Consider the following 72089-nt stretch of genomic DNA (forward strand, 5'->3'; position numbering starts at 1 on the left):
AGACTACTTCAAAATTCTGCGAATTACTAGGTATAATTTGAATAGTGCTTTTAATTAGTATTAGATTTTTTTAAAGAAACAGTCTTTTTTCAAATAATTTATTTGAATAACCTAATACAACAGAAACAATTTGTTATTTAACACATTTGCTATTAAAAATAGTAAGTAAAGTTAAAACAATAGTGATTAATTAAAAAAAGGTTTTAATAAAACATTTGCACTGTTTAAAGCTACTGTATTAGCAGTATGAACAATATTAAAATTTTTTTTTTTATCTGACATTGTATTTATCCTGAAAGGGTTAGAATAAAAGTTTTTTGGTTAAATACAGGGTTTCAAAAAAAAAACCTTGAATTTTACAACTTAGGCAAAAATAACCTGTTAAAACATGGAATTCAAGAATTATAATAAAAAAATGGAATTTTATACAAAAATCAGTTAAAAACCTGGAAAAACCTTAAATTTAAAAAGTTTTTATTTATAAAGCGAAAATCTATTATATACAACATTTTTTTTGCTACCATTAGAAAAATTATTTACTATAAATCACTTTTAAAGTAGCTTCAAAGTATCATTTAAAAGTTGTTGTACTAATTAACACAGTTTTAACCTTAAACTTAACTTTAAACTAAAAATAGACCTGAAAACGTGTACTTTTAGAAAACTGGAAAAAATTTAGAAGACCTGGAAGAAATTTTTTAAAACTAGTGGCCACCCTGGTTGAAATGTAAAAATAAATTTTGAAATAAAATATAAGTTGATAATTTTTACAAAAGCTAAAAATCTATAGTTTATTGTAAGTTTGTAAAATTCTCTAAAAGTTAAAAATTTTAATTTTTAAATTGTTTAATTTATCATTAATGATTTATTGAAATTTTTAGTTTTTAGATTTTTACATACCCAAAAAATAGTTTTCAATCTTTCTGAAACTCTTTGAACAAAAATCTTTTTAAATGTATTACTAGTTTTCAGCTTTTATATTAATAAGGTTTTGTTGTTTCAGATGTTACTATGTTGTAAATGCATCCGTCAATTAAACAGTATAAATTCATCTATTTTTTACTGTACACTTATAAAGATATAATTTATGTTTTAAATAGGGTGTTGAACTAGTCCGATCTGAACACAATAATCTTGATTCCATGATAGATCCGTTACACGGACACGGAGAGTTAGTTTGCGTTTAACATATAACTGTCATAAAAGTTAATACTAATTTTTCAATTGATACTTGTCTAAAATAACTTCGTTAAGCATGATAAAAGTAGATGATTTTATAGTAAATATATTATGGTGTATAAGTCAAGTGTTTAAGTTTAAACATACTACTTATTACTTTTATTTAAGGATGAAGTTTTCATTAAATTTAATAAATATGTTTAGTGCAACTAAAACCATCGTTTACAATTAATATAAAATGTATACATATTTTATATAACTAGCTCTCAATCAAAACTATTTATCTTTCACCACATTTATGTTGTTTAACAATTTTATATAATTTTTTTAGACAATCCATGTTGAACCTGATATTGACCGGAAAAGCAGTTCCAAATGTTTTCGATGGAGATCAAGACTTCTCCGGACTAAGTAATTCAAATTTATTATTTTTATCTCTATTTTTGAAACTAATCCTTGAATTTTCGCATAGAATTTTTAACGTGTTAATTACAGCTTAATTATTCGATTTAACAATATCAGATATAAATTGACAAGATTAACTGTATTTTAGAACATCTACTTTTTTAGTTTTAATTCAACATCAAGGCGTATAAGTTAAGTGTCATTATTTACATTTTCCATACAACGTTTTACATGTTATTTTGAATAATTAATGATAAATAAGTTAATGTATTATTCCAGTAACTAGTTTACATGTAGTTTTTTTTTCATTATTTAACTAGCACGGTTTTGTTTCTTGTAAATTTATAAGTGTCTTAAATGCGCTTACCGATTAGTCAGATTATTTACAATTTAAAACGTATATTGCATTGTTTACCTTGTAAAATTTGTATATAAAAACGTTATCAAAAAATCAAATAAGTAATGCTATAGAAAATTTTTGAATCTAAATTTGTAGTTGCCTACAGAGTTGGCTAAATTTTAACTTTTAGTTCAGATAAATTAAGCTAAAAGTAACCTTATTGTAAAATAGTGGTTAAGAAAGAAATAAAAAGCTGACTGAACTCAAAATATGTAAAACTGATGGTAACTATGTATTTTTAAATGTGGTAATTTAAGATAACAGGAGTTGATAAATACAGTAACTAGTTATACTCTTTAGAATACTAAGTTACTCTTATACAAGAATAAAGTTTCAAACTGTATTTATGCTACTTAATTCAGTTCTGCAAGGCATCAGCGGTCCTTGCGAGGTCGGTTTCCTGTCCTACATGGAAACTTTGCGCTACATAAAAGTGGGCGACAAGCTCAAGAGGCCCAACTACCCGGTGTGGGTCGTCGGCAGCGAGTCGCACTTCTCCGTCGTTTTCACCCTGGAAGGCAGAACTTGCGCGCCACCTAGCATAAGGAAACAGGCCGAAGACGTGTTTGAAAAGCACGCTGAAGAAGGTTGATTGAAAAAATAGTTAATATAAATATAAATGTTACTTGTTATGTAAATTTTAAATGTAATTTAAATTAAATTGAAGAAATAATCATTAATTAATATTTAGTTATCTGAAAATTGTAATAATTTTCTTTTTAACCAGGTGGCAGTTTTATTCTCGCCGACAAACTACAGCTTGTTCTCCAAGAGCTTGATCTAGAAAGTAGTGAAGTATAGTTAGTATTTTGCTCTTACAAATTTGTAATTAAAATGTAAATTTTCTTTATTAACATAATGAAAAATTTTAGTGTAGATATAATGAAAAAATCGTTGGACCCTGATGAAATGGGAATAATTTTGTCGTCGGTGTTTTTCTTAGAGTTTTATCCTAATGAGGTATGGTTTTATTATGATGTCATAAACTTTTATATTACATCTATACATAAAAAACTTGTTTTATTTTTTCAGGACAAACCGCAAATGCCAAGTATATTCGAACTATACTTTTACAATGGCCTCGTCCAATCTTCTAAAGATCACCAGGTTATTAGTTTTACTGTTTTAGTTGCCTTATATTTAAACATTTGATAAGATATTAGTTATATTAAATTATTAGAAAAAAAAATTATAAAAGTAATTTTATGAAACATAATTGTTTTCGTTATATTTCTAAACCTCTTAAACTAAGCTTTTGTTATCAAAAAATAACAAACACTGTTATTGTTTTTAAAGTGAATCCAACATTTGTATTGATCATTAAAAGTAATATGAACAAGTTTTTTGCTTTAATTCTGAATTAAGTTAACTTAATTTTATTCTTTGTTTAGCGTATGAAAATTTCAAGTTATCTTAGTGATTTATAAATAGAGCTGTTATTTTTTATAATAGAATTTAAATTGAAAAATAAATTAGTTTCTTGGTACTCAAGCCCTATATTTAATTTTCCTTGAATTTAAATAGATGCTACAAGTTTCGCATTCAACTAAGGTTTTTACAGAAATTTTTGAAAGATTTACATAAAAACTTGAAATATTTTATTTTTTAAACATCAATCATTTATTCAATTTTATATACATATTAGACGATTACTTTAACTACACTATTAACGAAGTTTATTCAATTAAAATATTTCCTGTGTTCAGGTTAAGTTCAGAAAAGGCACGGCGCAGATAATAGACTGGCAAGACACTTCCCAGGTTCTGATCGCAGGCGGAGGAAGCGACTCTCACCTCGGCGACTGCCTCCAAATGCGCTTCCCTGGACTTCACATCTCCTGGGATGACGGCTCCGCTCCGTCTATCAACTAGCTGCTAAGAAAAACTCGCGTCATCGCGGTTTGAAGATTTTTAGTTTATTTTTAAACTCGCCTGGTTCACACTTTAATTTGTTTTAATAAACGCTTTACAAGACATTGGATTATTTATTTGCTTACCAATTTTTTAGAGTACTGTCGCTTGTTACCTAAGTTTTTAATTCTCATGCCTTTCAACGATGCAAATTTTATGTTTTGTGTTGAATTTATTTTTGACTATTTATTAACCTTTTTATTATCTCTAAAATAGAAAACTAATGCTTGTTTCATACTAAGATTAACAACAATTTTTTTTTAAGAACTTTGCAGTGCAGTATAGTTTTTGGTTTTTAGAAGTTTACTAAATTAGAAATATCAAGGTATCTCCATGTTAATATTTTCATTGCATATTTATTTATATAAAACTAAGGTTTTCCTTAGTTTTTAGTAAATTCTACAAATTTTTAAATATATTTGCAGTTAACTAAATAATAATTTTTACAAGTACAAATGAGTGTTACCAAATTTACTTTTTTTTGTAGATGACGTAAATTTTAAACTGGTAAATAAATGTTCAAAAGTGTTTCTAATATACGTAAGCCTATTAAATTTGAAAATTTTAATTTTAGTTTGTTTTCGTTAAATATTTAAAGAATTTTTTGATTGATTAAAAATGAAATAAAATATTTGTTTTCTTAAAATTTTTTAATCTTACTTATTACTTCTACTTCAGTTATGACATGTTCAATAAACTTTATAACTAAACTCTATAGCTAATTTTATGTTTTTTATATAAAAACTTCGAATTTTAAAATAAATTTTTGAAAATTTCAATTTTTTAAAGATAATTAAATTTATTTATTTTAATTTTATTTCGCACTTAGTTGTTGATAATTACAAAGTTACTAAAAAACCTGGTATTTTAAAATTTTAGGGAAAACTAGGATTGAAAAATAAAACTGACTACGTACAAAAATTTTATCATATACTTTTTTTTTGTATATTTAAAAATTTGCAGTGCAGTATTTTACCCTATTTTCAGTATATTAAAAACACCACTAAAAATTTAGAAATGACAATATGTTTATCCAATTTTAAATACAGTAAAGCAGATTGAACAAAAGTAGTAAAATACTGATAATTAATTATTATTTTGCCGTATTTTTGTAAACTAAATTTGTTTACTTATAAGCTCAAATTATCTTAAATTTACAAGTAAATTTATGATATACATTAAATAATGCTATTCTTGTCAAATTATAAAGTTTGTATGAATAAAGAAGTGTGAAATTTATTTTTTAGTTGTTTAAAATTAATAAAAATTTTTATAAAAAAATTATGAAACTTAAACAGTATTATTAAAAAAGTATATTTGTGGCTCTGAATAGTTTTTATAATAAAATTTATGTTGCATCGAATTTTAAAAGTTTAATATAACGACTGAAATACATTTATTTGTAATGTGATGCTATAATTTTAACCAACAGTAGAATTTAAAAGTCAATAGTAGCTAAAGCTCAAACTTGTTAATAGCATTTTTATTTTCATCTTAATTTTTTCGAAATTGTATAGGGTCAAAGAGTAGAAGTAATTGACTTAAATCGAAGAATTAGTTAATCGAAAAGTTAACAGCAAGTTTAGTAACACAAAAAATACAATGTAAAACGTTTTTCGTTGTGACAAGTTTATGAACTGTTTTAAGCAGGAACACTTTTGGTCAGAATTTAAACTCAAAATTGTTTTCATTAATGAAATTTTCACAGTTATTGCATTTCTTAGCTTGAAACACAATCTAACTACTTAGCCTACTTCGTAAATAGTAGTTTAAAAGAGTCTTGTAGTTAGTTAGTTTAACTTTTGACTTGTAAAAAAACTTTTTCTGTTCATCAACGAAATAGCTCATTTAATTTTATTGAAACAAGTGTGTGTTAGTTTTTACATAACTAAAGTAAAAAGTATGATCTTAAAAGTTATTACAATTTTTGCGTCAGATAAATTCATTGATAGCGTTCTGTTTCTCAAATTACTTCTTAAAAAAGTTACTAAGTGTAATTTTTTTATAACAACGATTAAGTAAGTATCAAATTTTGTTAGTGAAGGTACATCAAAACGTTTATAGTATTATATAAACTTATACTTTTTAAATATGCTGGTGTGTAAACTAGTATTTTGTGTTTAGAAAAACATATTTATTTTAATTATAAGTATTTAAGACACAGTTCAAAGTATAAAAACTGAATTCAAGAATTATTAAAAACGCAGAAAAGTTATACTCCATACCTCTGTATGTGTAAAAAAATATTTTGACTACAAAGTATTTTTTAAATATATATTTATTTGAAAAACCCACTGACATAAAAATACTACTTACAGTAAAACATATATATATATATATATATATAAATTTAGGTAACTTTTCAAAATATTGTTTGTGTCATATTGCAATAGTTTAAATTAAAATGAACATATATTTATATTTAAAATAGGTGGTAGAATTAACAGGAGCCGATCATTTATAACTCGCGATAATTTCTAACTCGTTCACTTCTAACCCAATTATTTCTAACCTGATCATTTTATCCTGATGATTTCTAACACAATCACTTTTTATCCGATTATTTCTAACCCAATTACTTCTAACCCAATCATTTCTAACCCGATAGTTTCCTACCCGATCATTTTTAACCCGATCGTTTTTAACTCAAACTGTAAATTATTTTTTGGATTTGAGTAATCAGAGCTCATTTTTAAAACAAACTAAACTTTATAAAAAATAAATTTTTGTTAAAATTTAATTTTTTTGTCTTAAACAAAACTTATTGTTTATGTTGTTATACTTAAGATATAATTTTAATATTAGTTACATTTCAAATTATTATACTTACAATTTCTTTCTTTATTTTGATTTTTTCGTATTATCAATCTGCTTAAATCAAACTTTTGTTTTAGAATATATAAAATATACTACACGACAATCATTCTAAAATAAGGTGAAATCAGGGTCTTCTTGCTTAACATTTTTATCTTAATCTAAATTCACTGACGAATAGAATTATCGGTATTAAAAATTAATAAATGTGTGAAGTTAAATAATATTTACGTTATTTTAAAATAATTTTAAACATGCTACGCAAACTATGAACCACAAAAAGGTCTATGAATTTTTTTAACAGTTTTTTAACATTTTAAAAAGAAGTTTTATTTAGAATTTTTTTAAATAGCTTTTAACAAAAACACCGTTATATATCAATGAAGTACATTTTCTTAGATATTAACGACTAAGTAAGAAGAACCTAAACAAATACAAAAACTGAAAAAACAAAACTTGCGAAAATCCCAATAAATATTAAGTTTATATAAAAACAAAAGCACTGATTATTGTAGTTAGTTCAGTGAAAAATATTACAAAGAAAATTAATGAAAATTTATTTGTACTTTTTGAGATATGTTACGCAAACTAGAAAAATCCAGAATATCTCACATTTTCTATGGGCTCACTACCGACCCAATAAAACCCAAAATATAAAAAAACGTAACTTATTTTAGCTGTATCATTTTGCTATTAGGTTCTGTAAAATATATACTTAAAGAAGAAAGAAACTGTTGTGTATTGAAATTTTAAGATCAAGAAAACTAATCTAAATTTTTCCTAACTTTAAAATGATTGTCGTATTGATTGTTATAGTTTTATAAACTTAAAAGAAAAAATTTTCAATTCTTTTTTGTAAAGCCCTTTAAGTAAGCTGTAATTACTATATTAAGACAAATCTTCTTCTTAATTTCGTAGCTGGAATATTTTTATTTTTAAAAGTATAAGGTTATTATTAAATTAAACATTTACAAGTGTAATAATCAGAGACAAAGATCTTTATATTACAGTCTAAAAGCTATGCTGTAAGCCTAGCGCAAACTTTGTTCAGTTGTTGACTTATTTATTACTACATTATAGTCACTTAGCTTTCATTTTCAGCTTCAAAACTTGCACAAATTGTTCTACAATTTGCACAGGTCGATTTAGATAATGGAATTAAAACAAACATTAGGCGTAGCTGAATTTTTTTGTTTTATTTATTAAAAACCCTTAACTTTTAGATTATAACCTTTCTAAATAAAACCTATAAAACTGACATGTCCTTTAACAAACAGTAAAAACATGTAATGTCAACTGACCTTTTATTTCATTAGTAAATATCTACCTAGACCAATAGCAAAACAATCAATGAAACTTAAACAGACGTGTTTGTTAATACAACATGTACGAGGATTATCAAATCTCGTCTACTTAATCTTCTTTAATATTTTTAGTTAAGTTAATATAATATATGAAAAGCATTATCATTTGATTCACTTTATCTGTTACAAGTACAACTAATAAAAAAATGTAAGCACAAACAAAATAGCAGAAAAAAAAATTCAATATAAATAAAAAATAGAAAATACATATAGTTAAATTAATTTAATTACGAGCAAAAGATCGTAAAAAATCTTTCTTATAAAGTAAATATAGTTGTAAAAAGTTAATTTTATCAAATTAACTACTAATGCAAGTCGTAATTAAAATATTTCGGATGTTATATAAACATAAGTAAAAGTTTCTAAGAAGATTAATTAGACGAAATTTGACAATCCTCGGATTTGATACATTTATAAACAAATCTGTTTAAGTCGTTTTATCTAAAAATCATGGTTTTCCACATTTTTCCACAAAAATGTTTTAAATCCTTTATTGTTTTCTTTTATTATATTCTATAAACATGTCTTTGCAACTTGTAGAACAGTTTGTGCAAGTTTTTTAGCTAAAAGTGGAAACTTACAGACTATAAAATGTTAATAGACTTGTCAACTACTATACAACGCTTACGCTAGACTTACAACAATGCTTGTAGACTGTAATATGAAAATTTTTGTATCTGAAAATTAAATTAGTAGCAGTTTAATTTTTTTAATTTACTTGTTATAAAATGATATTGCAGTCATCTAAATGACAAGAATGTACAACTTTAAACAGCTTACTTTTTGAATTGAACAAAGCATAATTAAAAAAGAAACAATCTAGTAAATCTTATTTAATCTGAAAAATAAGTTCGATTTAAGCAGGTTGATATAAAAAAAAATCAAAATAAGGAAAACAATTTAAAATTTTAATATGTTAAAATAAAATAGTTATTGAATTTTGTTTTTAATTAAAGCATCATAAACACTAAGTTTTTGTTAACATAAAGTTAACTATGTGTTTTTATAAGAAAACTTTTGTTAACATTAGTTTTGTTTTAAAATAAACACTAATTAAAATAAATCTAAAATAACAAAAAAAAATCACTGCTCAGGTTAGACATGATCGGGTTAGAAATGATCAGGTTAGAAATGACCAGGTCAGAACTGATCGGGTTAGAAATAGTCGGGTTAGAAGTGATCGGGTTAGAAGTGATCGGGTAGAAAGGATCGGGTTAAAAGTTACCAGGTTAGAAGTGATTGGATTAGAAATAATCGGGTTAGATATGATCGGGTTAGAAGTGATCGGGTTAGAATTTATCGGGTTAGAAATGATCGGGTAAGAAATGATCGCGGGTTAGAAATGGTAGTGAACCAGGATTAAATCAATGAGTTTAAATTTTATTGATCAAAGTCAATTTTAAAACTTTTTTTGAGCTCAATTAAAATAAGGTCTTTGTTTAAGCATAGGCTGTGTAAAACAGTTGTACTTTTAGAAAAATAATTTTTGTGATATAAGCTTTCCATTGTTAAGTAAAACTGTATACGAAAAGTATTTTGTTCATATCAAGTATTTTAATAACTAGTTTCTAAAAAAGTAGTTTAGTTTTAACTTTTGATTACATAACGAGATATTGTTGGCTAGTTTATGGCTTAATGTCGTCGTAAATGTTTTTAACTTGTTGACTATCTAAAGCTTTTAATTATTAAGTTTTGTAACATCTTTTAAAAATACACAAATATTTTTATGTTAAACATGACAGTTTACCTATGTTTTTGTTCAAGCTCATGCGTATTTTTAAGGATAAAGTAGTGTAAATAATAATATTATTATCAGCGTTCAACATCCAAATGTTAAACTTGGTTTGGTTGACTTTATGTGGTTAGATTGTTCCCAATAGATTTTAATATTAACCGTTGCTGCAGCAGAGCTTAGTATCTTTGGGGTAACTGTTCAAGGTTTGCAAACAACAAACTTAGGTGTTGGACTATATAAAGGTCTTAGAATACTCATAGTTAAGTTTTTAGTTGATGCTGTTTAACAAATAAAGACAATTAATAATTAACTATCATTCTATTTTTAAGAAGACAATACAAAAAGTAGAACTAAAAGTAGTAAATTTGTTAATCATGTTAACAAGTTAAAGTTTAACTAATAAAAATTTTTGTTAAATCGTCGTAACACTTTTATCAGGTATATGCATTTTTTTCTATCACTGTTATCACTAACCCTTACCCTCGGTCGGTAACTTTTTTTTTTTATTAATTAGTCTTTTTATATTTTTTATCTTGCTTATTTTTTTAATAATTTAATTTTATTTTTATTGTATTTATTTTTTTTTACTCTTGTGCAAAAGTGACGCCGTGCAAAATTGTTCAGTCGTTTAAAAGTGATCCTACGTGCAAAAGTGTCCCCTCGTGCTAAAGTGACGCTCGTGCAAAAGTGTCCCTTCGTGCAAAAGTGACCCACCGTGCATAAGTGACCCGTTCCCAAAAAATGATACTTAGAAAAATAAAAAAGTTTTTTTGTTATTATGATAGCTTAATAAACACAAATGATTATTGGCAATTAAGTTGAGATTATAACTATAATTTGATATTTACTAAATTATCTAACTCTTTGATAGGCACTTCCTCCACTTCATATATTTGCTATATTTCCATAACTTGGTTAATCAATTAATTTTTTTAAATCTTTAGTTTACATAAAAAAAGGAAGTAAAATTAGATGCTTAAATATCAATTTTATAGAAAATATAATTTGAACTAGTTGAACTAGTTCTGCTTACTTCTTTTAAAGAAACACGTTAGTTTTAATTTAAAAATATTTAAAGTTTAAATTTTAGAAAGTTCATTAGCTTGATTAAGAAGTATGATCTTATTTTAAATACAGTAGACTTCTTTAACAACTTTACCAAACAAAAGTAATCAACTTTTTACTTGTAAAACTTTATTTTTCTATAAGCTTTGTAATAAAAACGAATACGAGCCTTTATAATTAATAACATAACAAATGATTTGTGTTTTAAATTAATGAATTTAAAACCATTGTGAATAACTTTTCTGAATTAAGTTGATATTGTTGACAAATAAATTTATAAAGAAAATAATAAAACTTTGCTTTGTTTTGTTATGAAAAATAGATGTTTATTACTAAACGAGTTTTGATCAAAACTTGTTTCTTTATTTTAAATGTTTTACTTTTTCCTAATGTTGTAATCTAACTGTTTTAAACTTAATTAAATCGAATGACAATATAGATAGCTTCCAAAATAGTTGCATAACTTTGATTGATTTAAACATTTAAATGTTATTAACAGTAACAAAGTATAGTTAAGGGATCATTAGTTAAAACAGATTGCTGCTTACAGTTGCAGTCATGATTCTGATTAAATGCTTTATTATATTCAGCTTTATTTTGTAGACTTGTCTGTAAGATATTTTACCTTACATGTAACTAATTCATTTAAACATTTAAACTATTTTTGCTTATATGTTTAATAATTTTAAACAGAGGTTATGCTTTTTAAATTACAATGTTAAATAGTATTAACTAGATAATATTACTGATTGATAGTATTTGACCTATATTTATTTGTTCAAATAATCACACACTTATTAGTTATTAGTCAAATATGAAGATACTTGTTTATATACAAAGAAGTTGTATTTAGTTAAAACTTACTAACTTAAGAAACTTAAAAATTTCAGTTAATATTGGAATATATTACAACTTACTAATCAAAATAACAGGTTTAAAATGTCTGAGGACAAACTTATTGAGCTAAACCGTTTCAATCCTTGTAAAAAAGTTATCAAAAATGTAATCTTGAATGTTCAAGATGCAATGGGCAACAAGTGCAAGTTTCAAATGCATCCCAACCAACTAATGATGAAGTTGATTTATTTATTCACTTATTTTATAGGCAATAACATTTAATTAAAAAATTTTAACTTAAATATCATTAAAATGACCAACTGAATTAGTTGTACTTTTTACTGAGTCTAACATTAATTCTCTTATTTAGTATAAAGGCCAAGTATTCTGAGAAATTTAATCCTGGAAAAAACAAAGTTGGATTAATTTACAAAGGAAAGGCTGTTAATGACACTGACACACCAATTTCAATTGGCTTTAAGGATGGAGATATAGTTTGTGTCTATAAAAAGTAAATAAAGTTTTTCAAGTATTATAATTAAAATACTTAGATCATCTAAAGAAACAAACGTTGTTAGAGATATAGTTTGCCACTAATCAACGACTATTTATTACTGCAAAGTTATTGTATTTTTATAGGTTTTCTAAAAATATTGAAAGTAGAGAAACAAATTCAAGTTTGGATGAAAGCAGCTTGCAATCTTTGTGTAAAAAATCTTTAGCTAATAGAACTGTATATACAGGCACTTCTGGTAAAAAAAGTCAATCAAAACCTGAGGATTTTGATTTAGGCTTAAAATCAAATTCAGAAATCAGTTCAAACCAACATGATTCAGCTAATGATAGTTGTGTCGACTCTTCAACAAATAGTAGTACAGATGCAACTATTGAAGATGATTATAGTAGTGTAAATAAATGCAAAACTTTGAAAAACAGCAAAACACTTTATTACAAGATTAATAAAAGCAATGACCTAAAAAGGTAACATATGAAATAAATAACTAAATTTGTAAAAAGTTATGAACCCTGGAGCTTTTAAAATATGTTTAATTATTATTTCAATTTGATTTCAGTAATATGTTTTCAAGTAGGATAAGTAGCAGTGAACCCATATTAAAGCTTATCAACTGTTTAATAATTTAAGTCTTAATGTAAATTCATTTTACTACATGTTTTTATTTTCAGAATTATGACTGAGTTTTGTAATGCTCGAGGACTTGAAAGAGATCTCGTATGTTTTTTGTATAATGGTCAAGAGGTGTTTGAAACAGACACAGCTAAGTCTATTGGACTAAAAGAAGGAGACAATATTGACTGTTTTGACAGGTAATCTAGTTTTGATATGATTTATTTCGTTAGCAGTAGTTAATTTGACAGTTCTGTTATAACAGAAATCAGGTTCAACACTGGTTTATTTTTTTCTTTATATGGTAAAAGACTAGTATAAGTGACGTAACTCTTTAGGGATTTTGTTGAGAGCCAAAAGTTTGATCAACACTCTACTCAAGCTGTCAACCAAGGTGAACAGGGTGATAAATTGATAAAAGATCAAACAACTTCACAGCGAGAAATGAATGTAACTGACAAAGAGAACATTTTAGATGAAAATACGTTGTCTAGTTCGCAACATGAAGTTTGTTCGAATAAAGGCGGTTTAAAAAAACCTGAAAGTGTTGAGGTAACAACTTGCAACGAGAGTGAAAATTCTGGCAATTTAAAAAACATTAAATCTGTTAATATAAATAATCAAGAATCTACTACTTCAAGAGAATTGGCAGAAAAAAAGACTGTTGGAACTCAAATGACAACAAACGTAAACCATAGTATGGAAAGGTTTGTTTATATATATAAGAAAGGTATAAAAAGAAAATTTAAACACTAGTTACTCCGTTTATTTAATTCTGATAAGTCAACAAAGTTAGTACTTACCTTGCATTACATAATAACTATAATTCTAAGTACATTAAATTTTCATTTTGTTGATTCAATACTGCCGAGCAAAAAATCTAGAAAAAGATCAATTTTGTTTTAGTTACAGCGGTCGTCCCATTAGAGACACTGATACACCTAAATCTTTAGGATTAAAAAACGGAGATGTAATTGAACTTAAATACAGGTTAACTACAGAATTATATTCAATATTAGTTCTTAACAGTTTTGTAAGATAAATATAAGTTCTGTAGAAACGTTTATTTTACCATACTAACTTCCCGTTTTTAATTTATTTGTAAATCCATTATTATGCTATTACAATTATTGTAATACATATTACCTTTTTTATACTGAAGTAAACTATATTAAATAATAACAGAGATACTTTCACTGATCGAAAATGCCTCAACAGTTTTTATGTGAAAGACCAGTCTCTTTGCTCTGACCGTTTAGTCAATGAAAATAAAACACCTGAAGCTGTTGATGAAGATAAAAACTCTAGCTTTGAAAATAGTTTAAATGAATCTGTTTTAGTTGATGAAAGCTTTGCAGATTTAACATGTTGTAGTAAAGATAAAACTTCGGTAGATGATGCTGATAATAACATCAGTAGCAAGGCTTTGACAAATAGTAGAACACTGCATTTCAGTATTAATAAAAACGACAAATTACAAAAGTATGTAGAACAAAATTTATTTAAGAAACCATTGTTAAGTAAATACGATAGCTAACTAAAACTTGCTTACTTTTAAATTTCTTACATATTGTACAATAATAAAAGTTAATCAGTAAAAGATAAATAATGTTAGTGAAACACACTCAAAAAGTTTTCACTTAAAACTTAATTTAAATTGCGATAAATGTAATTATCTAAAAGGCATTCAATTTAGATTGATGGCTGATTTTTGCAAAACTAGAGGACTTAAAAAAGAAATGGTTTGTTTCATGTATAATGGTCTGGAAGTAACGGAAACAGACACACTAGAGTCTGTTGGTCTCAAAGAAGGAGACAATATTGATTGTTTTGACAGGTAGTTAAAATTTTCTGTTGAACATAAGTAAGAAACTTATAGCTTAAAATTTAAATAAATAATCATAATCTAGCTGTTTTATTAGGGGTCCAAACAAACTAAGCTATTTTTTGATGAAATATGGTATTGTTGACCATTTTGTTACTTACTTAAATCGTTTTTTTTTTATTGAACTATATTTATTTTTTTGTTTAATGGAACTAATAAAGTTAGAATAGTTGTAGTTTTAAAATGTTAAGAATAGTTTGGTTTTAATAATCATAAGCATGTATTTTTAATTTAGTGATTTTAGGTTTATATTGTTTCTTAACAAAATTATTCTAAAAAATTATTATTCTCAAATTAATTTAAATCAGTCTTTACCTTCAGTTTTTTATTCACTTTCGTGAAGGGATACATTTAGTTATCATTAAACCTTATTTAAAGGAATTTCGCCAAAGACAATGAACGGAGACCTGAATCTTCATCAAATCAAGAGAAGACACAAAAAATAGATTCAAGCTTTGAAAATAATAGTGAAGAGGTAAAGGAGAACTTGAATGTAACTCAAATACAAGTTGACACAGATTTGGCTTCGAAACAAGCTGTGTACAGTAAAGTTGACTCAAAACCTGTTATGGACACTTTGACCAGAGTTGTTTTACGTATCGATGATGAGAGTGGTGACAAAATAAAATTTAACATTAGATCAAACCAGAAACTTAAAAAGTAACTATTTTTTCACATAGGTTATAATATTAATGATTAAATTAGCGTTTGTTAACCATTACTTCAAGTTATACCTTTCTTTGACAGTTTATTACCAGATAAACCCCTTTTTAGATGGTAAGTGTGTGACTTATGTGAAGACTGTAAATTACGTAGTGTTTAATTTAGGGGAATATATATTTTATGAACTTAAAGCCAGAAAAAATATAGTTAATTGTAACATTTAAAGAGTTTACTTAACTAAAAAAATTACAGTTAAATACAAACGTATAATTAATAAAGATTAGTTTAACTTTACCCCAGTCTATAAACCTAGATATACTATCAGTGTGTGATCTGTAACTTTTTATGGTATCATTTTTTTAGGTTGTTCGGAAAATACTGCATGATGAAAAATTTTTTTAGGAATCAAGTTTATTTTAATTAATTCGGTCAAAATATTTTTGATTTCGACATTCCAATGAATCTAGGAATGAAAAATCAAGATAGCATTAACTGCTACCAATGGTAATTTTTAAATCACTTACTCATCAGTATGTTACTTATGAGAAAAGACAAACAATTATAGTATCCAAACAGTAGTGATTATTTAATTCGTTTTTTTATTAAGTAAATATGAACTGTTCTTAATTAAACTTCTGCATAATAAATATAAGGTCTTATATTTAGGCCTATGAAGCAGCTAACTGCAAAAGAAGACATAATAAAACCAATTATAAACTCGGTTGAATCGGTATCTACTAAAGGTTTAAATTGTTCAGACCAGAGAAATCTTCTTATGCGTTTAGATTCTAGTGAGAAAGAAAATTCTCAAGACCACCAGAACAAGCTTACAATCGAGAATGAAATTGAAGGAAAACCACTGTTTGGTTCACTTAACATACCAGAATATTCTTGTTTAAAAGGAGATGAAAATCAATCCGTTGAAAGAAGCAATGCAAAAGCTATGGTCGTAAAAGATGATGAAACTAAAAGTTGTTTAAAAGATTTATCACATGAAATCGAACCTTCAGAAGTTTCTTTGAAAATCATTAACCAGGAAGGAAGAAAAAGAAAGTTTAGAGTCAACAGGAGACAAAAAATGGAAAAGTTAGTTTGATAAATTAGTAACAGTTTAAATGACCAATTACTTTGAATATACTAGGAAGGTTTTGTTTTAATGATATTTAACAGCTACTGTAACCGTGAACAGGCCCACTGCCTTCGTTTCTTAGCGAAATGTCTAAATTTAAACAGTATAAATGTCTAACTGGTAAGTAAAATTTTTCATGTGTAATGTACAACTCGTTACAGAAAGCATTTTTCTAAACAAAAAAAAATTTAGGTTGATAACCAAGTACTGCAAGAAGGAAAATATTGGAAAGAATTGCTTATGTTTCCGCTTCGGCTCCAATTTCGTTCAGACTGGTGATAGTCCTGTGTCACTTGGAATTCAAGATGGAGATGTAATCTTTGCTCAAGCTTTTTAGTTAATCTGCTTTATTTTTTTTTAACAATGAATGTTTTAGTTATCTCTCAATTCTTCATCTGATGTTACTTCTGTACGTTCTAATGCTTTTGTACCATATATTTTTTGTTGTATCTTTAAGTTTTTTCGCATGAAAAAATTATTTTATAAAATAAAAATTACTAAAAATGAGTTGTTAATATATATAAAATTTATAATATTTATTGAAAATAAACGTGCAATTAACTCCAATGTTTGTGTAACAATAGTAAAACCTTAATTTACTATTAAATAAACCGTAATAAAATGACTGTATTATATTAAAAAAACTAGAAGAAACGAAAAGCATATATATAAAATACAAAATATATCATTAACAAGTAATAATTTAAATGCCAATATTTTGTTGGTATTTTATTTAAAAAGTTAGAGTAAAATATAAAATGGGTGTATTACCACTGATTCTATATTAAAACTACCAAGGTTAAAGTCTATTAGTGACACTTAATCTAAGTACAAAAATAAATTTACTGCTCAGTAAAAAGAGACTAAATCAAATTAGACTTGGTAAAGTTTATTTAAATGAAGATAATTGTATTGCATTTTGTATGAACTAGTAATAATCGTTAGTTTATTCTTAGAGTTTTGGTAGCAAAGTTTTTTGTCTTGCTAAAGTTAAAAATAAAAAATAAAGTTCCAAAACTATAATCAAAACCTTGGTTACAAAAGGGACTATTGTTTCAACTAGAAGAAAATGTTGTTTTAAAACGTCTTAGGAAGTATGCTTGGTCATATATGTAACAATGGGTAAACTAAATTTCAGTTACTTTTAAAAAATTTTAAGACCTGCTGAATGATATTATTGAAAGCACTAGAAATAAATCTATTTTAAAAGTAACACTGAACAAGAATAAAATAAACAGTAAAACTTGTGGAAAATAGTTAATAATATTGTTGATACTAAACTTATCTTTCGTTCTATAATCAACTAAAATTCTAAAACTTTCTTTTTCTAAAGATGAAGTCCGTCTACTGATATAAATAACATCGTTTCTGAGCGTGAAATATTGATGTTAAAATACTTCAGGGTTCTTGTTTTGGTCTATTGTCGTTTCTTGTGTTTATAAATGACCTATTTAATGCTATAAATAATAAACATTTTTTTTGCATATGATGTTCGCCTGAGTTATCAGTATTGTGATACTGACCATGTGAAAACTGGAAGTGTAAGAATAGGTTGTTTATTATTTATTCAAAGACAAAGTTTTTGCTGTTTAATAGAAATGCGAAAAAGCGTGAATTCAGAGTTAAGGTAAATGGTTTTGTGATTGAGCATAATGTAAATATTAAGTACTTAAATATGGTGTTAGATGGCAAGTTGAATTAAAGGCAAATTTAATAAGCCTTAAATATAAGCTAAACGAGAGTTGTTTTATGATGCTAAAATTGAGATATTATTTGGATACGAGTACTTTCAAAACATGTATTATTTTTGTTCTATCCCCATATCCAGTAGTGTGTTTCTGTTTGGGATATGTCATTTGAAGCCAATTGTAAATGTGTGTATGCAAAAGAATTGTAAGGTACGTTTGTTGCATGCCAATAATAATAATAAGTCAAATATGTTATGTTCTTTAAAGTATTAAGGTTTTAAATATTTTTTAATATTCTCAAATGAGGTAATGCAGTACTACGAAGTTACATATATATTGCTTATTGAACGACAAAAAACCATCAAAATTTTTGTATAAGGACCTGGTGCACGAAAAACATTTCGGTTATCGAGCTATACACCAGAACTGTTTAATGTCATGTCCAGGGCAATATTTATTCCAAGAGCTATTTTTTTTTAATGAGTCCTAGAGCCAATACGAGCCCTGAAAAAAAAGCTTAGACTATTTGCTAAAAACATTGTTTAATCTTATGTTATTAGGTTCGTTTATACTTTTTAGTAATTTTTTGTATATTAAATGTTGAGTCTCATAAAAAATTAGAAATCTTTAGTTATTTACAATGGATACATGACAACTCAAATTACGACAATTAAAATTCTTTAAAAAAATTATCCAAAGACAATATCCAAAAAAGTGATATAAATTTGAAAAATAAAAACACATATGTAGGTCCCATTAATATCTACAAGCCACTTTTTTCTTTTTTGCAAAATTTTTAGTACTTTTAAAAAAATTTTAAAATTATTAAAATAACTATGTTTTTTACTTTATTTAAGCCATATCTCATAAAATATTTGATATTTTGAAAAAAGAAAACAAATGTCTTCTAGATATTAGTAGGAACTACATATGTATTTTTTATATTTGACAAACATGCATTACTTTTTTAGTTGTGGCCCTCTATACTATTTTAAAAATTTGAATAGTCGTGCACCTATTTACTGTTAAATTAGCTCGATTAGCATTTTTTGTAATTAATTTTTTTTTTAATTTGGATCCAATTATTTACCTTATCTTTAAAGTTAAACAAGATTTTTATTTTGTAGAGAGCTTCTTAGCTCCTCTATTCAAAAATAAAGTCCATTCGATTGGGGTTTGAAGTTTTGAGTGGGACCCCTTAGAAAAACATTTTTTTTGATATTTTTACTCCAACCGATGTTTTAGCTATATCTATAAACTTTTATTGCTTATAAACTGTTTAATAATTTTATTCAAAGTTTATTTTTACTAAATATTTTTTATTTTCAGAATTATGACTGAATTTTGTAATGCTCGAGGACTTGAAAGAGACCTCGTATGTTTTTTATATAATGGACAAGAGGTGTTTGAAACAGACACAAAAATAGAGACAATATTGACTGTTTTGACTGGTAATCTAGTATTAATATGATGTATTTCGTTAGCAATAGTTAATTTGGACAGTTATGTTATAATAGAAATCAGGTTAAACACTGCTTTATTTTTTTTTATATGGTAAAGTACTAGTAAAAGTAACGTAACTCTTTATGGATTTTGTTGAGAGCCAAAAAATTGATCAACACTATATTCAAGCTGCCGACCAAGTTGAACGGGGTGATAAAACGATAAAAGATCAAACAACTTCACAGCGAGATATAAATGTAACTGACAAAGAGAACATTTTAAGTGAAAGCACTTTGTCTAATTCAAAACATGAAGCTTGTTCAAATAAAGGCGGTTTAAAAAAACCTGAAAGTGCTGAGGTAACAACTTGCAACGAGAGTGAAAATTCTGGCAATTTGAAAAACAATAAATCTGTTAATGTAAATAATCAAGAATGTACCATTACTTCAAGAGAATTGGCAGAAAAAAAGACTATTAGAACTCAAATGACTACAAACGTAAACAATAGTATGGAAAGGTTTGTTTAGATATATAAATGTAACAATTGATAGTGTTTTAGCAGTCAAGAGTGACTTTCTTTCTTTCCTCTCATTATTTAGCTTAAAAGAGCTAGAGCCACGCTCGAAGGCGTGTTAGTTTTTAGTGACTTCAGTCAATTACGCTTCTTTTGCTTGCAAACTGTTAATTTCCTATCGTTATACTTGTAACGATGGCGACTGCTTTTTATAGGGACTTTTGAGTAAAAGTAGTTTATTTTGCAGTTTGTTGTATTTTGTTCTGTCGTACTTTATTAGTTTTTAAATACATGTTTGTTTCTGAGTCTCGATTTCTTTATATAAGTATTTAAGTATTCTAACAATCTTAATACTTAATTAGGCTAAGTTTAAATGATAGTCTAAGTTTAATTTGCGTTTGATATATCGACTTAGCTAAGTTATTAGCTAAGTAAATTCTAAAATCTAGCTTAAGCAACCGTCACCGATATTGTTATAGCGCGTTAAGTCAGCTAATCGCCAGGTCCGCGTAAATCTAAGTAACAACTTCGGCTGGCAGGTTCATAGGAAAGGAAAAAAAAATCTTAAAAACTAGTTACTCCGTTTATTTGATTCTGATAAGTTAACAAGTTATTACTTACCTTGCAATACATAGTAACCATAATTCTAAGTACATTAAATTTTTCAGTTTGTTGATTCAATACTGCCGAAAAAAAGAATCTAGAAAAGATCAATCCTGTTTTAGGTACGGCGGTCGTTACATTAAAGACACTGATACAACTAAATCTTTAGGATTAAAAAATGAAGAATTAATTGAACTTAAATACAGGTTAACTACAAAACTAAATTCAATATTGAATCTTAACAATTTTATAAGATAAATATAAGTTATGTAGAAGCGTTTATTTAATCAAACCAGTTGTTAATACATTTTTAAATCCATTGTTTAGCACATATTACCTTTTTTATACTCAAGTAAACTATATTGAATAATAACAGAGATACTTTCACTGATCGAAAATGCCTCAACAGTTTAGATGTGAAAGACTAGTCTCTATGCTCTGACCGTCTAGTCAATGAAAATAAAACATCTGAAGCTGTTGATGAAGATATAAGTTTTGTAAAAAGTTTAAATGAATCTGTTTTAGTAGATGAAAGCTTTGCAGATTGTTAACAGGTTGTAGTAAAAATAAAACTTCTGTAGATGATGCTGATAAAACAAACAGTAGCAACGCTTTTAAAAATAGTAGAACACTGCATTTCTGTATTAATAAAAACGACATATTACAAAAGTTAGTAGTACATAACTGTTTTAAAAAACCATTGTAATTTAATTCGATAGCTAATCAAAACTTGCTTACTTTTGAATTTCTTACATATTCGTATAAATTAAACGTATAAATTGGTTAGTAAGATCTCATTATTGTTAGTAAAGCACACACAAAAAGTTTTTAATCTAAAATATAACATGGTTAACATTAGGTTTTATTTTTAGGGCATTAAGCATTTAAGTCGCTATTCAAGGGAGGCTTTGTGGTGGTAGTGTCAAAATTCGTCTCAGGTTTTCATTAAAAAAAAAACCTGAGTTTTGGCACTACTTTGGATTATTTACAGTAATCTCAGATGTAAAACAACATGTTAGAGAAAGAATAAAATGTAATTTTAGATTATGACAAAGCACTTTATATTTAATAATCATTAAAAATGTATTTTTAAATTAAATTTAATAACTTTTGGGTTTATATAGTTTATAATGTTAAAAGTCTTGTTTTTTAGGTTTAAAAAATGAAAGTCACTATGTAAGTATGTAAACTATGTAAGTCAAAATTTCCATATTCGGAAATGATGGATGGAAGAAACGTTGTGGAATATATAGATAAAGATCAAAATTCGATAGACATAACAATTAGAAAGAAAATACCATTGGTTAAGTCCGCGAATAGTCATATGGAACTCAGGATGAAGCTGTTATCTTTGCTCAAACTTTTTAGTTCTTTAACTTTTTATATTTAAAATAAATCCTTTTGGTTTTTCTAAACTCTTCGTTTGTAACATTTATACCTCTATATAGTATTTTTGTTGTTTTTCTATGTTTTCAGATATAAAGTTTTTGTTCCAAAAATAAACTAACCAAAAAGTAATGTATTTTTATATGTAGGTAGATATTTATTTAATTTATATATTGATATCCAAGGAAAGTTAATTACGAAATCCATTTTTTACATAAATACACAAAAGAAATTTCGGTCTTTTATCTGCGAAAATATTTGTCATAAGTAAAATATGTTTTATTGAACGACAAAGAATAAGCTCAAAAAGTTTGGTCCAGGGACCTGGTGTATATTTTTATTATTTTATTTATTATAAAATTCTTTACTTAAACAGAGGAAATACATGGTATTTTTATGTATAATAAACGCTAAACTAGTTTTATAATTAAAAGAAACTTTAAAGTGTAATCAGAGATTATAGCTGAAATAAGGTTAAATAAAGCTTTATGTTCAATTTTTAAAGTTTTTCTGTATAAAATTTAAAAGCTGCTGCTTATTTAAAAGTATTATTAAAAAATAGACAAAATAAGGTAATAGTAAATCTAAATATACTACTTATATTTATTCTATGTCTTCAATAGCTTTATAGCATACCTTCTTTGTACTTTCTTTGCTAGGAATATTTTAGCTTACAAATAGTTTTGGTAATTTTCTTAGGACTTAAGTAGTGTTGATATTTATCTTTTCACAGATTTTTTGTTCTAAAACAGGGGTCGGCAAGCTATAGCCCGCGGGTCAAATGTGGCCTACAAAGCAAAACCTGTGGCCGGCAAGCTACTTTTTTAACAACAAACATACTTTTTAAATCATCAAAAAAATACTGTTATAAACTTACGGTAAGGCTATATATAATTAACTACTAATATTTTATAACTGTTAGTTTTATCACATTTTTTTAATGCAGTATTTTAAATTGATAACTGCAACTACTTTTAATAGTTGCGATCCGCAGAAACTTTTTCTACATAGTGCGGCTTGCGAGCAACTTTTTGAATAAAAATTGGTTTTCAACTTATTAAAGGTTGCCGACCCCTATACTAGGCTTAGTTTTATTATAAGCTATTTTAATCTATAAGTTTGAACAATCGAAAAAATAAATAGAGGTCTCTACTTTGTAAAAGAAGAATAAATATATTATGTTTGACTAAGAAACTATTTAGTTTATTTTGAGCACTGAAGAGCTCTTTGATCAAAACTTTGTTTGCCAAATAACTATTGAAAAATTATATATCACAGTTCTTTTACTCGGGTTTGCCACATATTTTTGAAATTTTTTACTAGGTTTTCTTAATTTCTACCAGGTTTACTAAAGAAATAGGTTTTGTTAACAGTAGTACAAAATTAAATTTTAGGTAAAAAAACTTTAAAAAGTATTTTAACATTGAAAATAAGCTGCTAAGCTATTTTAAATGTGTTTTTCAATAAAAAGAAAACTTATGGATTTTTTTATGTGATACATTTTTTGTATCTAGTCGAAATTTCATTATTTTACGTGTAAAAATTACAAAGTTCAAGGTTTTTTAGATTTTTAACCTAAATTGTCAAACTCCAGGTTTTTCCAGGATTCAAGGTTATTTTGGCAACCCTGTGTACAGTTATGCATAGTTTTTCAGTATACATTTCTCAATTAATAGACCTAACATTTTCAACTCTTTTAAAAACTAATTAGTATAAGAAATATAATAATAAAAGTTTAAAATATGGTATGTTGTTCTAACTTTTAATCAAAATGTATTTAAAAAAAAAAAACACCTAACTAGTATAGTTGCTAAAGCAGCAAAAAAATCCAAAATACTTTATTTAAAAAATTTAGGGCAAAAAAAACGGACAATTATGGTAACAATAGACTAAACTTGAAAAAAATCATTAGTCTTTCTTATTTCAAACAATTATCAAATAACAAACAAGCTTTAATGTACAAAAATATTACAATGTTCAAAATTATAACAAAACTACTCATAAATCAGTCTATACTATAACATCAAAATAAATAAAAAACAAATAATATTCATATACTTTTAAAAAAATACTCACGATAATAAAATTATCTTTGTACATCAAGTCGAAAATTTAAAAGGCTAAAAAACATTTGATATGAATTTTTCTTAAAAAGTCTTAAATAAAACAAAGTGTATTACTTACTGTATGATTACATAATAGACAAAAACATTTGAAAGTTTTTTATTTCAAAAGTCTCACATAAAACCATATTAAATACACTTGACAAGTTTTATTTTTAGTATCAGGTTTGTCACTCTTTGAAGCAAAAAGGCCAGCCTCAGTTTATTTACGAGATAATTGATAAAAAGATAAAAGAAGCTAAAAATTTAATACATGAGCTGATAGTCAATAGTGTCATTAAAAAACATAACAACAAAAATAGACTTAACATTCAGAAAAATACATGAGAAAGTAAAACAAAAGACTATAAAGTGATAAAAACCAGTCTGTAATTTAAACAAACCATCAAAAGTTTTCAAATATTCTAAAGTAGCCTGAGTTGGTCTTAAAGTTTGCCTACCATGCAGTGTAAAAAATCTTAAAACTTTAACTTTCAAAGTACATATTTAAAACAAATTTAAGCTACATAATTCTAAATTACAATGAAAAGCATGTATTATAATTTTTTAAACACTATTAAATACACCAAATTAGTTTGATTTATACTTTTAATTGAAAAACTATTAAGTTAATAAGTTAAGATGTTAAAAGATAAATAATGGTAAACAATTGTTTTTTAAAAATCCAAAAATGATTAGTTTAAGTAAGTTAAAGTAAAACAATGGCTAAAAAAAAACTTAAATTATTAACAGAAAATTTATAACTAGTTGTACTATATGTAAGTTTTCTTACAAATGTCCTTTAAATTAGAACAGGGGTCGGCAATCTGACTCCCGCAGGTCAAATGCGTCCCTCAAAGCAAAAATTTGCGGCCCACGATGTCTTTTTCAGCTGAAACATACTTTTTTAAAACAACAAAAATATGTTTTTATGGTAAGTACTTACAATTAGGATATATGCTTTATACTGATAGTACTTTATAAATGCTTACTTTATCATCACTTTTGTTTTATATATATTTTTTTTGATTATAAAATTAGTTTCAATAAATACCACCCGCTATAGACTTTTTATTTTATAAAGTGCGGTCCGCGAGCAAATTATTTTATAAAAATTGGTACTTTACTTACAAAAGGCTGCCGACCCCTGGATTAAAACATTTGTAAGTATTATTCTAGTTTTTCATCAAAATTAAACGAAATTTTTAAAATACATAATAGGATATAAACACATTTCAGTCATAAAAGAACCAAACACATGATTTTTTTACATTATAAGCCATAACTCACATAAAAATAAAAATTGAGAACATAATTTCTAAATAATCATAATTAAAAAGCAAATACTAAAAATAAGTTGGACTAAAGAAAAAACCTTGTGATTTCACAAGACTTGATCTCCCAGCAGCTTAGTATAAATAAAAATATAGTTAAATATTTTTAAAGCTTATACATTGGTATCAATCTCGTTTAAATGCCTGGCTTTAAAAATGTAAAATGTTATTAGCAGAATGATTATACTGTATTTCAGTAGACACAAAGTTTTTTATACAGAAAAATACTAACATAAACTGAAAATTCAAAAATTAATGCTCGCAGTAAACCAATCATGAGCCAACTTGCACTGTTTTGTTGAAACCGCGATCACAGGACTCTATGACGAGCGCATCTTGTTTGGTCGAACAAGATTGTCCAGGCGAACCGATGAAGCCGTCAGAACTGGCGTACGCTTCATCGGAGGAGGTGATGGGAGAACCGGGCGTCGTTTTGCATTGGGTAGTGTTTTCAGACTTTCGGGAAATTATCGGAGCTCGGCACAGGTGACAATTGTCCAGCATTGAAGCGCAGACGTGGCAAATTCCTCTGTTTTAAAATCAACTTCAGCTTTTCATGATACTTAAATAAAATATGGACATCTTCGAATCATTAAAATTTTACTGCATTTCCAATAAACATCTTATAAAAGTATACATATTTTTTAGTATGTAACTAAAGATAAACACATTCAATTTTTATAAATCAAGATACTGACCTGTGCATACAAGGTACAAGTACGGTGTCACTGACGAGGTCACAGCAAATTGTACATGCATTTTCTATTATTGGTTCGTCTTCTAACAGCTCCATTCTTTTGTGTCTGTATTTAACTTTTAATTAGTTTTCATACTAAAGCTATTTCTCTACCAAAAACAAAAAAAAAAAGCTTTGTGAAAAATTTAAAATATATCGAGAAAAACAAATAGTAAAAACAGAAAAGTATAGTATACAATTATAGGTTAACAAATAGTATACTTAGACAATCAGTGTAAACCTTTTTGTGTAGTAGTCACGTATGTTAACTTATTAATTTTTTTTATGCTTGTAAAATATATTACAAAAATAAATAAATTTACTTTATTTTATATATGTTCATATTTTATTACCTGAAAAATTGTGTTTTTAACTTACACTTGGTCAATATTTTTATGATGGCAAAAAAATGTTGTAATAAAAATCAATTCAACAATTTTTTTTAGTGCTGGTATAACATCCTACACCGCCACTGAATAAAACAACATTGATAAAAGCATTTTTAATTAATAAAATAACTAGCTCGTAATCATTTAATGTGATGAGTTTAAGTAATATAAGGATTATACAACCATTACTATTTATGGCTAACTTAAACATTACTTAGAAAAAAAGTAAAAGTTTAAAGACTAAAAATTGAAGCAGGGTTAATATTACAGTAGTTTTGCATATATATAGTTAAATAATTAAATTATAATATCATTAGAATATATCAATAAATATCATTTATTTCAGAAAAAAACATTTTTATTGTACGTGGTCAACAATACTGATCTTAGCAAATTCTAAAACAGATAAGATATACATAACAATTAAAAGGAGACAAACACAAGTTATCATAAAATACACATTGTTTGATCAAACCTTTTCACTAGTTACAACAGCAGCCACAAATTTCAAAAAATAATTCTTAGAAATAGTTGACTTTCACCTTGTCGAATCTAAAGTTTTTACAACAAAATATTTACACCATAAGACAATTAAGTTAGCCAAAAGTTGCATTAATCTTAAAAACTTTTAAAGTTGCTTTTAAAGGAGAATGCTTACTAAAAGGCATCTATAAGGCTTCTATTAGGAATAAGGAATACATAGGATCAACAGGGGTATCCTTCAAAAAAAGATGGCAGCAACACAAATACAGTGTTCTCAAAAAAACCCAAACAACTACGCTATCTAAATTTGCCATTATAAACAATATCAATTTGCCGAAATCAATTGGCAAGTACTATACAAAGTTAAAAGCTCAGTCCCGAAGAAAGCCGACAACTGTTCAATCTGCAATCTGGAAAGAATGGCTATAGCAGAAGCAGATAGAATCAAATCACTAAATATCAGAAAAGAATTAACCGCTATGTGTCCCCATTATAGATCTTGTTATTTTTGATTTATTGTTTGCTTGTTGTGTCTTATTTTTACTATTTTTACTATCTTACATGTTAAACTTAATCTCTAATTTTTAGACTTTTATAAGTTTTATGATAATTTACTAATTAAGCATAATAAGTTTTTAAAAAGTTTTTTTATAAAGTTATTAATTATTTTCACTCAAAAATATCTATAAATTACTTAATTACTAATTTATGTCTAATTAGTGCTCATTAACCTGATTAGTGCAAATTAATTTGATTGTTTTTTCTATATATATCAGTGTGCTTCATTTTTATCCTTTTTTAGGTGAAACCGGGTTAGTAAGGTAGCAATTTTTGTCAATAAATTATTAATTAATCTTAAAAACAATACATGTTGATTAAAATCACCTGATTTTAAGTGAATAAATTTATAAAAAAACCATAAAAAATTGTTGAAAAAACTGTAAACCAAACTCTGTCCATGAAACAAAAACTGCCAATCATCAAACTTATTAATTTTATAAAAATACAATAACAGAAAAATTACATGATTGTATCTATACAAATAAAATCAAAAAAAGCACAACACTTGGAAGGTACAGAAGTTACAAAAAAATCCGCCATACACGATACAGCACAGAACTATCTAACTGCTTATAAAATCTAAAAATTTTTAACAACTAATTGTTATGAGAAACTCACTTCATACTAAAAACTAAACTCAATTAAATGCATTTAACTTTTGCAATTAAAAACAATTAAAAAGTGAAAATAAAAATAATTAAATATAAAGAGGGAAAGACAAAACATTTGTTTACACAATCAAAAAAGTCTTCTTAATTAATAATACCTTAAACTTAATTTTAACAAAAAAAACAGTTTTTATAAAACAAATTTGAAAGAAGCTTTTAAACAACAATTTTTAAGGGTATGTTTAATTTCGGTCTTATAACTTGTAAAAATGTACATAAAAATAATGAATTATTACTGTTTTTCAACTACTTTTAGCAGTCTATTTTTCCTTAAACTTTGTTATTTAAGCTGCGATCACTATGTTTTATTAAGAACCTTGAAATACCTAAGCAACACTTACTACTAAATGCTTCATTACTTTTTAATTCATCCTTGTACTATTATTTGTTTCTTATCAATCCATACAGAACATAATAAAAGTTGTATGTGAGTACTCGAACCTACCTAGGCAGTATAATTTTTTCCTCATCGGTCAACTTTGCAAACTGGTTGAATGTTTGGTATCCTTCGTATTTAGGGGGATATTTGAATGGGGAAGCACCGAAATTAAACATGCATTGCTGGTGCGACATAAAACTTGCTGCAGCAAAAAATCCACACCTTAAAATATTTAAACTGTCTTAAAAATGCTTTTTTAATTTTAGATAGTTGTACAAATTAATTTTGCACAATAACAATTGTACTTAAATATTTAACTTTAAACCTTTTAAATAAATCTATATAGCTTGCATTTTCTCTTGTATAATCAAAAGAGGCTTAACATATGCTATTGTAAAAAAAAGTAACATGTTTTTTTTTACTAATTTGATGATAAACCGTGCTGTATCATATAAATTTTTATTTTTTAAACGGAAACTAAAAAATACTTAACAAATAATTTGTTTAATCAAAAAAAATTTAATCAAAATACATAGGATTCTAAAACAAAAAAATTAGTAAACAAATAGTTTGAGAATATGTTGAGAACTCTAATTGTCTCATTGAATTTTAAAAGCATACAAGTACATAAAGTCATAAATCATTAAACATTACTGTTTTTCATTGTTTATTAAGTTTAAAAATAAACTTGAAAAGTTAAGTTTGTGGGAGTGATTATGATTTGCAGATACATATGATATTGTTGTAAAAAGAATAAAATAATTAGAACAACTTTTAGCTTTATAAAATGCATACTTTTCAATAAAAAACAATAATAACCTTTCTAAATCTTAATTCAAGTGTTGCTAAATTTTAAGTGTTTAAGAAACTTTTTTCTAAACTTACTAACAAAATATTCAATAAATTGAACAGCTTTACAAAAATATTTAAAACCTTTAGGAGAAAATAAGTATATCGTTATTTAATATGGCACTTAAACTTATTGCTCAAAATTGAAACTAAATTTGGTCTGAAATTAAGTACACAGACAATACATAAAAATGTTTCCATTAATATGCACCATTTAATTATCTGCTTATCTCATAAAACGGCAATTATAAAATGTTAAGTTTTAGTGTAAGTTACAAGTAATTCATAAGTACAATACGTCAAAAGAACTTAATTGTAAATAAACTTAAAAATTAATTTTCTAGAAATATTAGAGCTTTTAGTGAATTAAAACATGTAATAACTTAATTTTTAAAACACAAGTTACAATTAGAAAACTGGAGTTTTGAATATAAAATAAATCACGTTTTAATTCATTTATAAAAGGAGAAAACTATCTAATCAAAAAAAAAAAACTTGCCTTATTCACGCTTTATGAAGTCATACTAATATTTTATAGTACACACGTTAAAAAGTGAATAGTAAAGTACGCAATTAAATCACTTTTGCGTACTAAATACTCCACTAAGGCTATGGTCAAATGAGTTTTTAAATTTGAGAAAATTTCTACATACCAGTACACTTTCAAAAAAAAAACTCAAAAGTTCGATTTATTTAACAAAAGCTTTTCAAACTTATTGCAAAAGTATTGTTTATTATTGTTTCGTGCACACCGTAATAAAATTTATGGCTATTTCCGCTAATAAACTTTAGTTTGCTATTGCTGTAAAAATAATTCTGTCACGCAATATAAAAACTAATATAAAGGTTAGTTTACTTGAAAACTTCAACACATAACGAACTATTCATAAGTAAAGCTTTTCGCTAAAAACTATCTCCAAAAACTTTTAAAGAAAAACCAATAAGTGTGAATTCAACAAGCGCACTCACTGGGCGTGCTGGAAAACCCGCTTTTCGGGAGGCAGGGCGACCCCGTTCATGTAAAACACGATTTGCTGCTTCTCGGTGTCCAGCAGGGTGCCCAGCACGTCACCGGGTCGCCACGGTTGGTGGTGGTGGCGCTTCGACGTTGCCAGGTGCCACACCAGCTGACGGCACCCGTCGTACGCGCAACTGAACTCGTCGTCGCCGATGCCGAACCCGTCCTGTGTGACGTCATAGTTGTTTGACCGTTAAATTTTAAAATGCATATTTGGTTTAGTGGTGTACAATTTGGTTATTACATTTAGCTCAATTGAACGAAAGATTTAAACTGATAAATCGTTTTCATAGAAAGTATAATAAATGTTGATCATTATTTACTTATAATACAAAAGTTAGCTTCGTCGTTTTGTAATTTATTAAGTAGGAACTTAAAATTGAAACAAAATTTATAATAAGTATTAAATAACGATAATTAAAACTATTTTATGTACTATTAGTTTTCATTTAGTGTACAAAATTACAACAGCTTTCTCTTTACACGCGTATAATTTACAAAATAAAACTCACGTAGTTGAAAAACTTGCTTCTCTTCGTGGCCCACCCGATTTGCATGACGCCTTGGGTGATCACGGTCGCCTCGTAGTACCAAACACCGGAGTCGACTTCAAACGTGCAGCGCACCGATTCGAACGACGAGGCATCACTTCTCGCCTGGTGAAATTACAATTTGTGATGCTGAATAACTACAATTGTTTTTTAAGAAAGGGTGGTGGTCGACTGGTTGTTTTAGTAAAGCTATTTTGTTAGCATGTTAACAAAATACAATTTACAAGAAACAAAAATTATTATTGGCTTAAATTGACGCTTAAATTTTATTAAAGATCTTTGTAAAAGACTCATAACACTATAGTGAACAGTTAATTTAAACTTCAATTTACAAAACAAACATAAAACGTTTTTTATAATAGACTCTATTAATTTTATCATTTCTAACATTTTTGTTAAATAGATAAATTATGTTCTTTTTTAGTAAATTGATAGTATTCAAAAACTAATTATCATTTGTATCTAAATATTTACAGGATTGCCAAATTTTTTTTGGCAAACTTTCTCCAGGTTTTCAAAATTTCCTCCGGGTTTTAAGAAGTACACATTTTTGGGTCTATTTTTAGTTTAAAGTTATGTTTAAAGTAAGAAATTGTGTTAAAGAGTATAAAACTATTGAAAAGATACTGCAAAGCAACTTTGATTGGGTTCTTTATTTTTAAAAAAAATTGATGATGACAAAATTTTTTATCTATATGATAGATTTTTTGTGTCAAATCGACATTTTACTACTGAACATGTTAAACTTGTTGAAAGTTCCAGGTTTTTCCAGATTTTTTGGCAACCCTTTATTTATGTACTTTGAAAGTAAGAATGATAATCTAGGTGGTTACAATCATCAGGGTTGCCACTAGTTTTTTAGAAAATTCTTCCAGGTTTTTAAAAGTACACGTTTTTGAGTCTATTTTTTGATTGAAGATAATTTTAAGGTTAAAAATTTGGTTAAATTGTATAACAACAATAAAAAGATACTGTAAAGTTACTATAAATGGGTTTTTTAATAATAAAAAAAATTATCATGAAAAACGTTTTTATCTATGTGATAGATTTTTTGTGTCAAATCAAAATTTTACTTATTAAACATGCAAAAATTGTTTAAAATTCCAGGTTTTTCCATGTTTATCAGTTATTTTTGTTCAAAATTCCAAAAATTTTTTCCAAAATTTCTCAAATTCCAGGTTTTTTCAGCCAAAATTGCCAAACTCATGGTTTTTCCAGGATTCCAGTTTTGTGGCTACCCTGAATCATGTATGTACTTTAAATAAAATAAAAAACAATATAACAACGTTTTGACCTAACCCAAAACTTAAACAAACAAATTTTATATAAAATTTCATATGTTGTAATGTTTTATTTTAATAAACTCATAAAAATTTATATAAATTCATATTAGTACAAGTGAAACTAAACCTAGAGTAGTGATATATAAAATTTGTCCTTCAGTAAGACTACAAGGTAAGGTAAATTTAGACAAGTGAACATGTGATAGTCGCAAAAAAAAACAATTGATAAAATTAATCTTTTGTATTAAATAAATACTTAAATTAAAATGGTTTGTTGTATAACTACTTATTTATAAAATTATATAAAATTTAATAACCACAACCACGCCACTTATTTTTAATGAAGTTAAATTTTAAACAAGATAGTTAAACGCGCAAAATTTAATGACATAAGCTGTTTTTAAAACCACACTTAATTGCATCAGTAGTTTAATCTATATATAATATGTATCTGCCAGTACCAAAACCAAAATAACTTTCAACATACATAATAAAAGTATAGTTTACAGTTTTGGTATGCTTTCTGATTAAAATCTTTAAAAACATTATACCACTAACTAACTTGATTTATTAGCAACAACTTTCAAAAATAACTCTTCATTAATAATATTAAAAGTAAATGTTTAATTTTAGAAGTTTTATAAAACGTATATAAATAAAATAATTACTACTGTTTTAAAAGAAGTTAGTTAAGGCATAAAAGTGGGACTTGTTTAAAAAATTAAGCTTTTTTTATTTGTTATTAAAGTTAAGTACTAGTATACTCTAATTTATGCATTTTTTTATACAATACTATGTTCCAAAATATAGTTGTATTGAGCATATGATTTTCTCACTAATCTAGTCTAAGTAGCTCAATGAACTTATGAAAAGCTTTAGTATGATTTTTTAACTGATATTGTACTATTTTAGAGCATAAATTAATTTTATCTTTCAAACATTTTTTTCATCTAACAATTAAAACTATAGCTACCTATAGAAAAAAGTTGAGTAATTAAGTAATCTAAGCAACTTAATATAATGAGTGAAAATTAGAATAAAATAACAGTTTCTAAGATGTAATTTTTTTTAATCAAAATCAAATTTTGATAAAAGAAAGAGATTAAAAACTTTTCAAAAAAATCTATATTTAAAGTTTAACTAACAAGTTTAGTCAGAAATTTTGTTTTTTGATGTCTTTAACATTATTCAAAAACATTCAACGAAAAAAAAATCAAAAAACTTTATGAAATTATCTGTAGAATTAACCACAATTTTAAATATTTTATGGTATAATATAAAACTATTGATACCTAAAGCATTTACTTTTGAAAATTAATACAAACGCAACATTATAATTATATGCAAAAATTTTATAAAACTTTATGATACAAAATTAATTTGTCTGTGAAAAATAGTTTACCTATTTATGTTAGCTAAAAGTATTTCATTTATTTATTTTATACATATATTTTTAGTAACAAACAGCAATAAATAAAATTTTAAAGCGCACCTCTAAACCATCTGGAGAAATTTTCAAGTACTCACTGACATCATTCACATTCAGCATTGCATTAATATCTTTCAAGTCAACAGTTTCGTATGTCAACTTTCTATTTGCTACCAGGACTGTTTGTAACCAAAATATACTAGTTATTGAACTAGTATTACATATTAACTTTAAATTAAGTACTAGTCTTATGAATGATACAATCATTTTTAATTCAAATATATATATGTATATATATATTTCCAAAAATATTTTGATATTTTTATTGTGTTTTGCGGTTTTACTCACATATAAAATTATTTATGACTTGTTTTGTAGTTTTACAAATGTTACACTCATGTTAAGTTTAAAACTTTTAAAAGAAAATAATTCAAAAAAAAGGTCTACCAAATAAATATACTAAATCTAATCATACTTTTACATACCTTTTTTATTTGTTAAGGCCTAAATATCGTGACAACAAGTGACCAGGCATATCTTATCTATAATTAGATTACTTAGAAGCTACTTCGATATATGAATACATTACACAGTAATTTCAATGTGCTATGTTTATACATAAACACAAATTTAAAATAAATTGTGGTTTTACGTGAAAATCGCGCAAGCAAATTCCACAATCTGAAAACCTTACAAGGCATCGGTCACACAAAAATTTTAATTTTAAACTTCAATTTAAAACCATGCAGTACCAAGTATTGAGTATTTAATGAATGCATATTTTACCTAATTTCAATCTCATGAAAATAAATATTAGTCATTTATGGAAAATTTAAATTTCAAAAATACTTGAGTTCTCGTGATCACTGTAAGAATGTAATTTCTTGAGGAATACAATTTAATTAAACAAACTTATAAATAAAACAGGCTTTTAAAAACTATTAGGGTGTTGTTAAACGTTTTCGACGTTTTTAATAGTGCAAGCGATCATATGATAGCTACAGTAAAAATATATTGGGTTTGTGTTTTTCAGAATACTTAAAGATATAACCAACCATTTATAAAAATCAATAAGATAATATGTTTTTTTTAATTTAGTATACAGTGCTCTGTACTCTATAGTCAAAGTAGAACAAAGTATATTATAAAAAACAGACGTTAGTTTACACGTGATGGTTTACGCACCAAGTTTTCCTAAGAGTAATGTATATATTTTTTAAAATTTCCGAGTCTATAATATTTAATTGGTAACTTTTTACTTAGTTATATATAACCCGCGATTTGATAGTTAACAAAATATTCAATAAAATTCATATATATTATTTGTTTTAAATTATAACACTAAAAACTGAAAAAATTGAATTGAAACGAAGATTAGTAAAAATTATACCAAAAAACTTTCTACTACAATCATTAAAAAGAAAAAATTGTAAAAAACAAAGTCATATTATTAATAGGTTAAGTATAAATTAAGAAAATTATAATGAGTTTTAAAACAATTAAAATGTTTAGCTTTTTTTTATAATTGTTTTAATCGATACTGTAAGTATCTACACTCAAACTTTAGAAATTGTTTTGATAAAAATAAAGAGAAAGAAAATTTTATATTTTATTTCTTTCACGTGATACAACTTTTTCATAGTAAACCAGAAAAAACACGTTTTTTTAAAGTGGTAGTTGTTGGAACGGTTTTTAAAAGAAGTAGCTATACGTATCATGACAATAAATAAATTAACATACCTTTAATTTATAAAAAAAATCTTTAATACAACGAACTAGTTAGTTATACAATTGTTCTTGTTGTATTTAAATAAAGTAAATTATTTTAGTAGTTATTGTAAATATATCAAATATTTAAATACTTAGATTTTGTAAAAAAAATATTAAAACAGTAAATAAAATTAATAAGCTTAGCTTATTGAGTTTTAAGGGATAAACCAGTATAAAAATGCTTAAAGTTGAATGACTATGTAATGATTAAATACTTTAAATAACATACAACTGTTTAAAAAAAGTGAATGTAATTAGCAAAATTAATGCTAAACTGCATGAAATAATGTATTAAATCCAAAATCTAAGGAATACAAAAGGGTGTGTAGCATTAAAATAACGTTCAATTTTTTCATGTACAAATTGTAGACAGTTACCGACAAAAAACTGCATGGTTTAATTGTAGTTGGTGTGGCCACAAAACTGTCTCATAATTGATTTACATTACAATCACTACCATTAATTTTCGAGCGGGAAACCAGAATACGTCAATAAAAGCGAATATATATGTCTTTAAAACATAGTTGCAATTTTTTAAGTACTTAATTTACTATAGTATTTGATATAGATATTTATTAGGTTTTTGAAAAATAAAAATATTTTGTTGTTTTCTTATTTTTTGAAAATACTGTATAAAATTAAAGTGTAATTAAGATAGAGTGAAATACAAAACAAATTTAAAACTGTTTACCACTAGTTCACTTTGAATATATTTTAGTTTAAAAAACTTAAATTTTTTATTTTTATTTACTTTAGTCCCTATAACAATTTCTAAAATAGAAAAGTACATTTAAGCGGTAAAAAAGATTTTATTTACCTCAGCTATTAAACCTTACGAGGAAAAACAGAAGATAATTAACAAATTGGCATTCCTAAGAACTGTTGATTAATTAGGATTGATACACACTTAGTCATAAATTGAACAATTTTGCTATTTGTATCTAAATCGATTGAGGTTTTTTATTATTAACCATTTCAGAACTTAATGTGATATAAACAATGTCTATTTAGTTTAATTCTTCTCAATAAATTACATTTTTGTAACGGCTCTATTCAATTCTATAAAATCTAAATTTATAAATAAAAGTTGGTACAGTAACCTCTCGCTTATTTACGCACATTATGTCCATAGAAAAAATGCGTAAAGATATGAGAGATCGTAAAGATATGAGAGGTACCAAATATACTAACTATAATGGCTGTTTTTTGATATTATTTCTAGTCAAAAGCATACTAGGGACTTTCCCATTTTTAACAATTTGTTTTATCCCACTTTATTTATAAATATGAAAACAAAAGATAAAACTAAACATATATTAAAAAAAGGATAAAAACTTATATAAAATAATAACACTTGAAAAAAGATTTACTAATTTTAATATTAAGTACTTTTTATCTTTATTTATATGTGACTTATTTGATTCTATTCTACTTACTTATAATTATTCAATTTATAATTTAATATGACTTAAACTCAAAAAAAATGTCAAATTAAAATTAGTGCATGTTTACTGAAAAAACAATTGAGATTTGTGTTAAGTGTAAGCTCTATATATATTAAGTATCACTGCTACTTTTGCTAGGAAGTTTCATTAGATTTCTTGTTTTAGATGTTTATTCATATATAGGACAAGAGTGCTATAATAATCATTTGTGTTTTTAACTCTCGTTATTTCATTATATTTTCATTATTTAACACATTCATATTTCTTTCAGAATTTTAATTTAACATTATATTGTTAACAAAATTTCTGATATACTGAGGTATAAATAAATGTTTATAAATTAGTTAGGGAACATAAGTTTACAAAGTCTATAGATAAAAAGAGGTGAGTTAGCTTTAAAAACAGATTTTAAATAAAAAATATACTATAAACCTAATTTGAGCAATATTTAAAAATATTAAAATTTATATTTTTTGATTTTTTTAGAATTCTAAAATGCGTAACTAAACGAGAGTGCGTAACGTCACGAATGCGTAAAGATGCGAGAGGTTACTGTACTTAAAAACATTGTTAAAATAGTTTTAAGTACTTTTAATGCACCAAACTGTTGAAAGTTAACATTATTGAAACCAGTTTCCATTTTTCCAAACAACATAAAACTACAATAAAAACTCACATGTGTTATCAAGGAGCCATCTAGCGGAAAAGCCCACCTGTCGTTTTGCCGGGTCTTCGTCAAACGCCCAGTCTTGGAGGTCGATCAGCTTGTCGCAAATATCAGTTCTGGCCAGCCTGCGCTTGTTCTCCGCTGTAAAGCATAAAACACGCTGGAAAGTGTGGCTTGAAACGTTATGCAATTACAAGGTGTGTTTTTCGTGTAAGCACTGATGATGCGCACGTTTTTCAACAAGTTTTAAAGCCTTTATAATTTCATTTTGAAAAAAAAATATTAATCAAAAGTTTGACTGTTTTTACACTTGATGAAAATAAAAAAGAAAAGGCATAATTTGTTATGTGTTTTTGTAAGGCATTTAAGTTTAATCGACGCTTTTGTCAAATGATTTAAATAAAATTATAATACCCAAGTATAAGCAAATTTTATGCTAATGTTAACTAGGAACTTAAAACTTCAACCTACAAACTAAAGCAAATTTTTCGATAGCAATCAGTGAATGAAGTATTGATAGGGGGTGAACAGACTTTTTTTCAACATTCTTATTTAACACACATAGCAGGTAGTCTACCAAATCTTCGCTAAGCATGGAAGATTGACATCCTCCAGCTAAAGTTTCTGCTAAATGTCCTAGAACAGCACATATGTTCCTAAAAAATATTAAACGATTGTATAAGTTATATGAAAAAAAAAACATTAAACTTTAAAAGAATATTAATTAATTTTTTAATAAATCTAAAAAGATAATTTGTTGATACGAATCCAACTTAGCGCAATCTAAACATTAAATACTATTTTCAAACTAGTATACTATCTAAAAAGCTAAGTTACAATGAAGTTAAATCAAATAAAATTAAAAACTTTAGAAAGCCATTCAAAGAATTTAAGAAAATAATAAAATGCCATAAAATTTAAACTTTTCAGTCATATTTATTTTTGCTTAAACGTTATCTACCTATATCCTAACTCTAAATAAAAAATTTTTAATTCAATTAAATTTATTATAAATATTAGCGACTTAAATAGTTAAAAATAATTTTTTTTATTTATTGTAATAGTTAGTCTATAGGAATCAGGTGTTGATCTGTTCGACTTGATAAAGACTAAGAAAATTAACTTTAATAAAAACATTAAATTTAATTTCACGGATAGTATATAAAACATAAAACCAATGCACGGTTTAAAGCACTACACAAAAAACTTAAAAAAACAAATAATTTAAAAAAAATTAAAAACATAGATATCTTGGTTGGAAACAGAAACAAATCAACTAAACTTATTCAATTAATTAATTAAAATTAGGAACTAAAATAATCAAATAAATTATAAAAAAAACAAATATACACAAAACTATCATAAAAATTAAAATCAAATCAATATTGAATTGATTTTATCTTGAATAAATACAATTATTGTATTTATTCATTGATTTATTAGATTGAATTAATACAAAACTATCATAATTGAATGCATTACTTTAATAATTTTTATAATAACAAAAAAATAATTCTATATTAGCCTGGATTTTTCACAAAGTTTTGATTAATATCACACAAATAAACAATTATTAAATTTTTTCAATTCGTAACAAAAAAAAAAATTAGACATGTTATACCAATTCATTTAAAACTTAAATTATACATTTTTACTTTACTTTTAAGTTTACAAACAGTCTTAAAATATTCATCATAAAGTTCAAGTAAAATATTTCAAATAATTTATATAAGATGTCTGACAAAAAAATAAAGTACAGTTCAAATGAAGCCAAAATAATATTTTTGAAAAAGTATTTATTCTGATTGGTTCTTGGAATACTTTATCTCAAGCTGTCTCAACAAGTATGCTGTAGACTCTTAAATTTTTATAAAAAGGAATTTAATAAATTATACACTTACATGCAATAGAAAAACATACACAAACATTAAACTCTTTTAAAAATAAAATTTATCATATTTTCATGCATAAACATTGCATTATATATTAAAATATAATAGTTAAAGTTTTCGTTTTTAGGTATGATAAGTTCCACTAAAAGTGATACGTATTAAACTTGTTATAAAAGTAATAAACATTGTTTTAATTGTTATAGCGAAGCTTATTGTAGGAAACTTTCCAAGAATACATAAAATGTCTAGCTTTAACTTTCAACTTATTGATTTTTTCTCACTACAACAAAAGTAAAGTGCCCACTATTTCGAGTGAGTTGACAAAAACCAAATTTACTTTACTGTTATTTTTTACTACAAAATACTTTTTATTGTTAGGATTTTTTATAGCATATTCTTACTTATAAAGTGTTATTAAACGCTTATAAACTTTTAAACATACTTCATAACTTATTAACTTTAAAAAAAAAATACTTTCTACGTGACACCATACTAAGATTGTAGGTATTTTGCAGGTCCTTAGAATTTGAAAGCTGAATTTCTGCTGTTTTTTTGCTCAAGTTCAGTTGCTTAATAAAGGAAAGTACCGATTTCTATAAAAAAAAATAAAAAAATAAGTAGTATAAATCTATAAAAGATTTTACTTGACGTAAATGGATTTTAAAATGACTATAAATATCAATATACAATATTTAAGTTAGCGGCTAAAATTAATTTTGTGATACTCTTTGATTACAATAAATCAGCTCAATGAGTTATCTACATACAACTAAAATAAACTTATTAAAGTATTTCAATGTTAATAAAAAAAATTAGTTACATATTAATTAAATAGTTAAATGTTTAATTTTTTCTTTGTGGAGAAAATTATAACAATAGTGTTATAAAATACTTTATGTTAGTTTTGACATTTTACTTATAAAGAAGTAAAAAAAAAACTAAATATTTTTCACATACACAGTTTTAATTTCACTTTGTGTCATTTATTTTAACTTTAACTTTTTTCACCAAAAGTTATTTTAATTGAATCGTCAATATGTATATTTCTTATCTTTAAAACCTAAGTTTACTAAATTTATATTTAGATATATGTACTATAATATAAATAATAGTTATAATTAATAGTATAAATAGCTAAATGATAATAGCCTAAAAATAACTTAGGTTAGAATAGTGAGTAAACAGTAATTGACTTTTATATCAAAAAACAGTAACTTGAAAAAAATAATTAATCTAAACATAACCATGTTAAATCTTAAATTTAAATTTTTGTTTCATCAACTTATAAAATTTTTTTACAAAACTCTAAGAGACTTAAACTAAATCTTTAAACTCATCAAAGTACTTAAAAATATCAGAGTTTACATTAGAATCTAAAAATTACTTACAGGAGTAGGAAGTGGACAGTGATCCATGAAAAGTGTGATTGCAGAGGAGCTCAGCGCGTCATTCACAGGAATGCATCTAACCAGTGACAACATGACCATCGTCCAACCTTTGTCTGTTTGCACAAAAGTTTTATGTCTAAGCTTTTTACATTTAAGGTCATAGGGGGGTGTCCGACATTTTTTTTTACTAAAATTAACTTTGGCTTTTATATGAAAGCTTTAAGTACAAACTACAAGCCAGTTTTTATAGAATTCAAAAATATCATTTAACTTTTGAGATATTTAATTTTGTGTAAATAAATTCCAATGTAAACGTATAGACCGCAAATTTTTTGGGGTCAATTTTCTCGAAAATTTTAAAATTCACTAAAAATCTATCTTCTCCTTCATTTTTCAAGCAATCTTCTTCAAACTTTAAGGAAACGTTCCTTATAATAAAAGGAAAAAATGTTACTTTAGAACTTTAGTAATTTAAAAAAATAAAAATTTTATTACAAACATTAAAAAAAAAATGTTTTTTTTTCAAAAAAATAATATTTTTACAATTTGTTTTTTTAATTCCAAAGTAAAGTTTTTTTGTTATTGTATAAAGATTAGACTGTGAAATTTTGAAGAAGATTGCTTGAAAAATGTAGGAGGAGATAGATTTTAAATGAAATAGTCTTTTTTCGCTGTTTTAGTTTTCCCTTCCCATAGGGAACCTTTTATGCGGCCCGACTTTGACTGGTCATATCTCAAAAAGTAGTTCGAATTTTTTAAAACGATAAAAAGCATCTTGAAGCTTAGAAAAAACTCTATAAAATAAGATCAACTTGTAAAAAAAATAGTTTACCCCCCCTCCCCTATGGCCTTAAACGTATACCTAAATCTTACTACGGATAAAGTAAAATAAATTTAAAACAATAAATAATTTTATAAACAAACTAACCTCCGTGAGCCCAAAACTTGAACATTCGCATTCGAAGGACAAGGCTTGTGTCACTGTAAAGCATAAAAGATTACTATTTCAAGTTAAAACAGTTAATAAAAATTGTTTTTGCAATTACTAGTGAAATAAATATTTTGATATTTTACTAACCGTTAGCTTGTTTTATAAAAACTGTTGTAAATAACAAAAAATTATAGAATATCTTTAGACCAAAATTTGTTTCAAATTAACAAATTTTTATTTTTTACAGTTGAACACTTGGTTTCAAAAAGTAGTACAAGTAATTCAGGATAAAGATTTATCTATTGATCAATAACAATTTCTAAAATAACAAAACTTGTACTAATTAATAAATGATTAAGAATATATACAAAAGTGATTTAATCTACAATTTTTTTTAGTCTAAAATTTTTATTTCAATTTTATTTTCGAAATAAAATAAACAAATCATAAACTTTAACAAATAAGTGTTTGAAAAGTAAATACAATATTTAAATTTTATCACAGTTATAACTAAGTTTATAGTAAAAAAAAATTAAACAACTAGTTTGTGGAGATAAAAAATGTTTGCTTACTTAGCTTCTGCAGAATTGTGAAGAACTTTAAGCGTGTTAAGCACATGACTGTCAAGCTCCTTCTCAGTGAGTGGACAAAACGCCCATGTTGGGCTGCTCAGTGATGGACGTCTACTTCTTCTTAATCTAAACATTCCTCTTGATCTTGCTATGAATAATTATAAAAGGGTACTTAAACTTTTTGAAGTTTTTATAACTATTGTAAGAAGCAATAGTAATCACACATTATATATGAAGAAATTAGTTTAAGCCATGTGCTTTTAAGAGGGCAAAATAGCCTTTGGCAATATACTTTTTAAGTATAGTAAAGTTAAAACAACTTGAAACTTGATTTACTGAGAACTGAACATTAAAGTTTTACGCAGAAGTATAATAAAAAGAAATTTTTGGATTTAAAGAAAGCTTAACTTTTGGCTTTAATTCATTAAATTATCATACCATTATTCTTTGTTTAATCAAGCTAAGTATATTTAAATAAATATCACACTTTATTATTATGTCTTTGCACCATTATTTATTATCATTTAAAGTATCTAGTTTAAAAAAAGAAATTAAAGACTATAGGGTTAAAAAATTACATTATAAACTTAAAACATAGCAATATCTAATAAAAAATTTGACAATGTCAAACTAAAACACTTATTTAAGAACTTTTCTTTAAAAAGTACTTTGATATAATAACTTTATGAACAGTTTACATTATTGATAAGAAGTATAACAATACAAACTAGAAAGATGTTACCTTTTAAATTGTTACTAAAATTGAATAACTAGTTTAAATAAAACTCTACTAAATAATAATGGCTTTGTGTGTATAAAAATAAATAAACAGTTTAAAAATAATAATAGTTTAATTTAAAGGGTATGCAATTTTTCTTTTTTTATGTATTTTTTTTTGTTTCTAACATTAACTTTTTTAATGTATAACTAAACTTATGCAGATTTTGGAACTAATTAATTAAGTTTTTAAACTTTTGAATTTTTTATAAAATATTATTTTTAAAATATTTTTTATATAATGAAACTATTGTAACATTCTTTCTTTCCTGTAATACAAAAAGCACTTTAATATATTTACATAATTATAAGTTTAGAATAAAGTGTAACTAGCAATAAAACTAAAGTGCATTATTTAGGTAAGTAATTATTTATTTATTTTAAATGTTTGTCTAATATTAAAATAAAAAACTAAAAACTTGTGTCAAAATAAAATAGATACCTCAAACAATTTTTAGCCAAAAAAAAGTTACTTAAATGTGGAACCTCAACAATGATACATATTTTTAATATGAACATAGTTATTACTTGCATGTATTAGTCCGTTCCTGTTAGAATCTCCAGTCATAACCAGCATCAACGGATGCCCATCAATACTACTAGTAATTGTTCCACTACCTGGTATTCTTACAGATGTTCTGTTTGAAGTAGATCTTCCATAACAGTTGCCCATACCAAGCTATTGAGTTTTTAGTATGATAGATATGTTTTGCTGCAAAAATATTTATTAGAGAAAAGCATTACCAAAAATATAAGATTACTTTTTTAAACCAGAAAAAGTTTATTTAAGTAATTTGAAATAAAGTTATTTTAGAACTGTTATAAAACTTATTATAATCTGTGTTGTAGCATTAAAATCTGTTTTCTTAAGTATTAAATCTATTTTTAAATTATAAAAATATTTGGTTTTGTATAACTTATAAAGAACTCTAACATTTACTGCAGTAAAACTAAACTTAATAGATTAAATAAAAATAAAAAACACAGTACATTCTAAAATTCTGAATAAATTTTACCAACAGCTAGAAATAACAAATGGAATTAAAACAAGTATGCTATTTGAATGATCATTTTTGTATGAATTAAGTTAGCAAAGAAAACTTTAAATCAAACAAACAGATATACAAACATTAAAATATAGAGTTATAGAATGATAAAACTAATATAAAGATATTTATGAGTGAACAACTATTAGGAATAATAGTGTAAAAAACAAACTAATTAAAAGCGTTTAGTGTTAACTAAATGATATGCTATATAAAATGTCTTTTTCAATTAGTTTTCAGTGTTTTTATTTTGAACTTTTACTTTTTTAACTATTTTCCAATATTTTGTAAAAGGTTATAATAATGCTGTTTGCACATATATGAAGGCTTGATGTTTCACATTAAAATACAACTCTAAAATAATATATTAAAGAGGACCAAATTTATTCTTTAAGCAGAAATATTGCAAAATAAGCACCAATTATTTTGCATTATTTCTGCTTATAAAATAAATTTGGTCCCCATCAATATATTAATACATTTTGATTTTCTTGTAATAAGAAGTAGAATGAATAAAAGAAAAAAAATTCAAAACTTTAAATTAAATTGTAGAAAATATTGCAATCAAAGATAGAAGTCTTATCAAGTAAATAAATAACCACATCAATTAAAAAACTTAAAATATAGAAATATTTTTTTGCAAGACTTTTCAATTAATTTTTTTTTAATATGCGAAGGAACAAAACTAGTATAAACATTGGTTTATAAACATAAACAATGAACTTAAGAGGTTATATTTAATGAGTTATTAGTATAAACAACTTTTTATTGCAATTCAATTCTCAATTCATAAAATTGAGACGATAGCACCACTAACGGATACTTTATTTTTTAAAAGTACAAAAGTTCTTACTTCAGTAGTTGCTAAAAGGTATATTAATAAATTGGTTTACATGGGTCTATAAGTTTTTACTAAAAGAAGTTAACAAAACAAAATTTTAGTAAAATGTTTTAAGAAATTCAAAATACGCTTTACAATACAGATAATATGATATTTTTTTAATTTTCAACTTACTTATGACGATTTTTTATTTCCAGGTGACACGATAATTGTTTATTTAAATTTAAATTTTAGGCTAAAAAACTAGGCTTTTATACTTTTTATATTAAAATATAAATAACATTGCTTAAAATGTAAACAAAATTTGATCTTGGAGGAACCGTGTGACATAAACTACTGAAAAAAATGGTGTTTATATTAAAAGAAACTTAACTTTTACAGGATTGCAAACCATTTTCATAAACTGATTTAAAGCTTGATATTTTTTTATACCCTTATCCCAAATACACTTAACCCAAACATATAATCAAAAAACAAAGTTTTAATAATAAATTTAAAAATAAAGAAAAATTGCTTTGTTTGCTGAAAGTTTATGCAAACTATTTACAAGTTTCTCATGCTACCCAAAAAAAGGATTAGAAACCTGAATTTACCCACTTTTACATAATCCTATCTTCAAAACTCCAAAAAAACAGTTTAGACATTTTCTACAGATGGTGAACCAATTAAAAATCATGGGACAGTTAACAACTTTTATCATAGAAATGCTTACCAACAATCATGTCTTGAGACTTGACCCCATTTGACAACAAACATCTATAATTTTGCTTGCAAAGTTCAAATATGCTTGACGCGTTAGCGAACTTATTTAAAGCACACTTTTTGAGTTGTAGAGATTTAAGTGAATACACAGCTAGATACAACTTTGCAACAACATAAAAAAATCTTTGAGATTTTTTTTTAAATTTGATGATGAATACTTTTTTGAGTCACCCTGTATATCACACTTTGTGTTTAATTTAAAACAAATTATTTTTATTTAGTTTAAAAGCTACTTATTTTTTAGTACTTATTAAGCTAATATAAATTTATCTTATACAACTCGTCCTTCGATCTTATTTAACTTTCCTTGAGAAGAAAAGTTCAATTTTTTTTTAAGAAAATTAAACTGATTTGAATTTAACCACGTCTTCATGATGTACAAAATTATTGCATTTTCTATACATTCAAATTGATAACTACAATAATGTAAAGTAGACAACATTTTTTTAAAAGTTACTTCAAATAGTATATATTTTTTACGGGAGCGGGTCTAAATTGCACAAAGATAAAATTGCACAAAGCCAAATTTGCACGAAGCTAAATTTGCACGAGGGCACAAAATTGCACGAGGTAACAAAATTGCATGAAGACGACTTTGCACCAAGAGACAATTAAAAGAACAGAAAAAAAAGTTATTGACCGAGGGTAAAGGTTAGGGGTAACAGTGATAGTAAACAAATATATATAAAATAAATCAAATAACTGTAAATTAACAAAAAAATTGAGAAAAATATTTAATCCGTGCAAAATTGTCTCCGTGCAAAATCGTCTGCTCATAGCAAAAGTGTCTTCGTGCAAAAGTGACCCTTCGTGCAAAAGTATCTTCGTGCAAAACTCTCTTCGAGCAACTTTATCCTTTCCTGCAAAAGTATTTTTGTGCAGTCATGCAATTTTGTCCCCTCGTGCAATTTAAACAGCTACCCATTTTTTACTCTTTATAAGGTTTATAAGTAAATAAGTTTTTTAAACAACTATACTTTTTTTACAAATACAGAGGTATGCAGCAAGGATTTTCAGTTCATCCTCGCGCTTTTATTGTTCTAGGATTTAGTTTTTATCTCTTGTATTGAACTGTCTCAAGTTACTGTTGCTAAAAATTATTTGTTCTGATACAAAAACATTAGTTTAATCACCAGCATATTTAAAATGCATAAGTTTGAAAAACATAAAATAAATTTTGATGTATTTTAACTTAAGTTTTTACGTAATCGTTGTTGTAAGCTTAATTAGTTTTTAGATATTCAATTTGCTTCTCTTGCTAAAAAAGATTGCTGAAATTATACACTATTTTATTATCAATTAAACATCAATTTACTTTTCCAATACATTAATTTTATCGCTTTCCTTCAACCCAATAGAATTTCACGACCTTGAAATTTAAAACTCGCAAAATTTTATTTCAAATTTTTAGTTTGGCAGTAATTCGTGATAACCTGCAATTAAAAACAAAACATTTAGATCAGTCTTACTTCTGTTTGATTTTTGAACCCTTTATTTATTTTCATTTTTTAAATGTGTCTAAGTAACCTTTCTAGAGTGTTGCTGGTATTTATTTTATACTTCAAGTTTTCATTTTGACTTGCAAATTTGTTTAACAACTTTGGTCCTGAAAAATTTTCATCTGCAACACTTGACTAAGTTTTGTTCAATTAACTAGAGGCATTAACAAGACAATTATTAACAATGTGTTCGTCATTTGAATTAGAATCATCTAAACTGAAGCTTGCAACCTTGGCTTTTTCAAAACTGTGGTTTATAGGTGCATTATTAAAACGATTTTCCTTGCTTCAATCACCGGTTATTTTAATTTTAAAACTAGCGGTCTGACTGCTCAATTGCTGTGGACTTGTATGAACTAATATTTTTTTTTGAACGGGTTTGGTCGCTTTTGACGATTAGAAACTTAAAAAGACCGCCGAAAAAAAAACTTTATCCTTTTCCAGATTTTCCTTTGGCAGTATTGAATAAATAAATTGTAAGTTTTATTGTAGTTAAATTGTTAGTCACTATGTATTGCAGGATAAGTACTAACTTTATTTATTTATCAGATTTAAATAAACTGAATCATTAGTCTTTGAAACATTCAGTTTAGCAATTAAACGATACCTATCTTATAAACCTAAATAAACTTTTCCATACTATTGTATATTTTTGTAGTCATTTGAGTTCTAACAGTTTTTTTTCTCTACCAGTTTTTTTGAATTGAAGTAATTGCAAATGCTTGATTGATTAACAGATTTAATATTTTAAAAATTTCAAGAGTTTCCATTCTCATTGCAAGTTCTTACCTCAGCGCTTACAGATTGTTTTAAAATGGCTTTATTTGAACAAATTCTATATTTCGAACTAGACTAAGTGTTTTCACCTAAAATGTTTTCTTTGTCAGTCACATTAATTTCTTGCTTTGAAGTTGTTTGATCTTCTATCTTCTAGTTCACCTTGGTCACAGGTTTAAAAAGGGTGTTGATCAATTTTTTGGCTCTAAATAAAATCCCTAATTCGTTAAACTACTTTTACTTTAATATATTTTATCATAAATACTTACAAAATTTGTTTACTTATATTAAACTTTAACACTTATACCATATGTAAAAACTGTACTTTGTTTAAAATAAAATAAACATAAAAATAATTTACATGCATCCTGGTATTTTAATAGACAGATCATTGTTTTTTTTGTTAAAAACAGGATATAAAATTCTTTTTTGTTGAATAAAAAAAACGGTCAATTTGGTAAACTTGTTTGTTAAAGTACAATAAGTATTTTCAATCAATTTATTTTTTATTTACCAAAAAAAAAGCTGTATTACATTTCTTATTGTGGGAAACAAGAAATTTTTTTTTTCAGTATTTACCTAAAAATATTCACTTAGTTTTATAGTTTTATAAAAAAACTTGCCCAATCATTTTAATGCTTGCTGATCGCTCTCTATCATGCTTTAAATCTTGCGAAAAAAACAAATAAAATGAATAGACTTATTTTTTAAGCCAGTTAAATAGTCTTCCGGGGACCACAACTCCAACTATTTCTAGTGACTGTAGTGACCACAGTCACTAGAAATAGTTGGAGTAAAAATAAAAAGTCTATTTAAACTAAATACGAGATACAATAAGCAATAAGAAAGCACTAGAAAATATCAAAAATCAAACTTTTTTTGAAATTAGTATTCTTTTGTAGTTAACAATTACAAAATAATTTTTTAATTTGAATTTAGTACTTAATTTAATACTTTTCTATGGCTTTTTTTAATAATTACAAAAGATATTAAAAATAATTAGTTTTTCTACAAACTATATAAAATTTAGTTTAAAAAATTATAAAAAGTGTTTTTTTTCATGAAATAAAAAATCCGTTATATTTAGACAACTTGAAGACTTGCTTTCAAGTGGGGTTTCCTAAATCCATTTATGTATACGCCTGCTTGAAAGAAACTTAAAGAATGATCGCTCATTTACTTGTCCGTTTAATTTAAGTCATTAAAACCTTTTTATAGGTAACTTGTTTAAGGATACTTTTAAGGTATGAAAGTGTATACAGCAAACAGTAGATAGTTGTTTTTATTTCAATTGTTATTATATCTGCCAAAAACCTATTAGAAATTAATTAATCTTAACCAAAAATTGGTATGGATAGGAAGTTTCGGTGATATCTAACATTGCGATATTTGGATATACAAAGAAATGTTATATAACTTTACGGAATTGAAAAGGTAACTTCTAGTCCATTTGGAACCCTGAAACAATACAGGATTCCTCTTCAGAAGTTTTATTTTTGTGATCTATTTTTATTTTAAAATTTTATTGAATTTTTTTTTTTTAATTATAATATAAATCTACATACTTGAACGCAATATTAACCCTAGCTAGCCTAGTAAAAACTGTCTTGTATAACTTTACGGAATAGAAAAGGTAACTTCTAGTTTATTTGGAATCCTGAAACTTTACAGAAATCCTCTTAAGAGGTTTTATTTTTGTGATATATTTTTATTTTAAAACTTTTTTGAATTTTTTTAAATTTAATTATAATGCAAATCTACATGCTTGAACACAATATTAACGCTAGCTAGCCTAGTAAAAACTGTCTTATAAAGCTTTACGGAATAGAAAAGGTAACTTCTAGTTTATTTGGAATCCTGAAACCTTACAGGATTCCTCTTAAGAGGTTTTATTTTTGTGATCTATTTCTATCTTAAAATTTTATTGAAATTTTTCTTACATATTTATAATTTAAATCTACATACTTGAACGCAATATCAACGCTAGCTAGCCTAGTAAAAATTGTTGAAGCAGTTGTCACATTGAATCTAAAATAGATACTCAAAATCAGCGATTCTTAGTTTTTTTTTCATTTTTTACCCCCTTTTTAAAAGATTGTTACCAAATTTACCTTCAAATTATAAAATAACTTTTAATTTTTAGTAAAAAAACTAGATTTTTTGAGCTTTAAGCTTATTAAATATAAAAAAAAAATATTTAATTAAAAGAAATGACTGTTAAACACTAAGTAATAAACTACAAATACAGTTGATAAAAAATTAATTACATAACATGTAATAAAGATAATTTTCCCACTGAAAGAAAGGAATTTACCCCCATGGGTAAATTTACCCTAGTTTAAGAACTGCTGCTCTAGTTATACTATATATTTTTCAATCAAATGTTGCACAATATTTTTACAAAACACTGAAAACTAATATACTAACCCATTTAATTTCATCATTAAATTGCTTTTTTTCCTAGGGTATTACCGAAGGCATCTGTAGCACTGGTTGGCGTTTATGACTTTAAGTTAACATTAATTAGTATTTTAATTGAACGGTTTAAATTTTTTATAATATTAATAAAACTGAGTATATATAGTTAGTAGTTATTCGTAGTAATAATTTTTTATTTCCTTCCTTTATCAGCATAGTTGCCACTTCCATTCTTTTGCTACAATTTTAATATGCTCCGGTAGATAGATGAATTCTAGTCAAAAGCAACGGGTATGTAAGTACAATGTTCTGCAGCCTAAATTATAAATAAATATTTTAAAAGTTAGTTGTAAATAAAATATTTAAAAAATGTTTTTAAGTTATTAATAAACTGCTTATCTTCATACTTCAATGACATGAATCCCACAGCTTATTCCGTCTTCCTGCAAATTGTGATTTATGCCAACTGCTTCAAACGTACTCAATTTATCTAACAAATTTCCTTTTTCTAGTAGTTTTCTACATTGAAAAAAATGTATAGATAAAACTTTAAGTTTCTATTTACAAAATTTAAATCTAAACTTTTTTAAAGTAAATTAAAACAAAAATAACAACTATGACACAAAAAATGCTAGCTTGATATTAACTTATATATTAAAACAGCTGATTGATATTTCATCATAGTATGTTAAACAAAAAGTTCTTAAAACGATTGGTCGAAGGACGTAAATTATGTTTTTCTTGCTAATTTTTCTGATTATTATCTTTTTAAACAGCTTAAAACATAATATATCTTTCAAATGACTGTTCTTTTTTTATTCTATTGAAACTTAAAATAGAGATTACTAGAATATAATAAAACAAATAATTTGGATTTAAACAAATATAAGTTTACAATGAATACATTATTCACCTTAAAAATAAAAACGGCGCTCACGTCATATTTGTCAAAAATATCTCTCCTTTTTTTTCTTCTTCTGAGCTCATAAACGAGTAGAAAAAATATTATTTTTTCTTTACAATGAACTAGTAGAAAACATTCTCAATTAAAGTTTTGTACTTAACTTTGAATGAAATAATTTTTTTCATAAACGTCATTTAAAATATACTAAATTAAACTTTTTATCTGCTTAACTTCTACGTTAAAAAATAAACAAACATTTTGTCTAAAATAACAATACTGAAGCATTTAATTAATTTTGTATAACCTTCAATATAAAAATAACAATCTACCAACTTTAATAACCCCATCGATTTAAAAAAGAAAATGTGTATAAAAAATTGTTTTACACTTATAATAATCAACTATCTTTGAGTTTCTCATAAATAATATTTTCTATAACTTTTTTATCTCTAGTCTTATGACATCTAAAGATAATGTAAAGCTATTTTAGGAAATATAAGACTCTTTATCTTTTTTTAAAAGCAGATGTAACATTTCAGTTAACAAATTATATCTTCAAAATTGTTTATAGAACTGCATTTAACTAATTTTTTAATATAAATGAATAATTGCTAACAATTCCAACGTTAAATGTTAAATGTTAAATGAATAAGTGATAAAGTCGAACGCCATATTTAAGACAACAAAAAGTAAAATAAGCTTCACTGTCAACAATCTGAATAATTATATACCTGTCAGGACTAAAGTACAGCATTCCAAATGGACTAGAAGTTACCTTTTCAATTCCGTAAAGCTTTATAAGACAGTTTTTACTAGGCTAGCTATCGTTAATATTGCGTTCAAGTATGTAGATTTAAATTATAATTATGTAAGATAAATTTCAATTAAATTTCAAAATGAAAATAGATCACAAAAATAAAACCTCTGAAGAGGAATCCTGTAAAGTTTCAGGATTCCTAATGGACTAGAAGTTACCTTTAAAATTCCGTAAGGCTTTATAAGACAGTTTTTACTAGGCTAGCTAGCGTTAATATTGCGTTGAAGTATGTAAATTTATATTATATAAAATAAACTTCAACAAAGTTTTAAAATAAAAATAGGTCACAAAAATAAAACCTCTTAAGAGGAATCCTGTGAAGTTTCAGGGTTCCAAATCGACTAGAAGTTACCTTTTCTATTCTGTAAAGCTTTATAAGACAGTTTTTACTAGGCTAGCTAGCGTTAATATTGCGTTCAAGTATGTAGATTTATATTAAAATTAAATATGAAATATTTCAATAAAATTTTAAAATAAAAAAAGATCAGAAAAATTAAACCCCTGAAAAGGAATCCTGTAAGTTTCAGGATTCCAAATGGACTAGTAATTACCTTTCTAATTCCGTAAAGCTTTATAAGACAGTTTTTACTAAGCCAGCTAGCTTTAATATTGCGTTCAAGTATGTAGATTTAAATTATAATTATATAAAAAAAATTCAATAAGATTTTAAAATAAATATAGATCACTGAAATGAAACCTCTGAAGAGGAATCCTGTAAAGTTTAAGGATTCCAAATGGACTAGAAGTCACCTTTTTAATTCCGTGAAGCTTTATAAGACAGTTTTTACTAGGCTAGCTAGCGTTAATATTGCGTTCAAGCATGTAGATGTATATTATAATTAATTTTAAAAAAAGTCAATAAAATTTTAAAATAAAAATAGATCACAAAAATAAAATCTCTTAAGAGGAATCCTGTATTGTTTCAGGATTCCAAATAGACTAGAAGTTACCTTTTCAATTCCGTAAAGTTATATAAGACAGTTTTTACTAGGCTAGCTAGCGTTAATATTGCGTTCAAGTATGTAGATTTAAATTATAATTAAATAAAAAAAAATTCAATAAAATTTTAAAATATAAATATATCACAAAAATTAAACTCCTAAAGAGGAATCCTGTAAAGTTTCAGGATTCCAAATGGACTAGAAATTACCTTTACAATTCCATAGAGCTTTATAAGACAGTTTTTACTAGGCTAGCTAGCGGTAATATTGCGTTCAAGTATGTAGATTATAATTATATAAAAAAAGTTTCAATAAAATTTTAAAATAAAAATAGATCACAAAAGTGAAATTTCTGAAGAGGAATCCTGTAAAGTTTCAGGATTCCAAATCGACTAGAAGTTACCTTTTTAATTCCGTGAAGCTCTATAAGACAGTTTTTACTAGGCTATCTATCGTTAATATTGCGTTCAAGTATGTAGATTTAAATTATAATTATGTAAGAAAAATTTCAATTAAATTTCAAAATGAAAATAGATCACAAAAATAAAACCTCTTAAGAGGAATTCTGTAACGTTTTAGGATTCCAAATAAACTAGAAGTTAGCTTTTCAATTCCGTAAAGTTATATAAGACAGTTTTTACTAGGCTAACTAGCGTTAATATTGCGTTTAAGCATGTATATTTATATTATAATTAAATTAGAAAAGTTTCAATAAAATTTTAAAATAGAAATAGATCACAAAAATAAAACCTCTTAAGAGGAATTCTGTAAAGTTTCAGGATTCCAAATGGACTAGAAGTTACCTTTACAATTCCGTAAAGCATTATAAGACAGTTTTTACTAGGCTAGCTAGCGTTAATATTGCGTTCAAGCATGTAGATTTATATTATAATTAAATTAGAAAAGTTTCAATAAAATTTTAAAATAAAAATAGATCACGTTAATATTGCGTTCAAGTATGTAAATTTAAATTATAATTATATTAAAAATTCAATAACATTTTAAATAAAATTTTAATATAAAAATAGATCGCGTTAATATTGCGTTCAAGTATGTAAATTTAAATTATAATTATATTAAAAATTCAATAACATTTTAAAATTAAAATAGATCACAAAAATTAAACCTCTTAAAAGGAATCCTCTAAAGTTTCAGGATTCCAAATGGACTAGAAGTTACCTTTTGAGTTCCGTAAAGCTTTATAAGACAGTTTTTACTAGGCTAGCTAGCGTTAATATTGCGTTCAAGCATGTAGATTTATATTATAATTAAATTTAAAAAAATTTAAAAAAGTTTTAAAATAAAAATGTATCACAAAAATAAAACCTCTTAAGAGGATTTCTGTAAAGTTTCAGGATTCCAAATAAACTAGAAGTTACCTTTTCTATTCCGTAAAGTTATACAAGACAGTTTTTACTAGGCTAGCTAGGGTTAATATTGCGTTCAAGTATGTAGATTTATATTATGATTAAATAAAAAAAATTTCAATAAAATTTTAAAATAGAAATAGTTCACAAAAATAAAACCTCTGAAGAGCAATCTTGTATTGTTTCAGGATTCCAAATGGACTAGAAGTTACGTTTTCAATTCCTTAAAGTTATAACATTTCTTTGTATATCCAAACCTCGCAATGTTAAATATCATCAACATTTCCTATCCATAAAATTGGTTTAAGACATGTTTTTTAAATTAATCTTTGTAAATTTTTATAAGAAAAGGCTTAACTTGAATTGAAAAAACAAAAGTTACTTTGGTTTATAAAGCATACATAATTGTCATTTAAATGATAAAAATAAATAAGTTTTTAAATAGTCTACATTCACCGTCTAGCCTTACAGTTGTAATACAATGTAGTGTTTGTTCTTATAGTTTAGTATATTTATATCTTAAAATAGCTTAAAATTAGCAAAAATTTACTACACATACATTACATATTTTGCTAATATTAAAAGACATACAATAGGGGTGGTTAACATAAGACCCTATTCGGCACGCCAAACGAAAATATCTGGCCCGCTGCGTAATTTTTAATTTAAAAACACTTGAGGAAAAAAAAATTGAGATTTAAAAAAAAAACATTTTCTAATGAGCTGTTATTTATAATTTTAATGAACAGTAGCACTACTTAAAAATTAGTTTTCAAACATTTTAAAAGTTTTCATTGTATACTTTACATAATGTCCAGTTCCATTTTCTAATGAACATTTTTTAGTAAATCTTGCCCGGCGTCTTGAAAATCTGCCCGTTTCTAACTAACTTATTCTAAGTTTGTCGGTAAACTATTTTAGCTACTATGAACACGCGTTTAATTTATATATAATAATATACTAAACTAAACAACAATTTTTTTATAAGTGTTTATTAATAAAGTACTTTTAAAAGTTTTTTGTATTTTATTTTGTAGTTTAGTGCTTAACCGCAACAGGAAATTGTCTTTTTAGAAAAAAAAAGTTATTTACTTTACAAACTTAGTTTTTAAATGGTATGGAACAGATGGTACTAAGTTAAATATTGTCATAAGTATTTACTTTTAAGTAGTTGTGATATTTTCTCCTTGCTAAGTTTTCGAAAATACTGGTCTTTAAATTTTTAAACAAACAATAACACGTTTGATTTTACAGCAATATCCAGTTACTGGATTCCATTGTATTTTTAAAAGTCAATTATTATATTAATAAGCACATATTAAATTTGTTTAGCGATAGTAAACATAAATTGCATATATTTTTTAACATTTGTTAGAAATTTGCATTTTAATAACTAAAAATAAAAGGCTTTGATTGAAACATAAACTTAGTAAAGTCATTAACATAGTTTATAAATAGGTGATTTTATTGCTTAGTAGTGTTAATAACAACATACTAAATTAAGGTAAACTATAAACGAGTGTGAAGTTAGCTTGGTAACGTTTTTCAGGAATTTTTAAAAAATGTCCAAACTTTAGATCCAATTATTTTCAAGAAAACACTAAGTATAACTAAAAATAAACTAACAAACACTTTTAATTTTTTTTAGGTTTTACTTGTAGCTTTTAATAAAGAAATTCTTTCTTATAATTAAAAACAATAAGTAAGTAAATAAAAAATGTAAATATTAAAAATAACAGAAGTTTCAGTTTTTTCAAGTAGTTTACAAGGACTTAAAAACTAATTCTACAATAAATAAATCTTATTACTTAGTAGTAATTGATAACAACATATCATAGTTTGGGTACACTATAATCATAAAGAAATAAATTCTTCTTCATAACTAAAAACAATAAATAAGTAAAAATAAGATTTTATTCATTGTAGAATTAGTTTTAAAGTCCTTCTAAACTACTTGAAAAAACTGAAACTTCTGTTAATTTTTAATACATGTATATAAGTAAGAGAAGAGCAAGTATGTGATATCAAAAAGATACATTGGTATGTACTTCTATTTTTGTACTAACTACTTTAATTAGTAATCAACACAGAAAAACGACAAGTTTTGTTAGTTAAAAGGTATTAACAAAACATTTCTTATTTATTTCATTGAAAAAATTGTTTCTGATAAAAACCTATTGATTTACAAACTTTGTGTAATTTTTCAATTACACTCAAAAAAAGTTTTACAAAAGTAATACAAAATTTGGAAACTTTGAGTTTTTATCAAAATCTACTTCAAAACCTTAAAAATCTTTAACATTATCATTTAAATAATAAGACTTAGTTAAACTATAAGTATTTTTTTAAGTAATAGTTTTAAAAATGTAAAGTACTTAATACTATTTTGACTAAGATTATTTTAAAGTTCGTAGTTTTACTCTTGGTAAACAAGTTTTGTAACAGATTTAATTTCAGAAAGTAATAATAAATTAAAATGTCATCATAGCCTTGTATTAAAATTTTATTTGTTTTCACAATTAAAAAAATACTCTGGAAACTTAGACTTTATACTTTATACCAAAACATAACAAAATACAAAATAAAATTTGTTCTGAATAGACAATTTATATACTTTTTTGAATTATTTTATGCAACCAATTGCAAATCTTAGTCTTAATGTTGACTTAAAGTTTAGTTTTAATGTTTCTCCGATTAGTTTTGTAATTTTTTTATTAGTTTTAGCTTCTAATCAGTTTCAATAAGGTTTTTTTGAATATAGGTCTACTTAAACTTCATTGTTACTTAAGTTAAATGTAGCTATAGTTTAATTTTAGTTTAGTTCAACTTTTAGTTCATGAAATTAGTTATTTTTAACGAACTAAGGTTATCCTAATATATGACCACTTAGAACAGGACTTTTTAAGTCCACACTTTTTGCCTGTGTTCAAAATGTATACTCAACTGGATTTTAAAGGATCAAAATCAAAAATCAAGTTTGTATGAATATCTTAAATAAAGTATATAGCATAACAAAACTTTACACTTTTATGTTATTTTAAAAATACAGTATCAACCTAGATCAGTGTTTATTAAATGGTAGAAATTTTTACTGCTCACAGAAATTTATATAAGTAGTAAATTAAAATTCAAATAAGTAATTTCATCTCAATTTATTTTTTTTAAATAAGTTTTGGTAAACAGCTTTTTTACAAAAAATTAAAACATTAATATTGTTCATAACATTGCTTATAAAAAACTTAGAAAATATAGTTTTTCCTACGATTTAAAATTTGTAAAATATTCTATCTAGCTTTTATATTATATTTGCTCTAATCGGAGAAAAAAAAAAGAGGTTTCTTAAAGAACTTTTTGAGTTATATGACCCTTTGTAGTCTCTAAAATTGCCCGAAAGTAGCGAAATTTTTTCAATAAAAAAATGGATTTTAAATAATTAATTTAAAAGTTCTAAATTTTAAGTTTTCAAGGAACTAAGTTATACTTTGATACGAAATATATCAAACAGAAAAGATAAAAATTAATTAAAGTGTTTAGTTGTTAAAACTTTAATTTAGACGAAAAATTAAAAAAGTGTTTCGTGTAAGTTTCAAACGGAAAATTAACATAATTTAGACTTTTATAACTTCTAGTACACTTAAAGCAGAAAAGAAAGAAAACCATTTTTAAACATAATAAACTTAGTTCCATTAAACAAGAAACTAATCTAAGTTAATCTTTTTAGTCATCAAAAAACTCAGTTACCGCTTGCCAGCTCTTTGTGTTTTAACTACAGTTCTTTATTCGTTTATTATCGTGACAAAAAAACGACAAAAAGGTGGTCCACGTACCTGGAATATGGAAAAAATACTTTGGTTTTACAGTTATACACCACAAATAAAGTTCAATGTACTGTCCAGGACTTGTTCCTGTAAGGGAAATAACCTAATCACAATTAAAAACAATTAAGTATGCTGGAACTAAATTGTAGACTTGATTACAATTTAAAACTATTTCTTCTTTAGAAGTTGTAAATGTTCCGTCTAAGACATAACATCCTCTACTATCCTTTAACAATGGTTTTACACGATCTTTGTGTATACATACATCTTTCTGTGCTACAACAAACACAAATGATAACTTTTTTAGATCTTTGTCGATGTTGCAGTAGCTTATGCCTTTTTTTAATTCTCGTTTAAAAAATTTTGAAAAAAAACAAGAGCAAAATCTAGAACGTAAAATTTCTTCACCAAAACATTATTCTTTGCATTTTTTCCCACTATCTCCCAATCTTTATGATAACCAGACGTAAGAACATCAAAAACTTTGTTAGCTTTTATTCCATGCAGATAAAGAGGAAGATTATTACAAAAGTTAGCTTCATTTTGATCATCAGGATATATCCTAAATAAGTAACGAATTGATGAACTTTCATTAGATTGTTTATCATATATTTTGCGCAAAACAAATTAGTAGTCTTTGTCTTTAGATGATAACAGCTCTGTTTTATACTTAATGCAATCATTAGTGCTAGTTTCAAAAAGACAGCCACAGCTAATTTTAAATGATAATTGTTGCGCTAATAATTTGACGTAAAAATCAAATTTAGCTTTTAAGAAATCAATTTTTCCTTGCTGATTCGCTTCTAGTTCTTTCTCTAACTCAGCGAAAAAGTTTTGTTCCAGCACTTTCTCAGACAGACATGAGTTTAAACTAAAGTGTTCTTTTTTAAACATGGGAACGTCGAACTCGTTGTATAGTACATTCTTAGCAAAGCCACTTGCGGTTTCTTTTCTTTCAACTTGAATTAGATATGCGGGAGTGACTATGTCGTGATGGGCAACAGCGATTTTCCCTTCCTCATCTTCAAGCTGTAAGCTGCCATTAAAAATTCGGTTTTTGTCACTATCATACAAATCGTTAGAAGAATTTTTGAGTTTTACTTGTTTTTGAGAAGGTGAAAAAACCTTTAGCTTTTTACTTTTATTATGATCCTTCCAAGAAGATGCTTCTAATTCATCACACTGAACTGTTTTTTTCTTTATTCCATTATGGAAGTATGAATCGGGAACATTAGCTTTAGCAAAGGATAACTGAGACTTATTAGGATTATTTTGTCTATTTTTAAATAAATTTTTTAAATAATGTCTGGTTTTACTTAATTTATTTTGAACTACTTTGTTAACAAATACATATGCCATGTGTTTAGGCATTCCTTCATTTGTTGCTAAACATTCACCATAATCGAAAGCCTTTAAAAAACTATCAGTTAAATAAACTCCGGGACCAAAAATACCAGATCCTGACGGTCTGAATCCTTCTTTCAAAATCTCTTCAACATTTTTGCTATTAGTTCCATGGAGTAAAAGTAAAGTTGAATCTTTCGAATCTTCGGATTCTATCAAAACATTGTTATTAAGTGTAACTCTAAATATTTTGAACACAACACTTTTATCTTTAGACTGTTCGTACTTTCTTCCAAGACGGTCTGTGAATACATCTGGTAAACAATCTAAACCAGCCGAATCTTTTAAAATCTTATAATCCGGATCCTCAACTCCCAATGGTTCAATTTTGTGCTTAAAATTTGAGTTAAACCTTTCAAAGAAAAACGTTTTATGTTCAAATAACTCATTTGCTTCTTTAACAAACTTTTCTTTAGTTTTGTCCAACTCTTTACTTATAAGCTCAATTTCTTTGGTTGTTCTGTCCTTTTCGTTTTTGCAAAGATTGCGCAGTATGTCTTGAGGACCAGAATACTTTTTAATAAACTCGTCTAACTTTTGTTGACTTGAATACATGTTTGACTTAACTTTAAATTTACTTCAAAAATAGTATTAAAAAAATAAATAACCGTTTACTTGTATAGTTCTATCTATGTCTTAAAATATTTATATCTAAGAAAATTATTACTAAAATAAATCTAAAAAACGTTTTTCTTAGTTTTGATTGAAATTTTATATCTATAATAATCTCAACATAAACTTTTTACAAAATTTTGTTTTATATTTTTTAGCTTAAAACTTTTAAGCCGTGTAATATTTCGAATAAATTTTCTACAGCCATAAGTTTTTAAATAATTCATTTTTATTCTGAATTAAAAGCCTTTATTTATAGCTTTCAAATAAACTATTAAAAAAGCTAAAAGATAGGTAAACTAAAACTATATAAAACTCATAGAAGTTTTCTCAAAGTAAATTTGTACCTAACATATATTATCAGATGTTGTCCCAAATTTTTATATAATATTAATTTATCAAAGAAACCATAATAAACATAATTTAGATGGGATAGTTTTACTTTTAAAAGCAATTACAAATACAAACAAAAAGCACACGACTTTTTACAATTTTTTTTTAATTTTTTTATATCATTATGACACAAATTAGAAACAAAACACTAAATAAACTTGCACTAGAATAAATGATAAATTTATATTTTATACTGTGATTAAAAGTAGGTTATTTTTATTATAAATATTAAACACTTCATGTAAAACAAATTTAGCAGTTGAATAGTTAGTTATACTAAACACATTAAGATCATATATATTGTTTATGGAACGAGGAAATACGCTCAAAATAATCTGTCCTAGGACTTGGTGAATAAAAAAACCTGTTGCTTATCGAGTGGTAGTTCTATTGGATTTTTTTAACTGAGATGCCTTTTTTTTGCTTAGAAATTATTTTGGTTGAAAATTTTTAGAAACATAAAGTCATTGTATATTGCTTTATACTTTCAAAAATTTTTAACTGCAGCAAAAAAAAAGATGTAAAATTAAACTTAGTTGTAATTATTATTGTTATTTTATATAAACCTATCTAATAACACTTTTTTATATTTATCAATGACGTTTTTTGACTGATTTCTTAAAGCCTGGGCATCCTTAAAAAAAAAAAGGTTAGATAAATCCTTTAAGCAGTTGTTTAATCACAAACTTTACGTATCTTCATAGATTTGATCGTTTATTTTGCAAAATTTTAAATATTAATGTTGTACTTATAAAATAACAAAATGGGTGATTTTATTTATACGAGGGTTGCTTTGGCTCGAATACTTTTTTTAGATCCAATTATTTTCCTTATTTTTAAAGCTAACATTTTTTTCTAGAAAACGTTTCTTTGCTTTAAATTTTAAAAAATCCTTTGGATAGGGATTGGAATTAAGCAGTGGGCTCCCTTTAAAAATTTTACTTGTTTTTTTAATTTTTTTACTTGTTTTAGCTATTCTCCAAAAATAAAATATTTGTTTCTTAACTTACTTAATAAACTAAACTTTTTATGGTGGGAATTATTAATTTTTTAGAAATCCCCAAATAATTTTTTCAAAATATTTAAATTTATCATCGCTTTACTGCAAATTTATAATATTTTTCAAATAACTTTTATTTTTAATATTCTTATTTAATAAAGTTTTATATAAAGGAAATATTAATTTTTCCATTTTTTTATTATATGACCTATGCAATTTTTAAATAAATTAACATAATTCGAGGGATTTCTGGCTCAATTGCTATGAATTTATGTAAAACTTGCTTAGGTCATATAATAAAAAAAACTTGAAAAGTTAACTTTTCTTTAAAAAAAATTTTAGTTAAATAATATATTGATAATAAAAATTCTTTGAAAAAAAATTTATTTTGCAGTTAAGCCATGATAAATTAAAATATTTTGGAAAATTTTATTTGGGGATATGTTAAAAAAAATTTAAAGGAAAGAAATATATTTTCATCATAAAAAACTTAGTTTAATAAGGAAGTTAAAAAAAAATATATTTGGAGAAAAGCTGAAATAAATATAAAAATAAAATAAAAACCTTAAATTTTTAAACGGGCCCTTACTACTAAATTCAACCCAAATCCAATGTATTTTCTTTTAATTAAAGGCAAATGAGCGTTCCGTTGAATAAAATAAATCGAAATTAGATTTAAAGATAAAGGAAATAATTAAATCTAAAGTTTGGACATTTTTATTTAAATTGCAAAAAAGCTAAACGAGCCAAAGTAACCCTCGTGTTATTTATTTTTAAACTCCAACATTAGTGTTAGAGAATTTCGTTATTTTAAAAAAATTGTTTTGTATTTCTTTTGCTGCTAGCTTTGTTTTGAAAATTTTTAATTGATTAATGTTTGATTTACTGGTTGTTAACTGAATTAACCTATCAATTAATGTTATACAAACAATATTTACATGTTAAAATAAGATATATTTAATATTTAGAAAATCATAATAATCCGAAATTTTAAAATTGCTTTTAAACTTGAAAGCTCAAAGTGTTTGGCTCATAAAAGAGGTAAAAAAAAAACCCTAAATATCCTTGAAGGTAGTCCTTTTAACCTAGCTTGGGTAACAATAAAATTTACAAAACAAGACAGTTTTACCATTTGCTATTGCACTACTAGCTGTCAGCTGAAAGAGACAAATAATCAAATTTAATAGTGGGATCATAATAAATTCATATTAAAAAATATCTTTTTGTAAAAGGAAACTATTTTTTACTGAGTTGCTTAGACTTTTCAATTAAAAATACTTACATAAGTAATAAATGACAACTATGCATTAATATTTGACAAGAAATTAAAATTTTTACCAAAAAGCAATCAATGCTTATTATTTAGGTTAAACTAGAATAAGTATCGGTAGAAAAAAATAACTTTAGTGAAAACTATGTTATCAAAACTGAAGTACCTTGAAAACATAAGATTTAAAGTCTAAAACCATTTTAGAAAAATGTTTAAATTTAATAATTAAATATCTGATTCTAGTAGTTGAAATGACATATTTAGTATTTGGTGAACTACAAAAGTCAAAAATCAAAAAAAAAGATATGGTTATAAATATTTAAACTTGTGCAGGGAATTAGTTTACTGCAACCAAACTTATTAGTTGTATAATAAAATTAAGAAAATTAAGGATGAAATAAAAATCTTTTTTTTTCAAGTCACTAAGTGAACTTGAGCTAGAGTGTCTAAAATTGATCAGTTTCGAGTTAAATTGCAATTTCTATTATGAAAATTAAGTAAAATGTACAAATTCATTTACTTATCAGGGTGGCCACAAAACCTCAAATCATGTAATTTTGTACTAAAATTGAGTAAAAAGCTAGAAATTTTTTTTAAATTTACTTTTTTACTAAATTTTATATAACAAAATTTCTACAATTTATCACTTTTTGACTTAAAAAGTATACTACAAGTTTTAAGTAGTAGTTGACAAATTATTAGTTAAATTAATACTTTGACTAATAAAACTTCCTTTTTCATATACTTCCATTGTTTTGACTGTAATGTAAAATCAGACAAGAAGAACTTATTTCTGACTGATGCCACTTGATAGAATTTAGATTAAGAGAAAACTAAGAGAAAGAAAAAAATAGAGCAGAGCCAAAAAAATGGCTGATGCAATGTTTTATGCCCAATTTATCTATAGCTGCTGTAATAAGCTTTAACAACTTTTGTATTATTGTTGATTATTGAACGATAAAAAAAAGCTCAAAAAGTTTGGTGTAAAGACCTGGTGTACAAAGGAACCTTTTGGTTATCGAGTCGTACACCACAACATGTAGTATAACTTACAAGTCATTAGTTTGGACTAGTTTACTCAAAATACCTATATTAAGTAAAATTTAGTTAGGTAAAATGCTTTTATTTAACTATGGTCAATAGTTTGGATTTAGACCAGGGTTTCCAAAACTTTGTTTTCAAGTAGTCTTTTTAAAGAAATTAAAAAAGCTATGGCCGCATCATCTTCAAAATATCTAGTATAAGTTTAAATACACTTAGAACTTTTTATTTTGCTCATTATCATCGACTCGAGTATGTCTAGTGTAAGTTTAAAGTTATGACCTTATGGTCCCCTCCTGTGGCCACTTTGCTGCTCATGGCCTCCTATATTTCTGTCATGGCACAAACCCTGATTTAGACTACTATAAATTGATAAAAACTTTTTCTAAACTTAAATAATCTAATATCTTTTTGTGGTTATAAGACTTTTTGATTAAGTTTTTTTGTTACTTTTTTATGATTATTTTAAATTTTTAGCTTTATGACATCTATACATTATACACTTTAGGCTTGGTTGTTTTCTTTTTCATAAATTTTACTAGGTGAGCCAATCACTGTAAATTAACAAAATATACATCACAAGTTTATCCAAGATAAATTAAAATGATTTTTATATTTAGCAGGGTTATTTTTGAATACAAGGATTTGAAGAATCATATGAGTAGAACTTTGACAAAATTAATTGAAGATAATAGTATACAGGTTGCAATAGAATAAAATAAAGATTAAGTTTTAGTAATAATGTTTCGTAAGTAGTTTAAATCTAACATAAAAAACTTTTCAATTTAAATATAATTTTACTACTAAAAATGGTCAAAAAAGATGGACCTTCAAAAACCTGGATAAAACTCGCCAAGAATCAGTGGCCACCTAGACTTATGCTAGCATTTTCATTTGAAAAATTTATGCACTTCAATATCAGTTTTCATTTACAAAAGGCTCACAAAAAATTTAATCTAAATTACACTGACTGTAAGAAGAGTGTAAAAAATGTAGTGTACAACCACACTAAAAACCATAAATAAATTAAACCTAAGCTATACTAATACTAACATTAAATAATCCTCAAGTCTACTCTACATAAAACTAGGCATGACAATGAATCACTGAAAACATTAAGAAATATAATGACCATAAAAAATATAAAAAACATTATGTTTTAGAAATTATTTTGATGTTTTTTAAACCTTTAACAACTGTTCAAAACTAAAGGAATTATATTTTGAGAATGTTTAAATTAAATTGAGCATTAACTGCTTGAAATTAAACTATGAGAAGAACATTCTTTGACAAAAAACTTAACACAAATTAATATAAATATCTATTCTTGAATTACATGTTTACCGCAGCAAACCAAAAAGCCAAAATCTCCTCACAACTCTCTGTGGCTAATCTATATAACTCCGTTCTCAATTTTATTCAACATTTGACAGAAATTTAATTTTTTATCTGCTCTTTATTTTCTCTTTATATTAGCTGTACTAAAACTGAATCAGTGCTTTTATCCGTTTCTTTCTGGGATTTCTCCTTAGAAACAAAACAGTTTTGAAAGCAATTTGATGTACTGTTACACTTTCTCTCCTTCCAACTTGAAGGCAATCTTCACTCTACTCCTCCTCTGCCTTTTTGTTGGAAAACAAACATTACCCTTCCTTCTAAAACAACAAAAAAGTAAAACATATAAAAAATTAATTGGTCTTAAATCTATTATTGTTTGTTTTTAAGTATTAAGGAAAATTAAAAAAAAACTAAACAGTTTTTAACAAATGGTATATTAGTTCTAGAAATTTGTTTATTTGATATTCAAAAAAAAATTGTGTTTATCAGAACTTAAACAATACTTTTTAACTTCAAAAATAATATTATGCATTACAACCTACAATAAAGAATGCAGCATTTGAAAACAAAATAAACCACTCAAATGTCATGTCTATACCCTATGATAAAATTTTCTAAAAATTTCAGCATGTTACTAGTCTTAACTGTCTTAGTAACAAATAATATTTTCTTTCTCTATTATACTATTCAAATTTAAGAGCCTTACATAAATTTAGTATGACTTTGATTTAAAACTGGTTACCCCTTTTTATGTCTTATTTGTTCTCATATATTGTCAATACTCTTGTGAGTTATTTTAACTTTAATTTTGTCAATTCTATTTTAATTTTGTGGATTAAAAATTTAAAAGTTCTAATTTATCTTTGTGGACTTTAAATTTACTAGTTCTATTTTGACTGGTGGGCAAAAATGTTGTGGGTTCTACCTTGACTTAGTGGACTTAAAGTTTTTCAGTTCTATTTTGAATTTGTAGACTTAAATTTTGTCACCATTTTCTGTGACTTAACCCTTATAAACTTTGTTCAATATGACCCTCTATTGCCTGTGAGTTTTTCATAACCCCCTATTCTTAGTGGTTTAGGTTAAATCTCAAGGGCTTTTAAATGGGGCAGAAAGGAGAAGCAAGTTTTTCTTTTTGAAAATTAATTGCAAGATTTAATGTAAAATTTCTTTAAATCTACAGTTTAATAAAATGTACTATGAAGTTAAAATGACAAAAATATAAAATGTGAGATATAAGTGTGATAGATGCTGCCTTAAAAATAAAAGGTAACATACAAATGAAGTCTGTTAGAGTAAAATACTATCTTGCTCTTATTTAACTGTTATCTAAATGACTAATGATTTTTTACCTGGAGGACGCCATGTAAAGTTATAATGCAGTGTACAACCACACTAATAAGCATAATTAGATTATGTGTAAACAAATATAAATGCATAATATATATATGTATATATATATATATATATAGAATTAAGTTATTTAACTTAATAAATTAAATTTTTCACACTGAGCCCACCTTGAGGGCTTTGTTAATAAAAAGGTTTATTTAAAGATGCAAAACTCGAAGAACTCAAGTTTCGTGATTACTCACTCATCAGCTTCAAAACAAGTTTAAAATAAAGCACAAAACAAAATCACTAATGAAGGTAAAAAATTTTTTGCATAAATAGATTATGACGTAATTTTGAAACTATCAAAAATCGTGCAAAACGGCTTGTGCAAAAACTAATCTACCAACAGACAATAAACTAGCGAAAATTCATATAACTTCAGTGAGTAACTACATATTAGGACAGATAATTGGAAGAGATAAGGATAAAATTAAGATGCAAATTGAAATTTAGGTTATTTTAAGATGAAATTAAAACTTGTTAAACTTTAAAAGCGACTTTTTTATATGTCTACAAGACGATACAAACTCGCTTCTTTTGTTCAAACATCTTTTGTCTTTCAGTGCATATACAACGGCTGATGCTTCTTTGAGACACAGCCTACATATCGGGCTATTGCCGTCGGCTATAGGCTGTGCTCTTTTTATAACTTCCCAGGATATTTCGTAGTCAATGCCGCTGCGCTTTAAGCCACAAACATACTTCGAAAGTTCAGTGTCATTTTCATATATGCCGCCTTTAAAAGATTTTTTATGATTGGCATACCTGAATCTAAACTGAGTCGAGCACAAGCCGACATAGAACCTCGTCTCAACGCCAGAGTTAACTGTGGCCTTGTAGACGATGTTCTCTGAACGGCAATTACCCCCTTTCAAATTATATTTACAGCTACCAGCGCAGCCGCATTGACTCCGAATTCCTGAGTTTTGATTTAAAATTTTTTTTTTGGTTGTGTGCCTTAATGATATTCTCTAAATTTGCCGTACACGAATAACTTATTCGCATATTATGTTTGTTGAAGATTTTAGTTAGCGGATTTTGTTTATTGAAGTGTTTCTTGACTAGATTTATAAATTTTCTTCCAATATTAGTTTTTACAGAATTGCTAAAAGGAGGGTTATACCAGATTACATTTCTTTTTCTTTTGTGTTTTTGATTATTAGGTTGTTGCTCAGGTTTTTCGAATTTAAGTTTGTTGTCGTATACGCATTTTTTCATTATTTTTTCATATTCATCTTTAGTCTTTAAAAAATTTTCTTCTTTGCTTGATCGTTTATTTAGGCGTTGATTTATTATGTTAGGAATGTGTTTTATAATGTTTTTAGGGTGGCTTGATTGTTTGTTGACATACATAATTTTAGCGTTTTGTTTCCTGTAAGGCATAAAAGAGATATCATTTAAGTTGAGCTTCACATCTAGGAAGTCAGTTATCACTAGTGGAGATTCCACAGTGACTCTCAACCCCATAGATTTGAAGAAGGCATGGGTTTGTTTTTTTAGCTTCTCAACTTTAAAGCCAGAAGAGTTGGGCAATACAGCTAGACCATCGTCTCTGTATAGCCCAACTCTATTTAAACCAAAGATATCTTTTAACCCGTCTAACAAGAAAAGTCCAACAAGTTCGCATAGTTCTGCGCCCATGTAAGACCCCTGTGCTACGTCAAAAAGTGAGTTGGTGGTATTTACTCCCTTCCTACGCCACAGAGCTCCTTGTTCGCAGAGTACCGATTTGCAGGCATTTCTTATCAGACTTAAGTCCTCGGCAGGTACGCTAATGTAATTATTAGCAAAGTTCAGTGATTTAATCACCAACTCTTCACTAATAGCTTTTTTAAGTTCGATGTGGTCGATTATTATCCTTCTATTAGTGAAGAGTTGGTGATTAAATCACTGAACTTTGCTAATAATTACATTAGCGTACCTGCCGAGGACTTAAGTCTGATAAGAAATGCCTGCAAATCGGTACTCTGCGAACAAGGAGCTCTGTGGCGTAGGAAGGGAGTAAATACCACCAACTCACTTTTTGACGTAGCACAGGGGTCTTACATGGGCGCAGAACTATGCGAACTTGTTGGACTTTTCTTGTTAGACGGGTTAAAAGATATCTTTGGTTTAAATAGAGTTGGGCTATACAGAGACGATGGTCTAGCTGTATTGCCCAACTCTTCTGGCTTTAAAGTTGAGAAGCTAAAAAAACAAACCCATGCCTTCTTCAAATCTATGGGGTTGAGAGTCACTGTGGAATCTCCACTAGTGATAACTGACTTCCTAGATGTGAAGCTCAACTTAAATGATATCTCTTTTATGCCTTACAGGAAACAAAACGCTAAAATTATGTATGTCAACAAACAATCAAGCCACCCTAAAAACATTATAAAACAAATTCCTAACATAATAAATCAACGCCTAAATAAACGATCAAGCAAAGAAGAAAATTTTTTAAAGACTAAAGATGAATATGAAAAAATAATGAAAAAATGCGGATACGACAACAAACTTAAATTCGAAAAACCTGAGCAACAACCTAATAATCAAAAACACAAAAGAAAAAGAAATGTAATCTGGTATAACCCTCCTTTTAGCAATTCTGTAAAAACTAATATTGGAAGAAAATTTATAAATCTAGTCAAGAAACACTTCAATAAACAAAATCCGCTAACTAAAATCTTCAACAAACATAATATGCGAATAAGTTATTCGTGTACGGCAAATTTAGAGAATATCATTAAGGCACACAACCAAAAAAAAAATTTTAAATCAAAACTCAGGAATTCGGAGTCAATGCGGCTGCGCTGGTAGCTGTAAATATAATTTGAAAGGGGGTAATTGCCGTTCAGAGAACATCGTCTACAAGGCCACAGTTAACTCTGGCGTTGAGACGAGGTTCTATGTCGGCTTGTGCTCGACTCAGTTTAGATTCAGGTATGCCAATCATAAAAAATCTTTTAAAGGCGGCATATATGAAAATGACACTGAACTTTCGAAGTATGTTTGTGGCTTAAAGCGCAGCGGCATTGACTACGAAATATCCTGGGAAGTTATAAAAAGAGCACAGCCTATAGCCGACGGCAATAGCCCGATATGTAGGCTGTGTCTCAAAGAAGCATCAGCCGTTGTATATGCACTGAAAGACAAAAGATGTTTGAACAAAAGAAGCGAGTTTGTATCGTCTTGTAGACATATAAAAAAGTCGCTTTTAAAGTTTAACAAGTTTTAATTTCATCTTAAAATAACCTAAATTTCAATTTGCATCTTAATTTTATCCTTATCTCTTCCAATTATCTGTCCTAATATGTAGTTACTCACTGAAGTTATATGAATTTTCGCTAGTTTATTGTCTGTTGGTAGATTAGTTTTTGCACAAGCCGTTTTGCACGATTTTTGATAGTTTCAAAATTACGTCATAATCTATTTATGCAAAAAATTTTTTACCTTCATTAGTGATTTTGTTTTGTGCTTTATTTTAAACTTGTTTTGAAGCTGATGAGTGAGTAATCACGAAACTTGAGTTCTTCGAGTTTTGCATCTTTAAATAAACCTTTTTATATATATATATATATATATAATAAATATTGAATATATAAAAATGTGTAGGTTCTTTGTGCACCAGGTCCTAGTACCAAATGTTTTGAGCGTTTATTTTATATTGTTCAATAAACTATACTTAGACTATATTAGATAATACCAAGGGCTACTCTATATAAAACTAGGCATAAAAATGAATGTACATATTGTACTTTAGAAACTGCAAACAACACTAAGAAATATAATTACCATGTAAAATATAAAAAATTTGATGCTTCAGAAACTGTTTTGAATGTTATTAAAACCTTTAAACACAATTTAATTTTAAAATAACTTTATTTTGAGAATGTATAAGTTAGAATGAGAATTAACTGCTTGAAATAAATTTTAAAAAATACTTATGAGAAAAACATTATTAAATAAAAACTTTACATCAAACAATATAAAAGTCTTTTACTGACTTACATGTTTACAGCCATTAAATTTGAGGCGCAGCCTGTTTTTAGTTTTAGTCATTTGTTCACTGACCTTTCATTTAAAAAAATGCAAGCTAGAAGTCAAAGCAAAAGTCAAATAATTAAATATATTCAAAAAATATCTTTCCTACAAGAGTTTCAACACTTGTGTTTAGTTTTTATTAATTATTGTAATTGTTATGGTGATGGTTATTATTAATAATACTTTTTTATTACTGTAAGTTATTTGTAATTGTTATACTGAGTAAGTATTAAAAGTAAGTAAATAACAAAAGCAAGCTTTTTTCATTTTTTAATTAAAATATATGACTTAATATAACATTTTTTAATTTAAAAAAAGTTATATTAACTTTTTATTAATATTAGTTAAAAATCACTGTTGTTGTTTAAAAAGACATTAAATTTCATTATGATAACTTTAGATTTAGAAATTTATTTATTATAAACGTAGTTTTAAAACTGTTATGATCACATTTGTTTATGTTTTTAATTCAGATAGTACAAAATGTTTTTTGTATATGTGTCAATAACTAGGTTTCAATATTGCAGTTTAACTCAGAGCTTTAAAGCTGCCATTATGCCATCAGACCACACGAAAATAATAATTTTTACAGAAATTTTTGTAACACTATTGCAGGTCAGATGTGACTACTTTCACAAAAGTTTTGTAATAGGACAAATTTTCGGGAAATTTTTCTTGCAAAATTTAGAAAATTCTGTAGTAACATTTTTTTTTAACTGCAAAAAAGTTAATTAACAAATAAATTTCTAGAATTTTTTCAAGGATTTTTAATTTGAAAATTTCTAAATTCTACCTTGTACTGAAAAGTAAAATAAAAAGTGTAAAATATCTAGTTATTTTGACATATTTTTATATTTTTGTAACATTTTATTCAAACAATTGTAGAATACCATTCCCTACTCACACAAATAACATTTATTGTTAATTTTTAATTTTTGGTGCTACTAGTTAGCTTGTTTAAAAAAAAACATCATTTTATTAAACTATTATTATAATGCTAGTGTTTATGTATTTTTAATAGAGTTAAAGTTTGTTAACCATGACTGTTTGAGT

At 25.8% G+C, this 72089-nt stretch overlaps 2 protein-coding genes across 3 annotated transcripts in view; one reads left to right on the plus strand and one right to left on the minus strand.

The window, feature by feature from the left end:
* LOC145850094 (ubiquitin carboxyl-terminal hydrolase MINDY-3-like) overlaps positions 1–4389 on the plus strand; it is an 11198-nt gene extending 6809 nt beyond the window's left edge. Inside the window, exons 6-12 of the mRNA XM_082955239.1 lie at positions 1101–1171; positions 1511–1590; positions 2347–2571; positions 2712–2784; positions 2857–2944; positions 3017–3091; positions 3691–4389. Coding sequence (XP_082811365.1) covers positions 1101–1171; positions 1511–1590; positions 2347–2571; positions 2712–2784; positions 2857–2944; positions 3017–3091; positions 3691–3855 — 777 coding nt within the window. The 3' untranslated portion in view covers positions 3856–4389. The remainder of the gene's footprint in view (positions 1–1100; positions 1172–1510; positions 1591–2346; positions 2572–2711; positions 2785–2856; positions 2945–3016; positions 3092–3690) is intronic.
* Positions 4390–24223: 19834 nt separating this feature from the next.
* LOC145849579 (RING finger and SPRY domain-containing protein 1-like) lies at positions 24224–44077 on the minus strand. 2 transcript variants are annotated; one of them, XM_082954540.1, is made up of 14 exons: positions 43899–44077; positions 42594–42741; positions 42019–42071; positions 41091–41203; positions 40177–40295; positions 38282–38466; positions 37820–37951; positions 33992–34107; positions 31178–31321; positions 30617–30831; positions 28865–29020; positions 26281–26385; positions 25815–26111; positions 24224–25140 (listed from the first exon to the last, which is right to left on the minus strand). In XM_082954540.1, the coding sequence occupies exons 1-13, from the start codon at positions 44041–44043 to the stop codon at positions 25856–25858; spliced, it is 1887 nt and encodes a 628-aa protein (XP_082810666.1). In that variant the 5' UTR covers positions 44044–44077; the 3' UTR covers positions 24224–25140; positions 25815–25855. The 2 variants fall into 2 exon arrangements, with proteins under 2 accessions (XP_082810666.1, XP_082810665.1); XM_082954539.1 differs by having other exon boundaries at positions 24224–26111.
* Between the last annotated feature and the right edge of the window lie 28012 nt (positions 44078–72089).

This window comes from Thalia democratica, chromosome 2 (assembly GCF_965202585.1).
Source record: "Thalia democratica chromosome 2, ktThaDemo2.hap1.1, whole genome shotgun sequence".
Classification (NCBI taxonomy): Eukaryota; Metazoa; Chordata; class Thaliacea; order Salpida; family Salpidae; genus Thalia; species Thalia democratica.

What these genes read in the sequence shown, in the direction of transcription:
- LOC145849579 (XM_082954540.1), bottom strand. Translation starts at nt 44,043, where the DNA reads ATGGGCAACTGTTATGGAAGATCTACTTCAAACAGAACATCTGTAAGA. An exon ending in AGTATGGTGTCACGTAGAAA is followed by an intron (nt 38,467 to 40,176) that starts GTATTTTTTTTT and finishes AATATTTTTTAG; the next exon opens with GAACATATGTGCTGTTCTAG. An exon ending in CTTGTACCTTGTATGCACAG is followed by an intron (nt 26,112 to 26,280) that starts GTCAGTATCTTG and finishes ATTTTAAAACAG; the next exon opens with AGGAATTTGCCACGTCTGCG.